Source organism: Streptopelia decaocto (genome assembly GCF_964273445.1).
Source record: "Streptopelia decaocto genome assembly, chromosome: 9".
NCBI lineage: Eukaryota > Metazoa > Chordata > Aves > Columbiformes > Columbidae > Streptopelia > Streptopelia decaocto.
The window spans coordinates 6,613,027-6,685,115 of record NC_138664.1 but is presented as its reverse complement, the minus strand read 5'-3'; the positions used below and the strand labels follow the sequence as shown (position 1 = coordinate 6,685,115).

Here is a 72,089-nt window from a genome sequence, read left to right as displayed (position 1 = left end):
CCTGGTCTGTATTATACATGGCTTAGATGATCTTGGCAGTCCCTTCTGGCACTGTAATCCATAAACTTCATCAATAATTCATGCTATTGCTCCAGAATTCAACATGGAATCAGGAATACAAAGGACACGATGAAGAGGAACACATCTAGCCCTGATCTTTGTTCAAAGCTCCCCTTTTAAGTAGAAATTCAAATAATGGTTAATTCACGCTCCCAGCCCACGCTTGACCCACCATTTAATCAATTAGAGGGAAAATGCAGGCTGACATTACAGATACGCACATACGCAAATCTACCTGGTTTATGCCTATAAGGCAATTAAACTCATAGATATAAAACAATTATGCTTTAACAGTTGCTTCTTTCCTTAAAGAGGAGCCTGTGGCATTTAAAAATGCACGTTTAGAATCTGAAAGCCATTGTTTTTGTGATGTTTAATGGATGTGGGGCCAGAGGGTTAACTGAGCTGTTAAATGGCTTTTCAGTAGGCATCAAAAAGAGCATGAATGACTCCTAGTTTGACAGCTTGTAGATAAACTGTAGATGGGAGACATAATTTATATGTATTTTTAAAAATTCAACAACAACAGCAAATAATTCAAGGGACTCCAGCCAGCTGGTCTTCCTTCTAAAACTGGATATGGAAAGCAGGGAGACTTTGCACAGCAATGATGACATGCAGAAGCCTTCTATATAAATTTACACATTTATCAAGCCTTTGTGGAATAATAAGCTACAATCTAGCCAGCCTGGGGCAGCCTGCTGTAATTGTTATGATTTGTTTTCCAGATACAGTACAAATTCCTTGGTAATCTTTCCTGAATTTTAATAAGGGGAAGGGAAGACTTAATTAAAGAATCCTTTGTGCTGTTCTATAGCCACTGCCATCTGTGAGTGCCTCAATTCTGGGTCTTATCTCCATCGTGCAGCCCACAGTCTCGCCTTTGTGGTGGTGGTAACTTAGGTTCAAGGAGTGAAATAACTGAGCATTGTGGTTTTTGGGGAGTGTGCACCACTCTGGCATCTTCAGTGGCTGCTGCGGAGCTGAGAGGACCAGAGCCCTTGATCTGCTTGGCTGCCTTACAGGCTGCTTAATAGCATTTATTCTGACATAAATTAAGGAATACCCAGGTTACATACAAAAGCAGCATGATTTTTTTTTTTTAAGGGGTATGTACAACATAATTGACTTCTATCAGCATGCTCTCTGATGTCAATAGGCCCTTTTGTACATTGAGCTAAACGGGCTTTTATTTTTACAACAATGAAAGAGGGAAACATATCTTCCCAGGGACTCATTGCACGCATCCCAGAAGCTGTTGGAAAAGAGCTGAGCTTCTCAGCTGCAGCTCTGTGCAGGCAAAGTTTGTGATTTATTTGGAAACAAATGCTCCCCTCCTGTGGTTTTGGGAACAAGCAGAATACAGTAAAGGCTGGGATCCAATTCTGCTTTACACCAGGAGTCCCCATCAGGGCAAGACCTACATGTCTACAACCACTCATGAGATCAGGTCTTTGGTCCTGAAAATATCCTTTACCAAAAGGTGTCCTCCAGCTTTTAATGTACTTCCCCTTAAGAGAGAAAAGTTTTGCACCTCTGTCCCTCTCCAGCAGCTGAGTCTATGTTGTCATCTGCTTGTCAAAGACAAAATCTTCACTATTCTGCCTGTGTTTACAACCAGGATACTTCAGATTTTCCTTGTATTCAAATCAGCCTTTTGAAGTTCAGATGAAATTGAGTCAAGAGCTGTAAATAACTTCAGGGTAGGACTGGTTGGTGCAGATTGTGCCACCTTTCCATTGAGATACAGGGTAGATTTTAAGCTTTCTTTTCTAAGGAAAAGAGCTAAACAAAACTTAGCTAAGAGGGCTCTGCTGATTTCAGCAGCCTGGTGAGAAAGGGCATCTGTCAGTTATACATCCAAATCACGAGGCAGGTGAGATTTTACAGGTAAAGATAAATGGCTGAAACTTCACCTAGTTACACACAGAAAACTCTGAAATTATTTGCTTTGATCACCAAACTTAACGTATGTTACTAAAGGTATTGATGTGCTTCCTGAAAAAAAAAAAATATTGGGAAAATATGGAAGTATACATGCATTTTATGCACCTTTTGCTGTAAGAATTCAAAATCTCCAACATTTCATCCTCCCTGTTCTGTGTAAGGATGCCTAGCACAGTTTTGAAAGCTTTTCTATTCTTCTCTCTTTGTTATCTGTCCTACACCTCTCCCTCCATCCGTCTACCCTACATGTCTGATGGGCTCAGAAGCTGCTCTTGCCCCTACTGCTGCTGTCTATAAGAGAATCCTCAACACTTAAGTTGCACTTGCACTGTGCTTTTGTTCCATGTTGTTCTCCCCTTAGGAGCAGCTGGGATGATAATTATTAATCAGTTAACTTGGTGACTGGAGAGCCAAAACTATAATCTCTAGATAACTTCCGTCCTACTTAAACCTGTCCTTAATACGTGCGTGTTGGAGAAGCATCTTGGGACTTTCTGTCTTCTGTTGCACCTTGGTATCACAGCACAGGGTTCCCCAAGGGAGTGGAGAGAAGCAACAGCAGACCTGGTAGACCAGTTTCATCCTTTCCTTTCTGTCCAGAGACTGCACTCATGGTGCTGTTACTTTAGCTGATGGGTAGATGAAAGCCTGAATTGTGGACAGGGGGTTCTCTTGTTAAAAGAAAGAATAATTTTCTTAGCCTCCTTTCTCACCTCTTTCTGTCCATTTGCATCAAAACCTAATCAAGCACACTACTTTTTCTGCACCTAGAAACATTCTGTGCATATTTTATTTTTATTGCACTTCTGTGTCCTTCCAGCTCTGTAAGGGTAGATCAAAACAATATAAGAGCATATGTTCCTGTCAGATTCAGTGTGCAGACCTTCCTAAATCCCCCAAAAGCCTTTTCAGATGCAGACCTACATTTATGTAAGCGACTAATTATTGCATAGTTGTTCCAATGAAAACACGATTTGTTTGCAACTTAAACTGCAATTCAAGCTCTTTTGAAGTTTCCTGTTTGTTCATTTCCAAGCTAAGGATTGTGCAAGTTTTATCTCAGGCAGTACCTGTCGAGTCATCAAAAGGCATTGGGGACCCTCCACATGTCAGGAAGAATCTGCAGTTCTTCACTCACCCCTGTGGGGTTCAGGAATCAGGCAAATTCAGTCACACATCTCTGTGTATGCAAAACACTGAGCTAAAACCTCTCTCGACAAAAAACTTAAACACAGTATCTCACCTAAAAGGATGCAACCTGCCTATAAAAACAAGAGCAGAACATTTAATTAATCCTATGACACTACAAAATGTCAGGCAAGAGGGTGTGCTTGGGGCATGAGAGGATTTAGGAGTGAAGTGTTGGTTGTCCTGGTTCATGAGTCAGCGACAAAACTCTGGCACAATTTTCTGAAGAGACGAAGTATCTGCAATTCAGCTGTCACACTGTCAACTGTTCCTGGAGACCCAGCACCCTGACAAGGCAGGAAAACAGTACCCACCAGTGCTGGGGCGAAACATGTCTTTCTACTGGAAAACTACAGGCTGTACAACAGCTTGTGATGCAGTAAATCACCTTCACTATGCATCACCTGCTCCTAACCCAAGAGAAGATGCTAAAGCCCAAGTACAGAAAGCCCCGTAAATACACAGAAAAAACCAAAACACAACCAGAGGATTAACATAGGGCTTGTTGTGTTGGTTTTTGAAGAAGGGCATACAATTCATCACTTAGGGCAGTGATGAGAGGGATATTTAAATTACTTAGAGAGCACAGAGCATATAAATAATAATGAACAGAATAAAATGCAAATGGCCTGGAAGGAATCAATAGTCATGAATGAAATCAGCCCTCAGATCCTAATTGAAATGAAAATGAGATGCATATTCAATATGTGCTTAATAGAATATACATAATACGAGCATCCTGAGCTAATGAACAAGACCTTTCCATCAAAGAGAAACATACAGGCAGGCACCCCTTCTAGGAAGTAAATGCCAATAGATGCACCCACCCTCACTGTACTTTCGTGTATAGCTATGGATATATCCACATACATATAGAATAATGGAAACAATGAACTTTTAACCTGTGCTAGATCTCAACCACATGCATTCATGAAAAGACCAGCTCTTGTTTCTGAATATCTGTGAAGCTGTGATAGGTATTTTGCATACTGTTTCAATATTAATCGGAAGCTTTTGCTTATGTTGGAAATAATGTGCCACAGCTCAACACTGCTTCATATTTTAGGCCATTTTGCAGTAATTGATTGGGTGCTCGCATGCTAATTGGTCTGGCTGGTTTCTTGGTAGGCCTTCATTGGACATCATTGACCTACACAGACGAGTGGGAGCTGTTACCCTTTGAATTCTTTGTAATTACAAAGAATTGAATTATTTCCTGACACAAGCCTGAGCTGGGGATCTCATGATATCACAGCAGAAAGCTGACATGGCTCATCTTTGAGGTGTCTCTCTCAAATTCTCTGCCTCTGTTTCCCCTTTTCTGCCATACATGTCCTAAATGCTGATGGTTTAACATTGCTGTGGGGTTTTTTAAAATGTTCTGTGCCAAATCCTATCTTAAAGTACCCAACAGATTGAGCTTATTTTATTGCTTTGCAAAGCAAATGTCATCTGTATTGAATTTCTTGCCTCATCTGCTAACAAAATGATTCTCTTCGATTTTTTTTTATTCCTATTCCTGTGGAGGCAGAGTTGTTGGGGAGGGAGCTGAACACGACAATTTAATGGCTAAACACACCTTTCTTGCTTTGGTATCCAACAGTAATGCTACTGCTTCATCCCTACTGAGCCAGGATATCAAACTGATGAGGTCTTTATTCCAGACCCATAACCAGAAAAAGACACATTCTTCCAAATCTGCACCCACTTTACAACTGGATGGAGGCACTAACTGAAAGGGAAAAAAGGAGAGAAGGTTTAATTATTTCTTACATTGCATATATTATAAGTGTAATAGAAAGCTGAATCCCCTCCCTAACGCAGCACAGCCACCATTCTGACCAAGTGGAAAGTTCGTTGAGGATGTGAGCAAGCACAGTCATCCTGCCTGTGCTGACAGGGCAGGATTGCTCTTGCCCATCATGCTGCATCACTCTGCCCAGTTTCAGTTGAGGCTTCTCCATTCTCAGAAGCAAAAACAGCCATTTGGGAGACCCTTTGGCCAAAAGCTATTCTCACAGACAGCTGAGCAATTTTTATAATTATATTCCTTTCTCTTCCAGCAGATGGTTGTCCATAATTGTTCCTTTGTAATTTTGCTCCATATTTACTGACTCCAGGCAGTGGGAAGCCAAGAAAATGGAGACTGTTGACATGATAGACCTGTCCTTGTCACCTCTCCCACATCCTGTCACCATGCTTGCCCATAACTGGTGTGCCAGGTTCCAGCCCACCCTCCCATGGACCCTGCAGCCTCTACATCTTCAAGAGGGTGGCTTTGAGCTGTATGCGACAAGCTTGTCAGAACTTGAATCTATTCTAGGCTACCACTGCCAGGTACAGCAGATGCTATCTATTAGACTTTCCTAGAAATTCCTCTGTTTCATAAAACATTCAGGATTGTGGACCCCTGTTTTGTCCAGTCCTCCTCCCCTGCTGCATAGGTTTTGGCAGTGGAAATGTGTATGAATTACTATAGAGACTGACTTCTCTAAGACTGTGCTTTGCCAGAGCAGCATTTGCTAATCCATGAGCCTCCAGTCCTGGGGAGTCTTCAGGCATCAGGAAGTGATTTTCCAGATGAGAGAAAGAAAGAAGAAAAAAAAAAAAAAAAAAAAAGAGGTTTTAAGTTATACATGCAAATTCCCATGGATGCAAACAAACAAAATGAAAAATAATTAATTCAGTTAAAGAGCATTCAAAGTTCAGCCTTAATTTAGATTTTTATAAGTGAAAACTCATGTAGTCCTTGGAATATGTTTCTTTGTATTTCTTTTTCGAAATTAGACAGTCCTTTGGTTAAAAAGGTCAGGGTGCTCTGGAATACGAGCTGAGAATAAATTCTTGCTGTCCTCCTCAGGGAACAGTGCTCCAGGACAGGTGCTTGTCCCTGGGCAGGTGAAGGCAGCAGCAAAGTGGCTCTGGGCACATCCCTTAGTGCTGGCGTGGAGCAGAGGAGATTTACACAGGTTGATCTGGAGCATGGGTTATTGCTGCCGGCCCTTGCAGGAGCAAAGATCAGCACAGGGTGAGTGCTGACAGCTTGTAGTGTCACACCTTGCAAGGATGCTACGTTCCTGACATCCCTTTCTTGGGGGGCGTCACATGGCAATGAAGCTGAGACCAGGCCTGAAAATCTAAACCCGTACCTCATCTACCAAATGGCCACCGCTGCCAATGCTGGAAGGTACCAAGAGTGAACTAAGGGACGTGAGAACGGTTTTGCATAAAATATATCAACTATTTAGCTGAACTTTCCCTCCTTTTTGGGATAGCAAACATCCATATGTGATATACATTAATAAGATACATCTATTTCTAAATTTACTCATGCTACCTAGGATTCATCTATGTAGGACTCCTAGTCCAATAGAAAGTGGATGCTGCGAGTTTTAGGGAAAACTCTTACCATAGAAACCGATCTGGAGTCAGTACAACATTCAGGATCATTGTCACCCCCTTCCCCTCCAAGTTATCCTCATCTTCTACTGCTAGACTTTCTACAAGGATTATCAACTTCTCTCTTCCCTACAATGTCACCCTCATCTTTTGGAAGACTTTGTTGCATTGGCAGCATCGAGATCATTTTATCACTTGTTACGTTGGTTGCAGAATTTTTCTAAGCAGAAGAGATTTTATTCTAAAAAGTGAAATTACCAGATGGGAAGCTAATTTAATAAGTTGATAATATCTGTTAATTTTAATTAAAAGACTGCACATAGAGCTGTCTACTTGAAATACAACCCAACACAATTGAAATATTCCAAAATTGCCAGATCTAACTTTTTTTTTTTCCTAAGTAAGAACTTGAGAGTACTTTAATTTATTTAAAAATGCATTGGATAAAATAATGCTTCATTTACAAGGACATTCTTTAAAGAAGACTGACTCATGCTCTCGGAGACATTGAAAATGACAAAGATAAAAAAAACTGAGTTGATAAACAGTGAAGACCATCAAACGAAAGCAGCAAATAAAATCTGCAAAGAAAGCCCGATTTTGCCTTCTAAACCTTTGTTACTTTTCTATAAGCCATGGGCAGACTGCTACTGCAATTTGCAATACAGAGCTTATTTTAATATTCTGCTCTCTCCACACATATATTCCACAGCTGGGAGAACTGGGCTTTATCTCAATATTGTTGAAGTGTTTCCATTATAAAAATAGTGTACAGAAACCAGACTGACTTGAACTGAATACAGAATTCATGGAGAGAAAAAAACCCAAAGATGCACAAATATCTGATAAAAATCAAGATGTGACGTCCAGAAGGATTATGTAGACCCCTCAAACATAAAAGAGCGTACTGTTTTTACATGTACCTACTCTCTAACTCTGTTTCCACTGGAGTAAATAATAAATTATCTTCAAAATTCCATTTTCATCCATGCAGCATCTCATAAACTTATTAATGGACAGGAAATGTTGGCAGATATTAATGTGGTTAAGAAGTGCATTACTTTATAATCATCTTACCTGGATTCAGGTTAAGATTTCAAGTCCCAGAAGAAATGATTTCTCACTCTTTTCTTTGTCAGAGTTTGATTACTTAGAGCAATTCTGAGTGGAGATAATCCTTGCTGTATTTTACACAGGGAAAAGGCTGAGATCTAACATGTCACAAGGAAGTGCTGGATAAGGTTTCATCTATTTTTTTTGTGTATGTGGGGAGAGAGAAAGGAGCCCACCTTCGATGCATTTGAGTTACAGGGAAGACTGATTTCATCAAAAGGAAGTGGGAGAAAGGAGAATTTTCCCTGTCTCTAAATGAAAACATTCAGATTTTTTTTCCTCACCACCTAATGCATGTGATATAGTCAATGTGAAATGAGTTATTGTTCTTCAGCAAGCACATCTCTGCTCCACCAGCTTGCTCTTAACTTAATTTCATCACAAATCCTAGAACACTGTATTCTCTCTCTGCTACAGCTGTTGTAACTGATGCAGGTTTCAAGTAATGCCAGAAAAATCAGAGTTGGCTCCTTCTGTGAGCACAAGCTTCACATGAGCTAGAGGCAAACCTTAGGTTCATTCCACATATACTTTTTTATATGTGTGTGTCTAGTTTGATTGCAACATGCAAGAAGTGTGTCACCTACATCCGTCATCTCTGCAACATTACCACTTATGTGGGGAAAAAGGTTTGCAAATGAAAATGATGCTGAGAATAATTGCAAATCCAAGACCAAAAAGTATGAGCTACTTCCTTTTAAATACCACAGAAATGTATTGACAAACCTTTACAATTAGACTGTAAGATAAATATCCATCCACTCAAGGTTAAATTTCAAATGAACATAATCTAGTAATTAATTGTTGTTTATTTAGCATGCTGTAACTGATCAAGTAAATCTAAATTAATGGGCATGAGTAACTGGATTCATTTAAGACTTTATATTTCCTTTCTTTGTGCTCTACTCTTCACTGCTGCTTAAATGGGAGCAGCCAAACCATTTTCTTCTGTAGTATCCCTAGAAAATCAGGATTAAAGACATCCATAGTATTTATCTGTACCTTAAGCAAGCAGGGTGTAAGCTGCCCAGCTCTTCCCTGCTGCTCCTCTCTTCTTGAAGCTTTCCAGCAGGTTCAAGCTGAGCCTCAAAGCATCTTCACTGCCACCCCAAGGAAAATCACTTGATGCACTGATAGAAGTCCATGGCCAAGCCCAGCATGGTTCACAAACTGCATCCAACCTCTGCTGCAGGAGGGGAAACAGTGACCCAGAGAAGCCAACTCTCCAAGTACACAGTGGCATCTCTTCCAGAGCCTCACCTGCAAGAATGAACTTGTTCCCTCGACTATTCACTGCATAATGCTCACAAACAGCAGCTGCTGGGACTCAGTGCTGGAGATAAGGGATCCTCCACCTGGCCATCATTTAAACCAGGCCTGAGGTTTCTGGTGAGCCTGTAATTCAGTTATTCAATTACTAATCAAGAATGACTGCACTCCTTTTTCATCCTACCGTAAGGGAGGCTGGTGCTGCCTGTTGCAGCTCTATTTATAGCTTCCCTGTGCCCCCCTGCTCCCTCCCTCAGGGAAACAGAGGAACAAAAAGCTGGAGTTGGGGGCTGCTGGGTAGAGTAACATAGGTATTTAGGTTTTGACAGTACTGTGTTGCTACTTGTACCTATGAAATTATTTCTGGAGGCTGTCTGTTTTCTCTCAATAGGACTTTTCGATAGAACAGACATTTTAATAGCAACAGAATAGTTTTCTCCTAAAATATTGAGGTTTTTGCAAGGCAAAGTTGGATCCAAAAGCAAGGGAAAAAAATGTTACTTCTACCAGAATATTTCTGAAAGAGAACAGTCACCTTCTGGACCTTCTCAGTAGTTTGTACATCCCATGTTTTGGTTGAAGTTATTCAGCAGTAATACAGATTTCCTGACACTGGACTCCTTAGTCCAGTTGGATATGTGGGGGTGTAACATTCACGAGGATGGACAGACAGGAGAGCAGGACAAGGTGAAGGATTTTGGTCCAGGAGCAAGCTGGATTGTTGGAAGTGGCAGATTTTCTAACTCTAGCAGCATGGTTGCTGATTCCATTTGAGATTATTGTTCCTTACCTTCCATGAGTGTTAATGGGATATAAACAAATCCAAAAAATCTTACTGCTAGGGAAAGCTAATGCTTACTTTATTTAGTGATGTTTAGACATTCTTTTCATGGCAGGTAAAAACCACTGGGGTGTTTGCTGTAATTTGGTGTAGAATAGCTTAAATCTGAGCTTCGCTTCCACTCCCTTGGTTGTTGGATTTGCGGGTTTGCAAAAGGTCAGAGGAATTAGGTGTCCATAGTGACTTATTTTAGCCACTGGGTTGCCCAGGATTACCTTACAAATGCAAACCTTGAAAAAATACATCCTGTTTTCAACACAAAACATACTGACCAGTCTTCTGAACCAGTGGAATTTTTTTCCTAGGGCTCGTACTTGAAATCTTCCTTTGGTTTCTGGTCTGTGCAGCAGGCAAGAGGTGCCAGTGTTGAGAACACCTGAAAAGCAATTAAAGGCAGCAGCTGCTTGGGATCTGTTTCTTTACTGCCCTCTCCTAAAAAGGTTCATGGAAAATTATTGGCTTTCCCTGAGCCGCTAAAGAAAAGGTTAGACAAGCTGTGATTCTGTGCAGAGGTTTGTGCCTGCCCTAACCTCTCATATCCATTTGATATCTGCAAATCTACTGACAAATTATTTCCTATCTGTTTTGCACAGTCACTAGATTCATGGGATGAGAGAGTTTTTATTTCTTTGCACGGCAGAACTGTAGTGAACTAGATTAGAAAATGTTACTTTCTGATAGATTTTTCTTTCCTTTTTAGCTGTCCTACAGAGTGCTATAGTGAGGTGCACTGCAAAAAAGAAATTCCACTCCAGAGATATGATTTTTCTATTAACCTCCTCACCCCAAACTTCTTCAGAGACATATATTTGTTTCCAATAGATTTCTACAGAATTTTTCCATAAGAGAAAATTTTGTGGAAATCAGCTATTCTTGTAAGAATTTTCTCGTGCTCATACGATAGTTAATTGCTTTTAAAATTAAATTGCTTTTAAATATACGATAACGTTAGAGATGAAGTCTTGTCACTGGTATAAGCTTCTAGAAAAGGCTTCCAGGAGCTGGTATCACACATGGTTCTCTACAGAAAGTTGGCATTTAACAAGAACTGGAATGGTAAATGAAATGGTGTATCAGGGGTTGCGTATTCACCCACCCGTGTGGAGTGAATCTGCTGCACTTCTTGGCCATGTTTGCCAGCAAATGAGTCCACCTGTAAAACACTGTTGCTGGTACAAGGAGGGATGTGGAGTCAGGCACTATTAATCAAACTTTCTGAAAGCTGAAAAAACCCTTTCTATATGTGGCAAGGGCTGAAAACAGCCCTACGGAGGAGTTTGTCCCTGTTCCAAAGGGAGGCTTCCCACATTTTGGTTGCATGAATACTTAGAAGAACAATATGTGGAGAGCTGCTATCAGAGTCTTATTTGCAACTTGCTATCAAATACTGCCTAATGCAAGTCTGGTCCTTGGGTTTTTTTTTTTTTTTGTAGGTTTTATACTTCCCTGATATTTTCTTTCTCTCACTCTTCATTTGTTGTTTATTTTATCCTTTCATGCATTAATTTCATTACTGCTAAATATAATTTCCTACCAACTGAGATGCAAGAGTGGTCAGGATTCATACTTCCAGTTTAATAAAACCAGTGAGAATGATTTGTTAAATCAATGCAAGAAAAATACAGGAGGGGAATTTCAAGGATCCCTGACTCCATGGGCATGATTGCATAGGATAGAAATAAGAGCTTTGATTTATTTTGAAATAAACAGTGTTCTCATGATCCTCACACAGTGGCAGTTGTCCTATAGTCCTTTATAAAGTCGTCTTTAATATCTGTGCCTTTTACTCCCATCAGGATGATCTCACACCAGGAATGTCCTTCCTTCACTGCTCTCTCTGCCCAATATATTTCAGTACCTTTTTTCTTTGTCAGGGTGTTTTCTTATAAAATTTGAAGTTGATTCAAAGAAGGCTTTTATAGATATTCAGGTCAATGGACAATTGTGTACAGTGTAACTTAAAATGATCACATTCAAGATTTAAATTCAGGATCACGGGGCTGGGAGGAAAAAAAAAAAAGGCACAGTAAGTCTTTAACCCATCTCCTCCCTGGTTGTATTTTGAAAAACTTTAATGGCCTTGCCAGATTATTGTGAGAGGCAATGTAGAAATGACTTCTTCGAACTCTGTCTGTGAATGTAGGCAGCCTGACTTATGTCTATTCAGAAAATACTCAAAAACTTATTAATCTTACTGCAGTAGTTTACGTATCAATGCTTGTTTCAGTGGTTTGTGTTAACTATTGTGTTAGAAAATCAAGGATACAGGACTCTGTGTTAATGGTTGCTGTGGAGTAACAGGCATTGTAAGAGATACCTCTTTTTTTGGACTGAATTTACCAAGGTAGATGTATTTGACTTTACACTACTTTCCTACTCCCTGGTGCATTATTACTGCTGGTCCATTGAATTTTTCTTCAGAGGAAAAGGATTCACCAAAGAAAACAGTTTTCACTCCTGTCCATGTGTCATTGTGTTGTAATGTCATTATTATTCTCTAGATTTTATCCATCATTTGTCTAGTGCTTGTGAGGCTTTAGGGACAAGCACAGAGAGAAAAAAGGATGCTCCAAAGACTTTTTGGTTTTCCTCAGTTAGAACAAAGAGCAGATCTGCATACAGAGGTTGTAAGGAGGTGTGCAAAAGGGATAATGATTTGGCAGACAGATGTCTTGTTAGGTTTTCTTATTCCCATGCTTTTTTTAACTTATTCTAAGTATATGCCATACCTAATCCCATGGCAACTCAGTATACACATATGTGCAGACATACACAGACGCTGTTACCAAGGCATCAGCAACACACAGACGTTTTGTTGCTATGGTGGCAGCAAATGTTATATGCTTTTTCTATGGGGGTATACATATGTATATATATACACATATATTTGTGTGTACACATCTGTTCTGGCTTTAGGCCTAAATTCAACAAGACAGTTGAATGCATCCTTAAGTTGCAGTAACTTAAGACGACGTGAATGAAAGTTGCACGTGCTTAAACTTTTGATGGGCACCTTATCATCTTAGTAAATCTGGTAGCTTAAAGATGGAAAACCAGGAGCAGTCAGATCAACTAGGGCAAACTAGTGCAAATTGACATCTTCCATCGCAGCTTTCCACAAACCTCTGCTGCTGTGTGCACGTAGGGCCAAATCCTGCACTCTTAGAGCTGGGTAGTTTTGCTGTGCCCTTCGATGAGTCTCACAAATCAATGAGGTTTTTCTTGGCCATCTCTGAGTTACACACAACAGACAGGGTAAATGCTTCTGAATTTTGCCCACAATCCGAAAGTCTTGTTGAATTATGTTTTTGTGCAAATAGATAAAAAATATTGCCTTTTAATCCATAACCGTTTTCCAAAAAATTAAGCCGGTTTGCTGCTGGTCGCTATCACATTTATCTACACAAGGCCAAGTCTTTCCAAGTTGATTAGGTGAAGATAAAAAATAGCTTTCATAACCAAAGGTGCTATTAGTCCTCCATTTATTTCTCATCTTATCCCCAGTTTGTTGCCCACGCCAGATTCTCATGCAAGGCTGGTCTTGCATTACAGCAAAAACCTCATTCTCTCAGGAGGATGTTCATACCCTCTGACCCCACACAGATATAATGACCACTGTAAAGCAGAGAGTGCAGCAATTACCCATGCAAGTGTCAGAAGCTCTGCCTGAAGATTTATTTACTCTCTCTGCTTTTAATTTTTTCCTTGTTCTGCATCCTATAAAGGTCCCTGACATGCTGCCAGACTTTTGGTGCCTGTTATTTATTTTATTTACTGTTGAGAAATGCAAAGATGTGTAAATCCATAAATAGCTAATGCAAGAAATATTGCTTCTGTGACATGAATCTGAGTCGTTCACGGCTCTTGCATCAAAAGAATGGTCCAATGGGCCAGGCAGCTCCATCCAAGCCTCCCAGGACCTGGTGACATTTAAATAAAACTTAGCTTTCAGGGTTAGGGGGAAGAGGGGAGGGAGAACTGAAAGAGTTATGAAAATATAAATTAAACTACCCTACTATTGATTTACAACAGCTTGGGCTGCATTCGACAGCTGATGTGTCTGTTCTGAGACCTTGTCTTGTTACTTCTACATTTATGTAAACTTATTTCAGTTAAAAAGAGAGCAAGAAAGGAAAAATCAATTGAAATGGAGGATGGAGATTTAATTTAGCTGGGGGGAAATCAGATCAAGGAAGGAAAATGATGGAGATAAAAGTAACCCCTGTCCCAGTGAAGAAAGAGGAGCTGGCTGTCTGATGTTCATTAGAATTAATTAACAGCATTCCGCTCCTCTGGGACCTGGGTGGGCCGAGAAGGGTGGAATCTACTGCTGCTTTAAGAATGAATTAGAAACACAGACCAGAGGAAAAGGGAGCCAGGGATTCTCACTCTTTCATTTTCAAGGGTTGGAAGATCTGAATTCAGATGGACAGAAGTGAGGAGCTTTAACCACAGCTGCTTGTCACCACAGATACAGCAGAAAAGGGCAGCGACTGATGAGTTATTGTCCTTTACAGGTAAGAGAGCAGACAATGTCACTGAATGTAATGGAGACAACAAAATTTCGATTAACAGAATTCTTGCAGGCCTGGTTGAATGTGCAGCCAGACAAAGGAAGGTGGCTGCCAGCCAGTGCACCTGAGAAAATGAGGTTTATGTGATCCACACTATGTATGCGACTTTCTCTTTGCCTACGGCTCCCTAAAAATCGTAATGTCTGCTGGCTGATTTGAAGCAGGTATGTGAACAATCTGAAAGATATTAAGTTCCTAGAAGGAAATAGGCCAGCAAGTAGAAAAACATCTGTATTTATGTTCAGGCTGATACTAGGGCTGAACCCACATTGCTTATTAAGACAGAGAATCAACATAAGACAGAGCTATTATTAGCATCCAGCACCAGGAAAAGCTGCAATCCAGACTCTTAAACACAGGATAATCCAAACACCAGACACAAAACGGCAGGAAAGAAGTTGCATAAATTCATGTAAGGCTTTTTTTCCTCATCTATCCTCAAGAGGTCCTGCCAGGAAGCCTGTTTGTGCAAGTCCTGAAAATACTGTGCCTGTGCTCACCATGTGCTGGAGGAGGAAAAGCAGCAAGTCCAGGAATACGAGCAAACCAGCAGATCTGCTTCCAAGAACACGATAGGCAGCAGAGTACGGAAGGACACAAACTTTGTTTGTTTGTTTTGGACTGAAAAGGAAGGTTCATGTTAAGCTTCATCAGGATTTTTTGACTGATGGAAGAAATCAGCCTTTACCAAATGCAGGGAAAATGTGACTTTTCAAAACCTGGAGGGGATTGGGGATTAACCAAACAAAGAGTCACTGAAATTAAACCATGCAAATGTACTTGACAGATTCCCTGTTCAGAAAATGATGCTCAAGAACAAACAGTTCTTTGGCTGTTGAAATGTTACATGATATTGGCTGCCTAAAGAAATGAAAATAACCCTCTGAATAAAGATATTCTACATAGCCTGAGCTGTCATGCTCCTGCCCTGTGGTTGGGATGTGTGAATGCTACCAAGATGGTGATGATTGAATGATTTACAAAATCCCCTTTTCAAAGGATGCCTTGATAGGTACAACTGTAAAGCTGATCCCAGCCAACCACGGCATCAGTCACTGAATAGTGTTCCCATGTGATGTTTACTCATTACGTAGAGTATGGGCCACTGAAATCTTAATTTACTGCCTTACCCACCAGTTTAGAGACTGGTCAAATGTGAACAAGATACATGCACTCTTTGATCTGGCATTCAAGAAACAAACAAACAAACAAAGAAAGCAGGTGAAGCAAGGGGATAAGGACAAAGTAGAAGATCATCTTGGTCCTTCTGTCTCTACCTAGGGCTGTCCCTTCAAACCTGCTGTGACCTCAGGCCTGCAGAATTGCCCCTCCGGGTAGGCATGTTGGTGTCAACAGTTTGAGAAGATACGGCGTTGTTGGGAGAAAAAAGTCTCTCTGTTAGGATCATTTGTCTAATGGAACAATAGACACAAGAAATACTTTAGCTGGACTCAGGCTTCAAAAGCAGAAAAAGGAGGGGAAAGAAGGAAGAATCCTCTTGGACTGCACTCTGACAATCTGAAAATTTGCCTGGCATTTCGACTATCAAGCTACCCCAAAACACACAAGAAGGCTAAAGCATGAACATAAAGCAAGATCAGGACATGATGGGTCAATCTCTCTTCAACGGTTCTATCACACTAAATTAAATCTTTAGTTCAGAGAGGTGGCACAGAGCTGAAGATTGAAGCTCAACTATCAAAATTGAGTCTCTGGAAGGCAAGAAAGCAGCCAGGCACAGAAGAAAAATAAAATAATTTCTTAAATATCTTCCCTTTTGCTTTCTCTAGCTAAAGCCAGTGTTTGCCAAGAGATAATCCACGTAAAGCTTTCCCTCCAGTGCTTAGAAAAGTGATCAACTGGGGCCAGATTTTGAAACCCCAGCACCCAAGCATGAATTGTGTCTTTCATGGCTAATCCTGCCAGCTGCTCTGGTAGGAGGGGGAGCCCTTCCCTCCTTAGGGAAACGGAAACTCCACCTGGGCCATGGTTTGCACACACAAATGGTCTTGAGGGCAATAGTGCATGATTGTTGTTGCCACTGAGATGTCCACCTATCAGGATTAGATGCTCAGTTGTCAGTAGGGTTGAAGAGGGAATGGACAGAAGATAAATCACTCTCCCACCTTGTGTGTTGCACAGGAAGCCCAGGCAAATTGTAGAGATCTACAGCTGGACTTCAATTTCCAGGACTGCTACCTGCCTTGGAGCTGCTGTGGTTCTCCAGGAGGCAATGCCATGGCTCTGTGTGGCCTGTGGAGCCAGTTCAGGTCTCAGTGTGAGGAGTTCTGCTCTGTCCTATGAAGACAGAAAAGTTTGGTCATAGGCTTTTCTGCTCCCAAAAATATTCAGACAAGAGACACTCCGAATTCCTCCTTTTGCAGAAGCTTTGCGATTAACCCACTTCCCAGCCTGGAAAAGTTCCTGCAGGCATAGCAGAGATTATCAATAGTAGTTACAACAGTATCTATGCATTGTATTTTAAAACATCTTGCTTGGAGCATTCTGCAAAGTACTGATATTACAATAATAAGCAACAATTTAGAAATGATCATCAAAGTGGAAAACCAACATAGATAAAACCTAAGGAGCCCAAGGGCATCATTAGGAGGGGGAGGCTTCCCTTTAGAATGCAGCCATAATGCAGAAAATGCCTATTCATAGCTAGCTTTAACCCCATCCCTCTTCCCTTCGAGGAAAATGTGCAGTAGAATTTAACATTACAATTTCTGAGTTAGAATTCAAAAAGCAAACACAGCCATAAGCTCCTCTCATTCAGCCTATTTCTCTCCTTGTAGATCTTATACATGTTTAACAGGTTGTAAAGGAAAGCACAGCTATCTCAACTGCAGCAGGAACCAGAAACGGTTTCTCTTCTCTCTTAGGTGAAAGATCAGGACTTGAGGCAACAGTTAAATGACTTCCAGCCACAGTTTCACTGTATGACCATGTAGCCCAATAGCAGCATCACAAGAAGAGCAGCAGCATCACCTTAAAGTATTATAGACATAATTCACCATGCTTCTTAAGTTACTGTGGCTGTACAGATTCTTACAGCAATCAAAGTTTTTCATTAAAACCTATTTTTTAAGAGAACATTTGTTTCACTGGAGGGAAAAATGTTAAAGACATATCTTCAAAGATATTACTTCGAAGTCTGGGCATGTTCCTAAAAAGTAATTGGAGTCTCAAAAGAGAATATTTTAATTTTCAGGTGCAAAATACTGGCCATTGGCTGCCAAAATTTCAGCTTAATACAGAATAGGAAAAGCAATTAAAATATCTTTGCAAGAGAATCAACATCTTACTATTAAAGAATCTTTCTGACACAGAAGACAAAAATGTTTCATTTTCCTCTTTGATTAAGTCTTTTCTCTTCCTCTGGGTTATCTTTTCCAGGTCACTGGTGCAAGGTACGTGCTTTTTCTCCACTTCCTTGACTGCTCCAGAGCATCCCTTCCCAGTGCTGCTGTTTCCCTAGAAGTGCCCACCCCTGCAATTTTACCCCCGCATGCAGGAACTGGGGCCCTTTGACGCATCACAAGCCTGGCAAAGCCCTGCACAATGCTGATCCAGAGCAGTGCTCTGTCATTGCCATCTGAGCAATCCTTCCACCAACACTGAATGCTTTTTAAGGTGATTTTTACATCAGTTTCTATATGAAAGGTGTCCTATGTTATGCTATTCATGAAGTTTAAGGACAAAAGAAATGATTAGATGTTCTCATCCAACTTTTGTCAGACATCTCTAAACTTCACCCAGTTAAGCTGGTGTTTGGCTAACGTTAAACTTCTGATAGAGCATCCAGTCTTGTTTTAAGGACCATGGAAGACAGAACATCTGCGACACTAAACTATTCTGCTGCTTAATTACTCTTCCCATTTAAAAGTTTGCATCTCACATTCAAACAGAATTTTTTTGGTGTTTTGACCTTTGTTTTTTTTTAATATTTCCTCCAAAAACACACACACAAATCTAGTAGTCACCTGCATTGTTAAACTTACTTTTGGTCCTAACGTATTTTTAAATTCATGGGTCCTGCCAGCTGTGGATTATTTTCTGCTGTCTTTTCATTCTCACATCAATTCTCCACAGTTCTTGAAGTGGTGGTTGTTCAGACCTCTTATTTTCCACTTGTAACACATTGTGTGTATATATATTTATCTATTACATGGGTTTAGTTTCTAGCAGCTGACTCTGAAGCACGTTGCCATTTAAGCCAAGATGTCCTTAGCGGAGGCTGTTGAGCAGTGGCTCTGGACCCATCTGTTTGAGACAACGGGAGCTCCTCAATTTTAGGACCTTATCTGCATTTACTGAATCATATCTCGTACTTCTGAGGATTAAGTTCATTGTTTAGTAAAAGCTGTAGAGAATCTTAAAGTCATTGGGAGTGCATTTTCTGGAGATAACCAGGACTGATCCTTTGTGAGCCACCAAAGGCATTTCTGAGCCCAAAAAGGCTCAGAATCCCTCATCCACTCATCCAAATGGCCGAGCACATTTCTGCCTTTAACGATTTGATGTGGGAGACAGACAGGCTGGCAGGCAGAGCCAGACCTGTCACGTGGCGCTGGAGAAGGCTGACCAACAAGCCACAGGTTCCCCAATGCCACATTGTCGGAAGCAACGTTCCCATTTAGTCACTCACATTCAGTGTCTTTCAAGCTTCATTAAACTCCAACAGGGGTAAAAGAAAAAAAAAGTCTTTGCGACAAATGTTATATACATCTCCAGGATGGAGACATTTAGAGGATGTCATTGCCTTCACTCAGACTGGGGGTAAGGCTGAGATAACTGCTGTCAATCCCATGATGAAAACAGGACGGAGGAATGCTGTTCACAACAGGCGGCCGTCAATGCTTCCAAACTCTCCTCTGAAATAAGGCCACTGGATTGTCTCTAAATCTTGCTCTGGGTGTGCAGCTCGCTGTGAGCTGCAAGTCTCTTGTGTTAAGGGCTGCCCGGAGCAGCAAGAGGTCCCACAGCCGCCAGGACCCCAGCCAAGGGTGACAGCTGTAGAGGCATCATTACTTCCTACCTCCCACTGCTCCACCCAAGCTACTGCTCCTAGCAACAACCGTCTTTTTATTTTAGTTTATACATGACATAATTTCCCCATAAAGGAGGGCTGATTGTAAATCCAGATGGAAATGAAACAGTTTGCGTGAAATGCACTTTAATTAATTAGCTAAATGTTTGCAAAGTGCTTTGAAGATGTAAAACACCATGCAAGTGTTAAGTGTTAAACGGTAATAATAATAAAATACCAATAATTCATTTCCCCAGGAAGCATGTGTACAGCACGTGCCCAGAATACTCCTATCCAAGAATATTAAAAAAATTAAAAATCCCACTCTAACTCTGATATTTTATTGAGGACTGAGTACTGCAATAAAATTAATTAATTCATTTATTCATCTTTGGAGACTGGAGTTTGGATCTAGCTTAAAATGAAAATAATGGCCACAGTGTCCGTTAGTCACTGTGACAGAACAGAAGTATAATTTAGAACAGTTAAGCAAGACAGGGCTGTCTAACGGTGAGGCATCCAGTAATGGGACCCAGTATCACTGCTTTTCAGTTTTCCCATAAAACCAGTATAGCTCAGCAATAGGGTGGCCTGCAGTGGCTCAAAGCCTGGGTGTCATTCTGAATATTAGCTACAGAGGAGCTGGGCAAAACCCTAGATTTTGTGCTTTTACACATTGCTCCTGGAGCCTGGGAAACGCTGTTCCCTTCACGTGGAAGAAGAAGTGTTTGTTTCGGTCTTTGCGTTCCCTTATATTTGCTTTCTGCAAACATTTAGACAGGTTTCTGCCTGCAAGAAGTTAGCGAGAAGAGAAAGCCATTGTAAAAGCTAATACAAATACACATTTGCCAGAGGATTGGCTCTGGAAGTATTTCAAGGTTGCCCTGAAGGCTCTGTGGGTCTTCAGAGCAAATCTTCACCCAAGCTTCCCTTGCTGTATCATCACGGTTGCATTTGCTAAAGGAAACTGGGCCAGATTGTCCTCACTTTCAACAAAGGAGCTGACAGTACCATGTTCTTCCTTCAGCTTCGTGACAAACTTTCACTTGAAATCTCTCAGAGTTGTTAACAGTGACATCCCACAATGTTCGTCTGCTTGTGCAGGTCACCGCAGGGACTCGAGGGTAGGGTAGAAAAGCTATGCAGATGGTCTGATTTTGCCTTGCATTTTTCACGCTTTATACAAGTGCATAGATGAATGGTGAAAGTTTGTCATTAATCAGTAGCTTATACTCAGAGCATTAGGGATTTTAAAGCTGAAGAAATAATGTGACAAATGAAAAAAATGATGTGAATTAGTGGAAAACTGAATTTTCCCCTTGATGTTAATTCACTCCTATGGCAAGGGTGCACTTTCAGAGTGCAATCAAATTCTTTATGAGGTTTTGATGGATATGGAGAGACAGGAAAGCACCATTTATCACTTAGAAAAGCTTCACAAGACAAAGGAAAGGCCCCTTTATGTTGGCATAACTGCAGGAGGTGTCATCTGCCATGGAGTCTGTGTGATGGCTTTCCCTCTCCAAACTGGGGACATGCAGATTGCAAGTGAGGCATTAAACTTCTTTCCAGAGCCTGGGTGCAGGAGTTTACTTTAATCTATTTTAGAAATACAAAGTGGAGAAGGAAAGCAGGAGGGCTGAGCCACTTTCTGCAGGACTCTGACACCTAATTCAACAACAAAGAGCATAGGTGAGATTCATCTGCCTCAGATTCACATACCTCAGCAGTATTTTATGATAAAAACCATGTGTTTTGTTCCAAGTATTGTTCTGTATAGTATAGTATCGTATAACAAGAGGCACTAAAATGAGACACTTCAAAACCAAACCTGAACTTTACCTCCATGTTTATAAGCAAATGGAGTCGCACCAAATGGCTCTAGGTGTGTCTTTAACATCATCACTGAAGCAGAGGAGATATTCATTCTCCACCAGAAGTAACAAGAAGCATTCAAAAGGATTTCTGAGGCCAGCCGTTATCCCTACAGCAAATCCTTAGCTCTTTGCCAAAACATGGAAGAGTATCTGACAGTCACGAGTGTGACTTTTCTTGAAGAGGATGCCTGGAGTAAGAGGAAAGAGCTGATGGGTTTTGAACATGCAAAAATAGGAAAACTTTACGCTGATTCTGAATTTTGCTTTTGGAGAAAAGCAACAGAGAATTTGAAGTCTCCACACAACACGAACAGCATTGACTAAATAAAAAGAACAAGACTGACCTGCGGAATATTACCATTATTTTACTGAAAAATTCCCACCTAAGGACTAGAGGATTGGGCCCTTGGAATCCAATTTGTATTTGCAGAGCTGTTTTCTGACCTTTTCTGTAAGCCAATGTAGTCACGAGAAGTAAGATCAAAGGCCTGATGAATGTCTGATGTGAAAAGAAAAGGCTTCAGGCTCTTTCCCTTAGAGACTGATGAATACTCATTTCCAGTTAATTTAATAGGATATATGCTGAAAAAGGGACTCCTGTATACAGTACATTGAACACAATCTCTTATATTTTCTCTGCTTAAGTGGCTGGTCCGTTCTAGTGAGTCTCTGTGTCAGCGGATACCAAATATTATGTTTGTCAGATGAACGTACCTCTTCAGGGACTTGGTTTGCACGGCAGTGGATACACTACGCTTCAGACATCCACAACACACTGCCAATTTGAGATGGGTATAGAAACTCACCTGGTTTGGGACAAACAAAAGAAGTGATCCAGTGGGATAAACTAGCAAAGTTTCATCGATTTTGGTGGAGCCACAACAATCATGGTCTCTGATGGTACAAAAGTCCTGTTTCATATCAGTTTAGTGTAGAATAATTAAAACAATGGCACAAAGAAGGAGCGTGTTTTAAGGCAGTTACATCAGCATCAGACTACCATTACAATCCCAAAGTGACAGAAAAGCACTAAATTGTACATGTGTACAACACAGGAACAGGCTGCTCAGAAGAGCTGTGGATGCCCCATCATTGAAAGTCTTCAAAGTCAGGCTGGATGGAACTTATAGCAATCTGATCTAGCAGAAGAAGTCCTTGCCCATGGCAGTGGGCTTGAACTAAATGGTCTTTGAAGGTCCATTCCAAACCAAACCGCTGGGGCCTCTCAAGTAGGCAGAGAAGTATCACTGTTCCCAGTTTATAGGTAAAATGGAAATCCACCATGGAAGTTCAATTATTTGAGAGAGATCAAACAACAGACAAACTACATAATACTTAAGAAAATGCAGGAATTCTGGATATCACTCTTGTGGTCTCCCCTCTCAACCCCGTTATCATCTGAATGTGTAAGAAAACAAAATCTACAACAAAATAAGCTTCAATAATAAGTCAGAGACACTGAGATGGCAGCAGGTCCCTCAGCTTTCCCTCTCCAAAATGAATCATAACCCCAAAAGATATAGGAAGTTTAATTTCTCTCCAATAAAACGCCATTATTGTGTCTGACAATGACAGGGTTTGCATATGCAGACATACACATGCATGCACATGCATACAAAGTTGCTCCGTAATAACAGGTTGTCTGGCTTGGTCTCAAAGCTGACATAAATCAGAAGATTGGGAGCTTCTCCTCTGCTAGTTTATGGACTATGAATAAGACTGCACTTATCCTGATGATCCTTCTACTGGGCCATCACTCATAACCATAAGATGGACTGCCCCTCACAAAGAAAGGACATATCCATACAGGGGGATCTGTCAGACAGAGTCAATGTGTCACTCTGAACATGACCCAAACAACATCTATTTGTCTCCTTTCTCTAATCTAGTTTTTCTCTTTTCTGATTCTGCTTCCTTTTCACCTGCTCACCAAATGGAAATCATACTGATAGGAAGGCAGAGATACCAGCTGTTCTGTAACTCTCCCCATTTATCTCTCTTAGGTCCCAAATCGGTCAGGTGCTTTTGTGCGTGCTTAACAATAAGCACCTGCTTGAATCCATCCTTATTTAGTGAAACGTTTAAAACTCATTGTAAGCCCCAATGTTACCAAGCAGAGTTAAACACAGTTAATGTCATGTTTAAAATTCAGCTGAAACGAGTAGCCATTTGTCAGATCTTTATATGGTGCTGGATAGCAATGCAGACCTAAACAACCTCCAGAAAGCTGCTTTTTACAGTTGTTCATAGCAGTTAGGGGAAAATACTCTGAGATGCAGTTAAGGAAATGTACCTGAATTAAGATCTTTGCCACTCACAAGCAGAAGTTTGAGGAAGCTGAGAGGAGACGGTTCAATTGGCTCTCTTTCAATAAAATCAAAACAAAAACCCACCAAACAATCAAACAAAAAAACCCCACAAAAGCTTCGAGGAATAAATGCACAGAAATGCTGCTTTTAAAGTTCTTGAGATAGCAATTGCTCATAGCTGCCATAGAACCCAGATGACGTCCATATATTTAATTTTATCTGCCTAAAAGCTAAACATACACGCTAAAAAATCTGAACGTAACCTAGGGATGCTGTAGCTACATGCCTATGATATCCAACACTTGAATATCATGGCCGAATGAGACAATTTGAGTGGAAATCATTCAGTACCTCAGTTACTCTTCTGACTTGTCACAACCAACTGAGGTGACTCATCACTAACACAAACAGTTCATTTGCACATCAACAACAGCAAAAATACGATGTATAACAGACTGGCTAAGAAACACCCTACATCAGAGTGAGAACTCCAAAACTGAACCTGCAGTCTACATATCCTCAAGAACATAAAATAACTAAAACTGCCTGTTTCTGATCTGAAGAAAAATTGTCTGTGCTATTTGTAAGAGCTATCTGTTCTCCAAAAGTTCATTGACCATTGCACAAATGGAGTGGGCAATGCTAACAGGAGGTATCTAATAGGCAGATGAAGAGAGCAAACTAAACAGTGCTGTCTCCTCTAACTATTAAAAACTGTCTTTGGTTGGGCTGCCTGGCTGAGCTGTCAATGGCTCAGCCATTTGAGGGCTCAGGATGTTTATCTGCAGATAGGTTTAGGGCTCTTAATCAATTTTCAGCACTCTGTGGCTCTTTCTAACCCTCTGTGAACTCTGCCTGATATTTGGATCCACCTGGAGCTTTGTGCAAGATGAAGTTAATGCACTCAGAATGGAAGGTGTGTGAGAGCTGAAGAAAAGCAATAGAGTTCGAGATGGAAAACGTTTAAGTCTGTATTTTATTTTCAATACAGCCACTAGTATCTATATCATTGAAAACACCAGAAAATCCTTTCAAAGTGCAAGATGTCTTTCAGGTCAGGCATTAGGCAGCAAAACCCAGTGCACACCATGCCATCTGCAGGCAGCATCCATCAGTGCCGCACTTCTTTCTGCTCTTGAAGAAGCCTTACGCCTTGAAAGAGCTCCCATGGAGCACACACAATTCATCTGCCTAGCAATACACTCACCAGAAATGACTCTACTTTGCACCACTTCCCCTGTTCAAAATATCTGCCAAGATATTTATGTTTGGCTCTTCTACGTGTGAAATCTCCCTTCAGCCAGAGCCCTGTGAAACAGCTTTGCTGCAAGGCATTGGTGAAGCTCCAAACTGGTAAAGGAAGGGGTGAAGCAGGAGACACAGTTCCATAGGAGGTAAATCATAAGACAGCTTGCAAAGAATAGCAGATATCGCCATGCTCACTGAAAGCTTCCCAAAGAACTCCTTTGAGTTCCATCCATTGCCTCTTTACACGTGTCATTACTCAGGCACACAAAGCCAATGGAGGACTATATGGAAATAAATACACACATGCTAAGCCCCAATCAAACTGTGCTCCTTCTGCCAGCTAGAAAAGGAGGGTTGGAGTGTTCCTTGTGTTACTTTTTATTTTTTTTAACCCACACAACAAACAGTAAGATACCAAATAAGAACCAGTAAAGAAAAGATAGAGCACCATAAAGAGGACAAAAATACCTGAAAAAACCTCAGCTGCCTTGCCCAGGAGAAGATGCTATTTCACTTCAATGCCTGCTGAAGTTATGGATTCCTCCCTTGGTCTCAGCAGCTATTTCCTTTCCTTAATTAATCAATTACACATGTAACTGTGGTCCATTAGCAAGGCAGCTGACTGTCTTCAGACTCTGATCACTGGTTTTGGAAGAGCACAAAAATATTTCAGTGGCACGAATAAACTTCCTCTATGAGGTTTTAATGAGACCATTTAGCATTTTTTTTTTTTTTTTAAACACAAGAACAGAAATAGGCATAATAAGCCAATCCACCTGCATCATGCACTTGGGAAAAACAACAGGCCTCAGTTTTAGACCCTGTCTGCACTTAATTGTACTTGGAAGAGTATGTAATGGAGGACTAATGGTTTAGTTCACTTAGCAGCACAGAGGGGATGGTTTCCTACACACAGCGTAGCACTTTGGTTGGCTGTTTTGTCAGATAATGATCAGGACACATTCATTAGTAATAGATTGCCAGGACTAGCATGTCCCGCGTTATAAACCTCAGCTGACCATGATCATAGTCATTAATAATAACAGTAATCTGCATTTCTAAAATCACATCTGACTGCAAGAGCTACCAGAGCCTGTCTATATAAGATATATATTGCAGTAAGTTTAATTTCATCTTTGTATAAATATAGGAACATTTTTTAGTGTGGGGGCTTGTTTTCAAAGAAACAAAAGCTCAGTTCTTAGAGCAACTCAGTAATACTCTGCTGCACATGAAAACATAGCCAGGATTTCAGTACTTACTCTTCTGATGTCTTCCTATAATACGTACAGTGTCTCTGTTCATTTCATTAATCCGTTATTGACAAGAAGAGCTCAGGACTTTGATTTTAAATCTCATCTGAGAGTCTGAAAGCCTCTACTTTCCAGTAAGTGCTTGCCCCTGGGTCACTGCTACTATTATATGCTGATTTGCATTTACATGTTTTCTTTGGAGGCTGCATTATATTTTCCTTCTCCTATCTGTTTATCTTCCTGACACTGAGGATGAAAACAGCAATCAACACAAGACATCAGCAAGTGCTCACAGCTGTCCCCATCCTTGTTACCTTCCCTCAGCTTTTCTTAATTTTTTACTGATTATTTTTCAAACTGAGAGGCTTCAAGCCAGGAAATTCCTGAAAAAACAGTTCTGAAATCAAGTGCTGATAATATACATTTCATGTGATACTGAAAAGAGGACAAGGTGATCCCCCCTGTACATTTGTCAAAGCATGTCTGAAATCCAAATAAATTAAACTTCTGATTCAATCAGCATTGCCAAGTGGACGGATACAAGCATCCTGTTCTCTTCCAGTAGTGAGCACTGGGTGACAAATATATTTGCCATATGCTGGGACTTCTACTGGTAATTGTTTTATCAATAAGGGAGGCACCAGGGCCTTCAAATCCTTGCTGGATCTGCCTCCTAGATCCCTGCTGGAACATCTCTGGAGCTCCTGATGCTGACCCAAGCTGTGGAGTCAACTGAGCTTTCACTCCTCTTTCCTCTAAGGATGTTCAGGCACCACTGAGGAGTGAGATGTCAGGAATATATGGATAAAATGGCCCAAAAGCTGGAATAAAGGCAGCTCAGTAAGAAGCAATTTGCATTGTAAAGAAGCCTTATAAGCATGCAGCTTATTAATAACTGCCTCTGTTTGTGACAAATGTCACCAGGCTGATTTGAACTGCTTCGGAGGTAGGGCAGGTAGTAATTATCTATCACCTCAGAAGATGCTCTCAACAAATGATTCGTGTTTGAAGGGGGGCGGGGTCCTGTTTCCCTTAATTTTGTTTTCCTGACAAGTAATTTCAACACAAAAGTCCTGGCTTTCAAAAGCTTCAGACTTCAGGTCACCTCTGCAGGTCGCGTGCATCTCCCAAGCCCATCAGCCCTGTTGCACTTTGTGCTGCACAAACTTGAAAACAAAATGTGAAAAGGACCAGAAATCAATGGAGAAAAGTAAGTCTTTGGGCATTTACATAGCTTCAGAGCTGTGCTGGGCAAGGCAAAGCTTGCTGTGGCAGCTGGAAAGGCAGCAGTCTGCAGGTGGGTACTGGTTTATTGGTTTGACGTTAGCTCTGAAGTGGGAGAAAGGCCTGTGTTACAGGTGACTTCTCAGAAAAGGCGTGCTTAGGAGTTTGTTTAACTCTCTCCAGGCATGGGCATGGACAGCACCAGGGTGGTAAAAGAGGAATACTGGTATCAATATAGTCAGCACAAATCTTGCAATGTGCTCTACTGAATTCACTCAAGTTTTCTGGAGTTGTGTCAATGTGGTGTCCGAGAGAGACCTGACCCCTGAAGGTTTTCTGATGCAAACTGCAGAAACACAGGTGAGCTCAAGAAAATTTGATTCACCTCTGTTATATGAAAATTTGGGGGATTTGAGCTCTGTGGTGCCAGAATGTCACCTTTTTAGTCCTGACACCTGTTATATACACTTTACAGCCAACGCCTTGTCCTTCTGCCTCCAGCTCACTGTAGCCAAGTCTTCAATGAGCTAAGTACCTCTTACACATTGTTTAGGACACATGAAGTCTGGCCAGGAAATTCCTGAGGTCTGACTGGTCACAGAGACTTTAGGACACATTTTTTCTCTTCCAATTGCATATATACCATTATATAGGCAATAAACTTTGGATCTTGAAGTAGGGCCCTTGGAATGATGAGTGAAGATTCAGGAATCATTTGAATGCGCTCTTCTAGTTTGTTTATATTTGTGCGTTATTTTGGAAATAAAATGTGAGTGTAATTGAGCATCTTGAGTGCAGCGTGTAGCTTGTGTAATTTCAGGTGTGTGTTTGTGAAAGTCTTCCATAGCTGCCTCTGGGAGTCTTCTTCAGAGAAAAGTTTTGCAATTACCCAATCCTCACAGTAGTTTGACATTTTTAAGCAATTTGTCATAGAAGAAGTGCTCTTACTGAACCTAAGGCGTTCAGAAGAGGAAGCAAACTCCCACAGAGGCAGAAAAATCACTCTGATTCACCTGGTGGATTCACTTTCAGCAAAAAGGCCATGAAACAGATCCCATTACCCTGTCACTGAGTTGGGGACAAGAGGAACAGAATCAGTGACTCCCCGAGATGTGACAGTGGATGGGAGCTGTCAGGCCTTGAGACACCATGATTCATGGAAGATAGACAGCAAACTCCGAACATACCATCTTCCTCCCTCTGTCCCTGGCAGATGCACCTTAAACAGGGAATGTTTGCAGGGAGAGCCCAGTTTCATGTCACCTGCCAGTGGCCCAGTCTCCAAATCCCCAGTGATGTTCTGCAGTAAGGTGAGATCTTGCTGAAGATTTGGCTCTTTTCAGGATGGATCTTTCTACAGACAGAAGTGATCACACGAGGTGTTATGACAAGCCACGTGGACATATCCCAACCCAAGCAAGCGCTGACTACAGGCTTAGGCTATGGGAATCATTTTATACGCTTTTATAAAGGTACCAGTTCCTCACTGCCATCCAGTCCTCACCGCCTCTCAAACAGTTTAAGAGACAGCAATGGCAAAGTTATCAACACCTTCACGTTTTCTGTTTTGTTACCTCCAGTACAAATATCAATTATACAGTCTGACAAGGAGAAAATGAAATTGCAAAGTGTTAGGCTGCAGGTATTTAGTTCAATGATTTGGGCTGCCTTTAAGACACTATAATGAAACCATCCCAGCCAGATAACAGAGAGATGAGGTATTATGTGCATTCCTACACTTCACATTTAAATTAAAATTTGCTGTGATTTAAGATGTTATCTCCTTTGACAGTCTATGCTTTCCTTGGAGAAAACAATTATTCTCAGCTAATAATGTGAGTTGCTAGACTAGTGATTAGTATATTTGCAAAGGGGTAAATTTGCTTCCTATTGTCAAAGAATCAGGTGCATTATTTACTGTATTATAATCTCAATCTGTAATGAGTCTTTGACTTGAAAGGCCACCTATTCTTTAAAGCTCATCATCAACTTGCCCTGCTTTTGCTTATGCCTCAGTTTGGAAGGTACATTTTTCTTTGTGATTTGCAGAAGTCATTGCCAAATGCTTGAAAGTCCATCAGCCAGGTTACCTTGATAATTTATTTTATGAATAGTGTTAACAACAATGACAATAAATAAAGCTAAATTATGTCCAAAGGAAAACAAAGTAGTCACTTGTGAGCTGTGATTGCAAAGACAGGCAATAAGAAAGATGCAGGAACATAATATAGGTACTGACAGCATGATGCCCCTTGTCTCATTTTAAAACCTGATTAATCAGACCTCTGTCCAAGGACTTTACTCAGAGGTATAATGTCAGGCAACAGGTTCTTTTTACAAAGGAAAGGGGAAACATGGGAACTAATAGCTCAGGGTTACGACCACAGAGCAACTCGGGACAGGAAAGTGTAATGCTTTATCCCTAAATCAGCCCAAAAGCAGACACCAAACTAGATTAGGTTCCCTATGGGACAGATGGAAAGATCTAGGTTTTCCTCCACGTTGGCTTTAATGTTCTGTGCACTTACACAAGAATGCCTGCTGTGCCTTTTGAAAAACAGGGCCGCTGCAGTGCAAACTTCTGCTGTACAAACATTTCACCTTGTGCTGGTTCCTTGTTGTGCACCAGGAAATCCTGGCTGAGATACACCTGGGGATTAACTCAGCCCTTATTCCTTCCCTGCCACTATCTCACACACTGGAGGAATTCACTCGCAATGATTGTGTTGCTGATAAGGAAATTCCCAGCACTACAGTGACTGAACATACTAGATTTGCACGCCTCCCATTTCAAAAGCTTTGGCACCGGGCAAGGGTCTTTCTCTTCTAAACTTATTAATCATTGCTTTTTCATTGCTTTTTTATCCCCCCTTCCTGGGGATCAGACCCTTGTGACCTGTATCCGGTGGCACTGCTGCAGCACCCTGGTCCTGGGTGCAGCCTCCTGCAGCTGCTGCTGAGCAGGGACCCGCTCTCTCTGCTGTGTGCAACTGCTGCCATCTCCTGGGCTCACAGAGACTCATTTCGGGCCCGAAAAAGCTGAGGCAGAACCAGTAAGGTCAGGTGTAATAATTTAGTTGTATATAAAACGGCACATGTGTGCATATATATGTAGGTATAGATGCACACATGTTTTTATAGGTGAAACAAGTGCTGAACAATAAATTTATGTCTCACTTGTAGTTTTTTCAAATAGCATTTTTGAGGGTTAGTACTGTGCTAACCATATTACTCTTGAAATGTTAAATATAAATATGTATATGCCCTTTTTCATTTAATGGACCAAGATGTAAGCAAGTTCTGCAGTTAACAAACTTCACCCACTGAGAACAGTGAAAGAAAAAAAACCTCTTCAGCTATTTTTTTGTGTGTTATACAAATCTGCTTACAAGAAACTGGTCTGAGAAACACATACTCACTTGATATCAGCTATGAAGGTGTAGCAATATTTGTGCATTGGCAGGCTGCTCAGTACCCAGGAATTTCTGCCACAAGCTGCAAAACCAGGACTTCATCTCCCAGCACCAAGTGCCTGGCCAAGGTGTTGCTCTTCCCCTGAAATTTGAATGAATGGGAACTCAAATTGCCAAGTCAGAGCTCTAAGAGTCCCAAAACCAGGGTTTGAGATATAGGAGCACTGATAAAATGATGGGCCAGCATATCATAATCTAACTGAAATAATATTCCCAGTATCAAGTCACTTCACAGCTCAGAAGCATCGCTCAGACCTATTGCTGGATGTAGCGGCTGCTGGAAATGCCGTCATTTCCAGGCTTCTTCCTCCATGGAGTAACCTTCTGTGACAGCTTGGGTGAAGCTGCACATCCAGGGAATCTGGGTCATCTATTGGTAGCTACGGGAATCTGTGCCAGAAACTCCACGTAGTGAGAAACATGAGATGGTCAAGGTAAATTCATCGACATGGAAAAATATAAACACATTTGCAAAAGTTTTCTGATTACCCAGTCTATCCTATGCCATCTCAGGCAGCCATGTCACATAATCCTGCTTTTAAATTCCCTGTGTCCTACTTTAGAATGTCAGGGCTTTTTTATGCACAGTTTTTGTTATCAATCTTGCCTGCACATTCAAATATGGGTTTTCTCCTGCTTACTGAGATTTCAGCCTTACACAGAATGTCAACTAGCCTGGAGTAAGGGCTACTCAAAAGCACCTCCAAGGCTTTCAGTGCAAATCTCTGACCTTTATTTAAAAGTCCACTTCTTAGAAAATGCTTTTTGATGGTGTCTGCTAATACACAGTTTCCTACATAAAGGCCAAACACGCACAAGCAGCTTACAGACTGTTGGCTCCGTAGCCCTGTACTCCACAGCTGAACATGAGCATTGCAAAACTCATGGCTGGCAGCTCTCACCTGAAACCAGTCCTTACCAGCTCTCCCAGCCTGGTTTTTGTTCACCCAGTGGGACTCCAGTTTAGACTGGTCATATGGGACATGGCCGAATCTGAGGTGAGGAAAAACGCCTCTTGATGGCAGAGGTGCCTTCATGATTCCTTTATTACATTTCCAAGATCTTCTGGCTCTTTTTCTGTCATTGGAGTATTAGCTTTAGCATGTTGCTTATTTGCTGTACGCGACGAAAGGACAAAACACTGACTGACCGGACAACTTTTCAGCACCTGAATAACTTATGAACCAGCCAGGGTTGACTCAAACTCAAAACCCTACTGACCTTCAGTGGGTCTGGGAGAATAAACATCACTGCATTTTACAGAATACAGAAAGTTGAAATTCATGTGTAAAACCCACAGTCTGCCAACCAGCCTCCACTACATACACCATGAGCTCTTTTCCCACTCAATTGATGTTGTGCAGGTCTCTATCACTCTGGTCTGAAAGCACAGGGTGGATATTTAGCTTTATACAAAGACCTACACATTTTTAAAAGTGCAAACATCCTTAGAAATACATCCAGTCGAGTGTATGCTAGGGTTAAATTATGTCCCTAACTACAAGAAGAAACTTTGAATTTCGACATAATCTTATTACAACGCAGAGTTTAGCTTTCCGGTTTTGCATGGCACGTTAAAATATTTCATGCTTCCTCCACCAGAAATCTTTTCAGGATATAGATTTTCTCATGTAGTTTGTTAGGAAGTACACAGTGTGATAAAATGGTGGAAAGGGGGAGATTTAATTGAGGTGGAATTCTTTGAGAGAGAGCGAGGATGTACACATAGCAAACATCAGAGGAAGTCCCAACATTGTCACAAAATCACCCGCAACAGCCCTTGTGAAAGGATACAAAGTGCCCATTAAACACAAGCACTACAAGAGTAATTCTTTTTTCTTCCAGCTTTTTAATGTGACAGAGAGAACAAAAACAAAGTCCATTGGAACAGCTGCAATTTCCAGTGACAACCAGACACAGATCAAATAAAAAATAAATAAAAGAAGAAAGGTTTCAAGTGAACAAAAGGAACCAAGGGACTGGAATTGGCTATTTCACACACAGAGGCGACAGAACATCTAAATGAAACTTTTCATTAAACGCACGACACAGGGTGTTATTTACAGTGGAACTCGCAGTGTGTGTACACTTATACAGCACTAGCATCACATACAGCAAAGAAATTTCTTTCATTCTGTTTCCTTCACAGTTCCCAGGCTTGGTTCTTCCTAAAAGCAGCATTTACTAATACGAGGGTGAAAATCTGAGGGAGAAATTTGATGGAAATATAATGTATGGGGCTCAAATCTACATAAACTTAAAAATATACCCTCCAGTTTTGTGTGTCCTTTGGAAAGAGAAAGGACACAAGCAGGGAACATCAATGGACCTAAGGCCTCCTTAACCACATAAGAGTATTCTCTGTTGTTGGAGGTCTCAAAGCAGGACCTGGAAGAGACCTGCATGTCTGCAGAAAGCTCAGCTCCATGCAGCCTCTCTCTGTGCCCCTGTGTAAACCAAGTTTAGGGGCTGGACTGCTCCCAGGCTCAGGGAATGTCCCTTAGTGCACCTCTCCAGTATCACCAAAGGACATCAGGCTGCCTGATCACTCCTCGGTGTGCAGAACATCTGGCTCTGGAGATACGTTTCCCAAGAGTGACCCTTTTCTTAGTTCAAGAGAGCCATACACCACTGCTTTTAAGTCACATAGTATTTCAAAGGGATGAGGATCATACAGAGTGGGATCACCCCACCCAGCCCAGGCTGCAGCCACCACCAGTAGGACGCAATGAAGCCAAAGGCGGTGGCAGGAGCCGCCCTGCACAACTCAAGTAAAGGAACTGGCATACAACAATCAGCTAAGTCAACAGGGAATATAAGGAGGCAGAACTCATCACAATACCAAAGGTCTTTTTTAATAGTATCAGCAGTTCTTTGTGTTTCTCTGTTTGTTTTTGCATGCTCAGAAACTCAGAAATGAACTCCTCCTATGACCCCCATTACACCGCTGTACAGATAAAGACACCAAGTCACCGCAGGCCAGTTTTGGTTCCCCAGACCCACCTTCTCCCTGGCTAAGCGGCTGGACTGGTGTGCCAAGTGTGCAGAAAGAGGTCCAGCTGTCCTCTAGAAAAGGTCTTTGGGATTTAAGGCAAGTCCCCTGTCTTGGTCTTCTGTGCCCCTGTTGCTGTGAAGTTTGTTAATCCAAGGAAATAGCGCTGTGCAGGGATCATCAATAGACCCATGGTAGGCAGTTCTCTTCTCTGTGGATGATCCAGTGTATCAAAACTCCAAGACAAGGAGATTGTTCACTGTGGCAAACGTGGGCAGGGGGAACCACTGAGGAGACATGCTGGCCTTTGCACTGCAGGTGTAATGCTGATTTTGCAGAAGAAAGCAAGATGAGCCATCAGAGGAGGTACCCGGTGAGAAATCTCCCCCTGCACAGTGCTCCGGCTGGCTCAGGCTCAGCCTAGCAGGTAGCCCATAGCTTGAAACTGAGACCCAAATCAAAACACAGCCAGTGCTGAGGGGACTGCACCCATCTACCGTTTTGCTCTGGAGAGCAGTAGGGTGAAGCCTACACGGCTTTTACACCATGACAAGGACAATAAATGAACACATCAGGAAGGGTGACTAAGCCTTGTTCACACTGAAGTTGGATGGAAGACGTCAGCCCAGGTGTCACAAAGGCAAATGCCTGACCTGGAGCCGTTGCCCTGGATTTCTCTGTTATGGAAGGAGAAGAGCAGGGCTATCCAGGGCAAGCTGTTTTCTTCTCATCATGGCTCCAGAGCATGGTCACCTATATTGCCTGTGCCTTTCAACTGAGAATAATGGGAACCCAGGGTGATGAGTTCAGATCCAGACATCTAACTCACGGGTGTCTAAGACTAGGTGATATGGTTTCTCCTTAGCTTTTCCTTTCTCCCTTCCCTGTTCATTGTGGTCTTTCCCAGGCTCTGGTGTGTCAGTGGCAGTGTGAGTTTGCCCTTTCTTATTAGGCCATGAACTCCCTTGTCAAGTCATGGATGGAAGCCTTGTCCCAATGCACGTGCATTGGCCCCTGGCCCTCAAGTGACTGACCCATGGATTATAGGGGTGCAAGGAGTTTCTACGGTTATGTGGGTAGCCTGGGTGACGCTGAAAACAAGATCCTATTGCTCTTTACCTTCTCCCATCTAGTCCCTCAAAGGTAATGTCTAGCAGCCTGTGAAAGAGCCATTCTGTAAAGAAGTAAGGTTTCTAAGATCGGATAATATTTCCTAATATTACCTAACCATTTCTATCTCCTCAGGATCTCAATTTCTTCATTCTCTGAAAATTAACAGGGAAGTTTTGCAAAATAAATGGTGCTATTAGAGTCACTGTACGATATCAATGGAGAACACAAATAGTCAGTTTTACTGTCAGAGCATTGGATGAAAGATAAATAAGAGTGCTTCATAAAATAAATAGAGGTAAGTTCTGGCTCCGCAAAGCAGCACAACAAAATAGTCCAGAAAATGAAACCAAATTTCTCCCCCGCAATTGCAATGTGCTAATTGGCATGCACAGCCACCAAAATGGACAAAATATAAAAACCATGGTGATCTTTTGTGTTGAAACACATATTTAGCTGCTTCTCACCATGCAAAAAGTCCAGACTTAGAGGAAAAAAAAAAAGAAATAAAGAAAAAAAAACATTCTGGGCTGTGATTCTCAACAGAAACTGTGAACTGCTGCCAAAGGACATAATTACATTCACTCCTACCTTAGAGAAGTAACCTTGCTGTTTTGAAGACAAATCAAAAAAGGTCCTAAGCTACCCATAAAATGAAGAAATGAGGCATAATAAGCTCCGTTATTACAGCAGCTTGTGATTTTATCAATTTCACAAACCTCAGAATAAAGCTCAAAAATCCCAAATAGCCCATTGTAGCCTAGTTGCTCAATAAGAGTTTATCCCTGATTGCCACAATGATAAAAGTAAAGCTCATTAGAGGGTTTTGCCTCATTGCAAAGATTTGCTTCTTGTGATCTAGCCACGCTCTGTGTCCTTCAGCTGTTCTCTGCAGCAACACTGGCACTGACTCCCACAGTAAAAATAAATAAAATAAAAAAGGGATCCAAAGAAAGGTAAGAAAGGTAAATAAGAAAATCATTAGCAAAAGTACAAAAGAATATTTTATGTCACAAAATATCCTGGTGAGAAAAATTCCCTGCATTATGTGGCAGTTTCTGATCAATTCTGGTCTGTTGTTGAGCTTGTTGAAAGGGTCTAATTACCACTATCTAGCAAATTGTGAGCATTGGTGTGTTACTTAACAGTATGTATTTCTTGCTCGATCCCAAGAAAATATATCCAAAAATACACAGCTCACTTTGATTCTAGGTGCAACAGGACTTAAGTTGTATGATAAAAAGGGCATATGAATTTCAAAAATGGTCTTTACAGGACATCAAACTGAACTGTGCCACTTAATGGAGAATTTAATATTCTGTACAGTGAAAGCTTGCTGCGTGCATTCCCTGTGTAACAAGTTAAATGGCTTTAAGTAACTGTGCTTACAGTGTTTCAGTGAGACCCAAGTATATAAGAAAATCAAGCATCATATTCTTTAAATAATATGGCTAAAATGCTGGTAAATTCACAGTTACCATACTCTAGGTATTAGACAAAAAAATCCACTATTTACATTGGATAATATGTACACATTTGGTTTGTGGAACGTTTCAACATCATGTCAATTTCTCCTCTGTGAACGCTGTAGGAAAAAATTCTTAATCATCATAGAAATATTTATCCCTGGCCACCAATACATTTAAATATTTAGTGTCTGGATATAAAGAATGAAGTGTCACTAAGTTGGTCATGACTCCAGATAATATTGAATTAGTGGGATTAGTTTTTAGTGTCTCTCTTAACATTTTCTCAAGGGTGCAGAAATTAAATATTATAAATTTTAATAGCTGATCACTTCAATGTGTGCATGTACATTTGCAAGAATGTATAAATACATATATATATATATAATTCTGTATATATTTCTCTCCCAGACCAAGAAGGTGCTTAATGATTCTCTATGCCCAAGTGAAAACAGTAAAGGGCTTTGAAACCCTGAGAGGGCTGAGCACCCACCCTCTAATCCTCCAGAAATCAGGACTCACTTGCTCTTTGAGGTGGCTCAGGTGGTAACCCCAAAATCAAGACAGCCAGGGTCACTAGTCACATTTGTAGCTTTTGTCCCCATTTCTGGAGCTCACCTACAGTATGTTGGTTACCTGCCTCCCCTTTGGATGCCCTCGTGTCTGAGCACAGCTGATATGAATGGCCAAGGAGCGCTGGGCAAGGCGGGCAGCATCTCACAGCTCAGCAAAGGCAGGAGGGGGTCAGGATCTGTCCTCCCGTTGGACACGCTCACACCCACGCAGGAGCACACATGCACGAAGCCACCGTTTGTGTCCTGTGTCGTTACACTGGGATGGAGAGGGGAAGGGCAGAGTCCCAGTGTAGGCAAGGTTAGACCCAAGCTCTGCAAGGGGTGTGTAGCAGCTGCATGCACCAGTCACGGCTGTAAAAGGGTCAGAAACTAGAGGTTTCATTTTATCCCTTTGGGTTCTTTTTTTCCCTCTGCCCTCTCCCTTTGAGGTATCGACAGAACAGTACAGAAATGGACGTTTTGATTTTTCTGAACATGGCTCTTTTTTGTTCCTCTTCTATGTCTGCCCCCCTGGTCCCCCCGAGCCTTGGTTGCTCACATCAGGACCTGATCTCGAGTCTCTGGCAGGCGCAAAGCGAGCAAACCACCTCCAACCAGAGCAGAGGAAGCCAGAAGGATGGGAACCACCTTGGTTATCCCTACAAAGGAGGCAAAGATTGAGTTCCCCAGGATGGCGCCAAACTTGCAAAGCCCATTGAGGATGCCAAAGGCTGTTGCCCTGCGGGGAAAAAAAAGCAGAAAGCAATGGTTAGGAGGGAGGTTCTTGGCATAACTACAGAAGATCTAGATGGGTAATTTTGTGAATGTTCTTATGTTGCCCAGGCTATGCTTCTAGCAAGTGAGGCAGAATAAATCAATTGATAAAGAGATGTCACTGGTTTGCATGTCTGGGTTAATGAGCAGAATGTCTGTGTATACTCATTTCTCCTTTACATCTCAGCTTCTCCCAACCCCTAGAGCAGCCCACTGTGAGAGCCTTGGTCCTCCCCAGAGGCAGCAGGACACCACCTGCTCTAGAACTTGCCAAAGCCCTTTCAAGCACTGGCTGGAGTGGGTTATCACCAGTGAAACAACCAGAGCACTCCTCCAAATCCTGCTTCACCCAGCAGCTAAAAGCATGCTGCCTTCAAAGAACGGTCCTTCTCCTTCCCTTCTGGCTTCCCTCAATGGCCAGGAAAGGCAACAAATGCTTATAATGATGTTGCAAGGAAAGATTTTATCTATGGTACATTCTCGCAAAGTTTCCTGTGCTGCCCCATCTCCCAAACCTTTCTGTGCACGTGTTTGTCTTCAGGTTGTGGAGGGGAAGGCTGTCACAGTGATGAGCTATGACAAGAGGCTGGGGGATACAGTCTGAAGGGGCAGACCTCCGTGCGCAGCCATGGAAATGACAGAATCCATATTTTATTTGCCTCTGATTTCCAAACACCCACACAACTCCCTGTGTACAAACCACTGTGCATGCAGAATTACGCTTGCAAATATCTGCACTGATCCTGTATAGCCACAGGACTACCCAACTCATAAGGACTGGTAAAAATAATTAAAAAACAAACAAACAAACAAAAAACATCTTCCCCATCTACATGTATCTAGAGTGACTTTTTTTCCATCAGGAACTGAGAGGACAAGGTCAGAGGGTGGAGAATAAAAGGAGAAATATTCTGAGCACCTTTTGTCGGTGGGGTAGAGCTCCACGGTGATCACATCCAGGGCATTCCAGGCGGCGATGCTGGCCCCACAGAAGAGGCACTGCCAGCCGATCATAGCCGACTCACTGTTGCCGAAAAAGAGAAAGAAGCAGCACACTGCCGAGATCAACATTGAGCCACCTACGGGGAGTAAACCAAAGGAAAAGTGTTGGCACCTGTTCCCCCTGTCCACAGTTGAGCAAACACATTTGTTGACAGAGATGGTTTTCAAGTGATGGCATTTCACCCCAAGAAGAATTAGATCTGCAAGAATCCAAAAATACATTGATGCTGATTATCTGTCACTCTCTGGTGCTGGAAACCAGCCTGAAAATGTTCTCAATGACCATCTGATCTTGCTGATAGTTCTGCTCTATGGAGACTCTGAACGCAGGCTTTTCAGGCAGGTTTCCAGCATCTCAGGCATCCAGATGGACCCAGGAAGAGCAGAGGCAAGTAAACATGAAAGTCAATGAGGAGCAAGAATCATTGTGAAGGTTTTGCAATTTGAGTTTTGAGTGAAGAGCTGGTGCATTTCATATCATATTGGAATCACTTGACACATTTCTGGTCTCAATTAGGATAATTTACAGTCAATTGTATTAAGCACTTGAGGTCTATTTTAATTACAAGAACATCATTGGATTTCATGGCACATTTGCACAGGAGCCATAATTTTATGAACACCACCAAGGGAGAAAGTGAGAGCGGTTCATGCTCAGTTAGGCACAGTTCAGATTCAGAAAAATTAATGGCTACATCACTGCCTTCTACCCCATTAGGAATTTTCACCTGAAAGATGCAGTTTTCGCAAAATAAAAGTATCTTTCACTGTTGTTTCACTATTGTTCTCCAGGAAAGTGGTTTTCTCTTTGGGGTTTCTTGAATTGATTTGACACTGACCAAAATAATTTGGATGGTGAACTGGAACTAAAATCCTTCATTTTAGACATTATGTTGCATTTTGCTACTGCAGTGCCCTACCCACAAAAAGCTTCCATATCCACTTCTCTTCCATGGTACTTGGCCAAACTACATCCCCCACTGTGTCACATGAATATTCCCTCTGCTGCAGAGGCACAGAGCAGCATTAGGGTCACTGTGTGTGCACCAGGAGATCTGCTGTTTGGCACAGGAGAGGGTTTAGCAGAACATGATAAAAATGAACTGAAGTCCCAGTGAGGCACAGAACGCAAAAGCGAAATTCAGTTTTCATGTTAAGCTGACCAGAAATAATATGTTCAACAGAGTGATACGGGTGAGATGCCAGAAGGCTGTTTCAATTGAAAATTCCATAGTGAAACGTTTCAGCGTGTCATTACTAATTTTTGTCCCGTACTTTTCATTCTGCAGAAGAAATAAGCATTTAGGATTCCAGCTGTCATCTCAATTCCAGATGAAAAAGTAGAAGTGCTGACATGTTTGCAGAGTGGAAATTCTGATTCTCCTTCAGCTTTATTTAACTTACATCCCACAGACCCTATGGATTGTATGAGGCTTTTTTCCCAAGTTCACTACATGAACTTGAACATGAACAGCATATATTCCTGACACACTGGTGGGGTCATCTTGCTGACCTTATCCTGGCTGATGGTTAAGCTAAGCTAGCTAAACTTTCCTCTGTTCTCAGAAGAAACAGAGAGGTGAGCTCAAGAGCATGAGCCTCCTCTTACCCCTGAGCCACATCCCTGACTTTAATAAACTCACTTGGGTGTCCCTCAAGGCATGATTCCCACGGTACCTGGAGACCAAGGTCTGAACCCTGGAGGAAGCAACACCAGAAATTCACAAAGTAATCATAAAGCTGATAAGGTGATAACTTATTCCCATAACGCTAAAGGTGGCATCTTCCTTGGCTGTGACATGGTCAGTTAATCTACCATATGCTCTCGGAAGCTGTTTATAAAATCATTACAAAATCAGAAAACCAACAGAGGGAACTCCTGGGCTGTCAAGCAGCCACATCAAATAATCTTTGTGAATATTAATTGCTACAAGCAAAGTGTTTATTTATTTAGAGTCCTAGGGACATCAGCATCAACTCAATGGCACCAAGAGGTCCTGCTTCAGCTCCAACCCTGTTGTGCTGAGAGCTGGATAATCATACAGGCTTTGACATAAAAATCAAAATAAAGGGAAAAAAAAAAAAAAGCAGGATGTCACAGAAAAGCTGGGTGGGGAGGTGGGGGGCAGGTAACTTGCCCACTGCCACGGAGTAGATCACTTGCCTCACCATTGAGTCCTTTCACCCTTCTGCTCCATTTGATACAGGAATGACTCATCCCCACCTGTGCCATCTCGGCTTGCGTTGGTGTGTGTAGATGAAGTGAGACCTTCGCATTGACCTTGGCTCTTTGCAGAGTTGTGTTCCCACCCAGGACCTGCACCATGCACCCGTCATCCCCACTCACCAATCATCTTTATCCTCCCTATTTTGTCCATGAGTAATGCAGAGATGATGTTGCCCGGCAGCACAGACAGGCTGCCCAGGAAGCTGACCAGGTAGATCAGGAAATCATTGTCCTCCTCGAAGTCCAGGTGACAGCCTTCCTTCTCCTTCATAAACGTGCTGTTTATCAATCTGCAGTTGATGAACTTGTGTTCATAGAGATCTGCAAGATAAAGAGGCAAAGTCTTGATCTTGCTTGGCTGATCTCCCTTCATATAACAGCAACAGGAATCAAAATCAAACCCAAGATCCGAGAGGTACTCCTCACTGAATGGAAATAGCCAGGAAGGTTTTACTTTAGTGGCAGACTCTAGCTGCATGCTTGGCACCTAGTGGGTGTAAGCCCAAGCACTCCTTATATTTGTGGAGTCACCCGGACCAGTATTATCACGCCACAAGGACAAGGCGATGCAGGCTATTGCTTTCACGGCATTATGGTTTGCTCTCTATTGGAGTAGAAATGAAAAGCTTTTTCAGGATAAATTAATGAATATTTTATTGCTTATGATCATCAACCAAAGGTTGGTTAAAATTCTATTTTAAGCCAAATTTGTTGAATTGAGCTATTAAACTGCTAGGCTCTTTGCCATGATTTTAATCTGCCAAGGTCTGAGTGTAGAATTTTGTGTTTCCCATGCAGCAACCAACAACACCAGAAGCCATGGGGTTAAAAACACTGATGGAGCAACCTGAAAGCCTCCTTCCAAATGCATCACCCTCTTTTTTCCATCATCAGTCTCATTAATCAGCATGGTTAACCACACACAAACACACATATCCCTATGATCCTTTATCCTAGAATCTGACAAAATAGTTCCTAATTAGAAATTAGACTACAGCAGGAATCCCATTACCAGTGTTATAAAAGACAGTAGAGATGATGGTGCAGTTTTCAAAGAAGGTCTCGCTGGATGTCACATCTTCAAAGTAGCATTCCTCAAACAATGAATCTTCAAATCTCACTTCCTTGAATTTCATGCCAATAAATCTGTGGGGCAGGAAACAGAACTTCACTCTGTGCTTTAAAGGTATTTTCTACACTATATAACATGCAACAGCTGTTTCAAGAGAGAGAGCACTAACGGCAATTAGTAGGGTCATTTACAGAAAAGGTGTTGCTTGAATGCATAAATGACCTTTCAACTCCATGCTTATGTATTTTGTATTTTAGTAGGAGACAAGGGTTTGAAGAGGCTTAGGGTTTCTGGTGGTTTTTCTGCTCCTCAAAATAGACACCTTAAGAAAGCATGTTTCTAAGGCTGAGTGAACACAAATCTCACTTTCGGTATTAGTCCATGTGAAGAAGACATAATTTCACTGAGTGCATGGCATTTTCTTTATGAGCTGATCTTGCTGTCTTCCTTATTCTGCCTCTTCCTCCAGCATAAATACAAACAGACGTTATCACGAGCCCATTGAGCCATTCGGTGAAAGGCTTCTGGCAGCTGTTTAAACTCAAAGTGATTTTTTAAAGAAAAAATGCAGTAGAGTTTCTAGAGAGAGTGGGGAGATTATCTGAGTTCTGCTTGTAACCATCTCTGTTTGAGGACTGTTGCCTAGCGTGTAATGAAAACAGATTACACTAAAAATAATCAGCTGTGTCAGGTGATTGATTTCTCCTCTGATGGGAAGCTTGACATGTCTGACCTGCTTGTCTGAAGGATGACACAATATTGATTTACCTGTGAAATTTTGCAGGGAGACTGGGAAAATGTGTTCGTTAATGCACAGGCATGTTTTGAAGATGTAAGGAGCTATTAAGAGCAAGCATTATTGCTCTAGTTAAGGAGGTCACAACTGTCACTGAATAAAAAGCCTTCTAACGTATACCCAGAAACTTAATTGAACCGAGCACTTACAACACAGTGTAGCCTGATGGTTGTTTACACCATTAAATGAACACTGCAGGGCTTCTTAACTGAAGCTACTAACAGATATTATTAATGTTTAAAATACCACAAGAAGACTATTCCAGGCTTTTGCTCTGTGTAGAAGGTCTTGTAGGTTACAGTAAAACTTAAGTTGTTCTGCATTTGCTCAGTAATAGCCTGTGATGTATTTATTCCCAAAGGCTGTTAGAAGCCCTTTCCTGCAGTTTGCTTTCTTAACATCTATCTTTAAAAGAGTCATATGACAATGGCCTGGTGTTCAATGGAGTTTGAACTCACAACCAAAGGCTAGAGGGAAAATGCAGCTATAAATCAAATTGAGATATGCTCTGGGCATTACTGGAATGAAGCTTGATCAGGTTTTGAGTTACTGAATTTGAGAGAACCAAGGCAAGAGAATAGTGACGTACAGCACAGCTTTAAATCTTCATCCTGCAATGTACTGAGCATCCTCAGTTCTCAACGAAGTCCATGAAAACAGAGCATCTTCTCTGGGCCTAAGATAAAGGTACCCAATGCCTAAATTTGACCTACATTTCCTTCTCACCAAACTTCGTTTGGCTACTCAATAGGCAGGAAAATAGGAATTATGGGGTGAGGGTTGCACTATCAATCACAGCTCCTTACCGCAGGGAAGGGTCTCCCACCAATGTCTATAAGATATACACCAAGGAAATCGTGACAAATAGTTTCTGAGCAGGAAGGAGCAACCTGCCTGGAGAATGAGATATAGTTTCATCCTTGAAGATTAAAATAATTAGTATTTTGTGTAACTTTGAACATCCAGTGAGACCTCCCCACATAGTGCAAGGTAGCTAGAGCAACCCCCGTCTAGTCTATCCGGGGCAATGGGATCACCACAGAATTTATATAGGAGTATTTTTCCACCCACTTTATTGGGATTTAGAAAGGTAATAAAGGCCTGCTACAAACCACTAGGATTTATATTACTGTAGAGCATAGTGTGATTGGGGTCCAGGCTGGATGCAGAAGAAAAACCACCTTGCTGAGCCCAAAGAGGAAAAGAAAATGAGGAAAGCAATGATGTTCTGCCAAAGTAACTTCACTGATTTCAAAGCATTCAAAGAGAAGGTGACACAGTCTGTGGGGAGAAGCACACCAGTACAACTGGCCATGACACAGCTGGTACTAATGGGCTGCAGGATGGAGACCTGGGTAAGTCATATCGAGGATTTAAAGAGAAAATAGCTTTTTATTTTGGAAAAAGCAGCAGAGCAATTTATTAAGGGATGGTCTCTGCTACCCAAGGCCAGTAGATGTCAGTGTGTGCTTAGGAAAGAGAAGGCACCTCCACATTCAGCCACAGCCAGGTGGGTAGCAGACCACTGCCCTGCTCACAGGTTTCCTCCCAGGCATCCCCTGCAGATGGGGATGGAAATAGCTCAGGCAGCGTGTGAAAAAGAGGATAAAAAAAAGTCTGTGGAAAACTGCCTTTGGAATTTGAGATGCGGACTGAGTGTACAAAAGAAGAATAGATATTTTCAAGTTGGTGGAAAATGAAAAAAAAAAAAAGGTACTTTCTAGAACTGTATTTCAGTTTGCATGCATTGACTCACATTCTTGTCACTTACTTACCATTTTACTGGTCACTTACTTATCATTTCTGTATTCCCCATTTCTATGGATCTGGTTTTCCAGGGTGAAATTAAACGTGAAGTGTGACACTTCTTCCTCATCAAAGATCTTCACTCGGGATTCATACGCCTCATCTTGGAGATACCGGATCATATCAGGGAACCAGACAATAAGGCCATAGTAACTGTTGCAGGATGGTAGAAACACATTAGGCATACAAGATCCTGGCACTGCTAATATCACAATACTTTTCAAATTATCCACTTCATAACTTGTAAACTTATTCAATTGCTGATGCAAATGCATTTCTCATACAAATTCTTGCTCAGCTCTTGCACAGGACCAAGCAAAGTATCTCCCTACTCCAAACACCCAGCTGCTCCAGAGGTATGATGATACCTTTTCATTCACCTAAAGCAGGACAAACCATCTAAGTTTTAGTGACATTGACTCCTTGGTTGGGAAATATAGTGATGTACTATCTTTGCTGCCCAAAAGACCAGCAGAGCAGTAAAAAACTTGTAAACTCCCCCAGAAGGCAGATTTCTACAAGAGTGAGACTACGGTGAGATTTAGACAAAATTTACCTATAGTTTAGATTTAGGCTCACCTGAATAGTTTTGATATAGACTGATGAACAGCTGAAAATCAGGTAGGGTTTTTTTTGTTTGGTTGGCTTTTGTTGTTGTTGTCTTGTTAGTTTTGGCATGTTTTTGTAGTTACTTTGGGTTTTTTTTGTGGACAAGGTCAAAGAAAAGATCTAGGGGTGAGAAAGTCAATATACTACTGCCCTACTGAGAAATTTTCAAGTCCTGATTTATTCAAAGCACCTTGTACTCTCATATAAGTAATTGGATTGATCAATAGTTCATAGGAGAGCAAGGCTCAGTACATGAAGACTTTTTAGAATAAGATTAATTTTGGAATTTTTAAATTTAGAAGTGTAAAAAAAAATCCAAACTCCGAGGGCCCTCTAGTTTCCTGAAAAAGTTAAGGAAGTACCTTACCTTAAGGCCATTGTAAACCAAACCACAGCCAGCATCAGTGTGTTCATCCTGTACTGGGCTGTTAAACAATATAGCACATTGTCCCAGACCTGCAAATCCAGAAGGAGGAATTAGCTGCAAGGAAATACCAGCAGACGCTTGACAGAATAATTTCTGAGTGCATTATGAACTTGATGTCAGTAAAAAGAACTCACTGGGGGAAAGTCAGATATGTGACTTGTATTCAGTGGTTGTTCAGAATTATATTTACCAAGATAAATGGCTTACAAAAAGATCATTCATCCAGCTACGTACCAGGGTACTTGATCTGAACTCTTTGTAATGAGCTGGATTACATGACTAAGACTGGACTGGAACTATGCAGTGTCTCTCTCAGGCTATATGAGTAAACGTGGATATGAGCCTTTTCAAATATACATCTGATATAAGAGGTACTTTCAAACCAACTTCCAAAGATCACTGAAAAGCAAAAGCCTAAACATAGCTGGCACTTCAGAAGGGCTAAGATGAACTCAGGTAGAGATGAAGCCAAGCAGAGCAGGAGAGCAGGAGGGAGACCAAAATCTGCTTTTCTTGACCTGCTACAGGCAATACTGCCAGAAAAACAAGGGGACATAACTCCTCATGCTCTTAACTTGACACATAAATGTAGTAATAGTATAGCACCTGCATTGCTATTAAGTAAGAGAGCCTCTCCTTTACACTTATCCTCCTAGACTAGTAGCCTCTGGCGAGATTTTCCACAAAGATCTGCATGGGCATAAGCAAGCAGCATAGCATGTGTGAAAGGTTAAATTAGCCAAAGAGACTATATAACATTGTTAGAAACTCAGTCTCAGCAGGTGGAAGGAGCAAATACTTTTCTGAATCCACTGTGGGTGGTAAATTCAGGCTTGGGGGAGAGGGAATCAATATTTATCTGCTCAGAGGAGAGTCAAGTGCTTGGGGCTGTGGCTGGTCCTGGAAGATCATTAACACAGCTGGATTATCGTGATGTTCACAAGGGCATTTCCAGGCCTGGCTGGCAGTATGGCAGTTTGCAGATGCACATATCTGCATAGAAAGTGCAATCAGATTCCAGCCCTTTGCAAACAGCAGCAGATTTTTTGTGTGGGAGTCAGGGTGTCAAGATGCCATGACCTGAAGCAATGAGGAACTGGACCCCCAGGCTCAAAAGCCCATGTGGGATGTTTTTTCTTCCCATTACCTGTTTGAAAGTAGTTGTGATTCTGACTAGCCACCGCTGGTACCAGGTCCCTGTTGAGCTCTGAATTTCAATAAATTCATCTACCTGCTTTGGAGTTTTGATATAGGAAACCTGGAAAGAAAGGAAAAAAATATTGGACTGAAGTTTCCAGAATTGATCTTGGGTGGATTTTAAATTCCACTGTCTTCTGAGCAATGTTTCCACTTTATATCCCTTACTATCTTTTCCTTGAATGTTGACACTAACAGTTGAGCTAACTGATTTAATTACAGTAAGATATTTTCTTATAGAAAGGAGCCTGCCCTCCTTCCTTTCTTCCATCTCTCCATCCTTAGTCTCTCTCCTTCCATGCAATATTTTAAATGCATCACATCCACTTCAGTCTTTCATATATTGGCTGATGTGCCTGTGTGCTAATTTATTTCTCTATCCTTTAGATTCCCACTAGAAGTTAGGGCTAGTCAATTACAGTAAAGTGTATCTCCATGATCAGTCACTTGTATCTGCATCCAGCTGAGCCCTCAGGATCTCTTTCTTCAGAGACAACCGGCAGGTATATTTCTGATCCATCACCTTTTAAGTATCACTGGCAGAATTTCTATAATAAACAAATGTGTAGATGAGAATCTTTGCATCTGAAAATCCATCCTGTCATCAAGTGAGCCCACACCATGGAATCTATTTGCTCTGCCAAAACAGTCTGAATTTCCAACACTGAACACCTGAACTGAACTGCTCAAGAAACATTAAAAATGAGTCCCAGAACATATTTACTCAGTAACTTTAAATGAAAGACATATTCAAACAAACAAGATCTGTTTGTAAACATAAGAAGGTGAAAATTTCCTAAATAAATTTCTGAATTTGAATGAGTGCTTTGGCTTGGCTGTGGAGTCTCCATGTTCCTCTTGCTGGCAACGTTTAAATGTCAGATCTGGGAACTCATCCTGGTAATAGCTGACTCACCACAAACTAACAACTTCTGGCCTATCAGAAAAACACAAAATCTGACAGTTTGTGCTACAGCAGCCACACTGATCACCTGCCTGTGCCAGTGGATGTCAGTAAATCTTGACTGAGCCGGCACACAGTACCTCGAGCTGTGATATTGAGATCAGCTCATCCCGTAGCAGCCAGGACACTGTTGGATGGAGTAATGAGCACTAATGGGTGCTGTGCAGCTGCTCCTTCACTTTTCTCCTCAGATCAGACTCTCATAGTGCCCTACTTTGAAATATATCTATATATATTTGAGTTTCAGCCCTCTTCTCCTCTCTGCCTGGCCCAGCTCAGCATCCCAGAAAAGCCAAGTAGGGATTTAGAGAGACAGGCTCTCTCACCTTTGCTATCAAGGTTCACATTAGTCAAGTGGCTGGTAGCCTAAAAGTAATACATGCTTATTAAGTTCCTACCTGAACCTGCACACAATTGTCAAAAACGGACATTAAACTTTAATTTTCTTGAAGGATCCCTCCTGAAGGGCCTTGTTTCATAAGAAAGCTTCTGAAGATAGAGCCTGTCCCTCCTTCTTGTTCAAAAAGACACATTTTTCACACAATCGTATCTCTCTTTCCCCATCCCTCTCATCTTTACAAGCATAAATCAAGAGCTATTCCCTGACTGGGTCACTGGAGTTTACAACTGAATTATAGCAATTTGTAGCTAACCCCAGCATAGCCCTTTTACCTGATTTTACTAATAATGAAGTCCACTGGTGTGACCTTTTTCACAACAAGCAGCAGACTAATGAGTGATAGCCACTCATCCCACTTTCCCTTGGAAAGATTAAAGATTGAGTATGAGGCAGGTGGAGTTTAGGAAGCTCATTAGAAGGTATGGAAAGTTTAATCAGAGTTTGATTAGAAGCCAGACTGGAGAAAGGAGTGACTCAGATCTCCCATACGAATAACATCTCTCTTATTTGGTTTTAGTCTCTTACAGCAGACTAATTAAGTGTGTGTGAAATAGGAAAATTGCTGGTCTATAGGCTGCAGAGCAACACCAGAAATGGAGAGTACTCACTGCAATTCACAGGATTGACTAATTCTTGAAAAAACAGGCTGTTGTCTAACTTTAAATGCACAAAACATATCTCAGAGTCCTTTTTCTGACTGCTGGGAGAGGTCATGTTGAAAGAGTCTTAAAGGAGGAATAAACTGGTGCTGTGCTGCACCAAAGAAGAAAAGTACTATTTTTTAAAATTTTTTTTTACATGCTGGTGGCTTTGTTAAACTCACCGTGAACACCCTCTCTGGCTCACCCTTGGCTCGCATGTTGGTGTCGTGAACTTGCTTGAGAATCATCCAGGCTTCATCGTGTTTACCTATCTGAAAGCACCAAAGGAAAGGAAAACAAGTACTGGAGTTCCCATCTCTGTAATTTATCAAGGCATAGAGATAAACCAATTCTAGAGGTCAAGTGTAATAGAGAAGCAGACATACAGCACCGGTTGCGTTAAACACAAAGAGCTGAAAGCACAGTTTGTATTTACAGAGTGTATCATCTCTGTGCTGAAGAAAGGAGTTACTCTGAAACCGTCTGAAGCAGGAGAGGAGTCAGGAACAGAACTTTAAAACCAGATGAAAGAAGAGGAGATGGACGAGGAGACCTGGGCTCTAATCCCACCTCTGCTAAAGACTTGCAGGGCGAACTTGAGCTGGGTTATTGCCACATTTCACATCTGTGAAATAGGATTAACAAATCCTTGCTTAAGAACTCTGAGGTTTGTGTATTTTACTCAGTATAATGTACTTTGTCCTTTGTTCTTCCACTAGGATTCAGTAGTTACACACGCAAACTCCATGAGATGTTTTAAAAAAGCCTTTGTTGGACTTATAAAATTCCCAGCATTCACCACCTTTTTCTGTACCACATTTGGCAGTGAAATACTAATCATTGTTGTTTGACCCTGTAGTCTTTGGGGTTTAAGCAATCTGTGGAGCTAGTGTAGACATGTTGGAGCAGTTTTGCCTCTGAGCTTGTCCTATGTGTGTTTGATGGGACAAAGACAGACAGACAGTGACACATTAGGGACCAACTACCCTGTGCTAATATCAGACTGCAGCGCTCAGATAAATCATCTTACCTCTAGCAAAAAACGTGGGCTTTCAGGCATGAATTTCAGTGCCACCAGGGAGGCGATGCAGGGCAGAGCACAGACAAGAACAAAGACTCTCCAGCTGTGGAAGTGGTAGTTGGTTCCCATACTGAACCCCCAGCCTGCAAACAGAAAGAGCCAAAAGTAAAAATCCTGACCAGGAATTCTGATTTTTTTTCTCTTCTAAAGCAGCTCCGAACTTTACAGCTCTGTGTGACATGGGGACAGGTTCAAAGTTTGTTATTCTTAGTAATGACAGCTCTTGGAGGCTCAATAGCGTGTTCAGTAGATAACAGCAAGTGAGTTCATGTTCGTTACAGAAAATGGAACATTCTGGCTCAGGCTCTGCCTTTTAAAAACCTTTTATCTTTGAGTTTAGAAATCATATAGTGATAAGAATAGCTCCATACAGCTGTAGGCAAGTAAGACTGGGAAAGGGTAGTGGAATCAGGGCCATAATTTATTGCTGCTCAGTGATGTTACAAAAAGTTTACAGAGGTTAAATCTTCTCTGATCTGAGAGGCATTTTAGAGACGGCTTCTTGCCATCTCATACACAAACATGTATTTCACATTTTATGTAAGCGAGCTAGGAAAGCAAGTTTATTTTTTTTCCAGACCTACAAAACCAGACCTGAAATTCAAACTTAGAAGAATCAAGATCCTAATCCTGCATTTGAGATTCCCCCTTTCCTGTTTTTTCCTGATGTCTGACCAGGTCAGGTATTCCCCTGCTAAGGGCTAGAAAGTACAGCATCGTTCTTACATTGCTCAATTTACTTTTCTTAGGCTCAAATCTCAGAAGGAAAGTTTAATTCAAATTTTTTCTATAAATATTTTTAATCCACATAGTAAGGAAATCATCAAGCAATGGCTTTTGCAGAGGTCTCATCTGAGCCAGTCATGGTGTTCTACTCATTTCATGAAGTTCCATAATAGCAGGGGAACATAGGAAATAAAAAACTATAAAAATGCAACATCAAAAAGTCACCTGAAAAATAAATGCAATATCAATACACAAGGCTTTTAAAGCAAATATAGTTGCAGATAGTAGAATTATTTCAACCTGACACAACTATGCAGTAAGTTTGCCTGTTTGTTCCAACATTCTTCATCATATCAAAAGCATGAACTTAGTTTATAATGAGTATACTTTAAACACGGTAAAAATGGATGGGTAGGTAAATGTTAGGAGTTTTCTTCATGGTCTTTGTTGCCTGTCCTACTTTCCTCAAACAGGATTTTGCAGACAGCTGGTGTCACTGAATACTGAGGGAATTAATCTTTTCCAGTAGATATTTGCTTCTGATGTTTTCCTAGGACATACACATGAGTTACAAGGAATAGCATGTGACATGCAGATTTTTGCTCCTCAGAGCATGAATATGTTTCAGAGTCCACCCACCTACTTTTTCTCTCCCAGTTCTAGCTCTGGGCAGGGAATCCATTTCCGTCCTCAACTGAATTATTTGAAGTCAGGTGCAACTCCAGCCCACCGTATGCTGGGAGACGTGTCATCAGACACACAGCCCTGAGAGTGCTGACACTTGGCTATGGAAAAGAGCATGTGCTGTCCTCACTGCTATCATTCATAGCACCCAGTAATTCTCTGATTAGTGTTACTTATTTTTGATAACCAGATCAATTTTTGCAATATAATCACAGTCCATTTTTCCCTGAATGCACTGACATTTAGATTAAAAGCTCAGGCTCCTGCAGTGTAATTCAAGGGGTGTATTGAAGCTTTTGATGCAAAGCGGCCCTCATCAGTCCTACTTACAGCCTTAATATCAGTCAGTCAATCATGCAGTCAATTTATCAGACCTTTTATGTGCACTTCAGGTATCTGTTATTATAATGTTTTTTTATGCTTAGATATGTAAGGACTGACTAACGATACCTGTGCAGGATTTTGAGGTAGTTTAGTGATGCAGGAATGTGGTATTGTCAAAAGCACAAACCAATTACCGTAATGTGGGATGATGCTCCAAGCCATTGCTGAAGCAAAAATGCCACCGATCATCCAGAACATGCAAAGCCAGCTCAGGTGTTCCCCCCTCTTCTCACGAGACAGGAATTCAGAGAAATAGGCAAACACGATGGGGAGGGATCCTCCGATACTGAGGAGAAAAAACAGCACATGAGCACATGGGAAGAATAAGAGTCTTCTTCATGTCTTTGTAGCTAGGATTGAATATACAAAAAGGGAAAGTCACACTCAAACACACTGTACAAAAGTGAGAATTTTAGGAAAAATGCAAATCTCTTTGGCTTGACTGGTCTTAGACATCAAAGATAAACAAGATCCTTCTCATGCTCTGGAAGCTGAATTTCCTGTACATTTTATAAAAAGCCAGTGTAGTGCCTTGCTCTTCATCTAGACATCTTCTCTATTGTTATTTTGTGATCACTCATTTTAGGGAGGCAAAACACAGGCAAGCGATGGGAACGGCTGAGGATCTCACTGGAGGCCTTGGCAGTAAGGTGTGTAAAATGAGGTGGTTATTTATCAGTCTCACCTTTCTGCACAATTTGGGCTGTACTAAAAGAATGTCAATGACAAAACTTCCCTACTGCAAACACTTCAAGGGTCAAGAGTGAGGTAACACAATCACGTGTGCTGAACGGCCATGCCATCTTGGCTCAGTACCACAGAGGTATCTCCTGAGCAGCCTTTCTCCTCCCACCCTGCACACCCGAACTGCCAAACTGTGATGGGATTCCTCCAGGACATGCGACAGATTCACCAGTTACCCACCCGAGGCCCGAGATAAGGCGGCAGAAGAGGAAGAATCCATATCCCTGGACAAAGGAGGAGAGGAACGCGAAGGCAGCATTGATTGCAAGTGATAGGATGAGGCATTTCTTTCTTCCCAGTTTATCAGCGAGGCCGCCCAGCATGACAGCCCCCACCATCATTCCTAGGTAGACTATCAAGCCTAGAGTAGAGATAGAGAGACAGTGAGTTCGGTAACCGTGTGGAAATAGTACGCAATGTAGAAGCTGATTTTAAAGCACCCATATGGCAGCTGATATCAACCCAGTATACTATACAATAGAAATACCCCTATGCCCCCCTCAATCAGCTATTTCAGGTGCCATAAAGTCTATCCATTGGTGGAACCTAATTTCCCTATCTTCTGCCCGTGAGCTTTGTTGCTCCCCGCTACACTGCGTCCTGCAATACAGACATACCCGCATCTGACCAGACCCACATCTTTCTTTCCCAACCTCACTGCTCACATATCCCCTGCACGTAAGCAATGGCCAGACATAAGCAGCTTAGGATGCACGTGTCCCAGCTATGTGCCACCAACGGCACAACAGAATTCTGATGTCTTAACTCCGCTAACCCTCCTGAGCACAATGGGACTGGAGATGTGTAGAGAGGAGGATGTCTCTGGCTGCTGTTTATGCTCGGAAAGCTGTGGCAGCAGAGACACTGCTAAAGTATGGCTAAATCTCTTTGCAGGTTACCTATCCAGTATATCATCTCTTTCACTCTCTGCTTTTCCTAGCATTATCTTAAAGGATCAGTCTGTTACCGAGACTCATCTTGTGTAGCACAGCTATTTCCTCTGTTACTGAGCCAAAATCTTGCATCTAACCAAAGGAGAACTTTTAGAAAAGAGTACAGTCTTGTACTGAAAATTTCAGAAGGGAGAAACTGCTGCTTGAAGAACCTCCCTTTGGAGGGTAAATCCTCACCTTGAACTAAGTATTGACATCTCTTGAGAACCAACATCTTCCCCAGGACTTGTTCTGTCACATGCATCACTTGGGAAACAAGGCGACAATCTTTTTTGTGATTCATTAATGTTTAAACAAAAAGATCAGTCTGATGGCTGAAGGCTGTTCTGTGCCATCCAGCAAAGCTAGCTAAGGACCAATGCAGAGAGATGTTTGGCAGCTGGTTCTGTCTTTCAATGGCAAATGCCCACACTTGATTTGAAATGCATTACTAAATTAAAAGCTATGCAGCAGAGAAGCACTGCAGCATTTGAAAGATGTTTGTCTCACGTTGATCAGAAGTGGAAAAGTCTGTATTTCTGAAATCTCCCCATTCCATAGCAGGGCAGTGGGGTCACCTCTCTGTGAACAGTTCTGCTTTCCTTTCTGTCTACATGATGTCTAATAGACAATCAGAATTTTGTGTCTTGAAGGCAAAAACTTTATTCTTGTCTCTTAACAGCCTTAACAGAACCATGACACAGGATTTTGCCAGTGCAATTGTACCTCCACCATAAGCATGTGACTGTGCAATCAATACCCACACTCCTTGCTCTGCCCTCCTGACCCGAGCTGTCCTGGTGAGGTGATCTGAAGGTGTGTAAAGGTTTCGGATACTGATCTGCACCAGTCAGAGAAGACATGTACACAGCTTGGAACCTGGGATCTCTTTCTCTGGTAAATTGGACCTCCAGCTTCTTTGCTGAAGTACAGATTACAAGGGAGAGCTGATGTAAAAAAACCTGTTTCAGTCCAAAAATCTTTCTAAAGGAAGAATCTTAATGCAGTTCTGTAAGGCTTAATGCTTTTACCCTGGCTCCTGAGCTACATTTACCGGAGCAGCTCTGATCGCAGCCAGCAGACGGAAGCGATGATGCTCCCTGTATCTACTCACTGGTGCATGGCAGCCGCCCATCTGACAGTGAGCCCTGCCAGCACCCTGCCAGCAGCTCCCAGCACAGCTCAGCCCATACCGCCAGACCCCAAAATGAAGAAAAAATTATCTGCCAGCATTAATTCTTTATTTTATTTTATTTTTTTTTTTTCGGAGAAATCCCTGGATGGCAGATGTTCATCCAAATCCTCTTAATAAGAGAAAATGGCCCAGGTCAGGAGGAGGTGGAGGAGGTTGTTACTGTCTTCTAGGTGCTGATTTATTGCAGCTGGGTGTCCTTGTTGGTGGCAGGGCAGCCAGTGCTCTGGCCAGGGGAAGAGAGGGCTTGGCATGGGATGTTGCAGTGCGTGAAGCTGGGCATCAAGAAGTGGAGTGGAGCTGCTTTTCTGGGCAAACCCCTGCAGATTCTGACTGAGGAGCCCAAACTTGTGATGGAAAGGAAGATTATATCCCTGCACACAGCGTCCATCAAACAGTGAGCGACATAAAGCACAGTAGAGATGTTCATGTCACAAACTCACTTAGAGGACGTGGCTTTAATTGGTTATCGTATGTGATAAACCAATGGATGCATTGTACCTTAGAAATTTGAAAATCTGTAGTAAAGGAGACCTCAGGGATGACCAGAGACTGTCCACTTGGCCAGTGTCTGAGGGGAAGGATTCCGGTTATAGAAATGTTTACTTCAGGGCTGAAACAAAATCAGCAGGACACTTTATTATGATGGAGAGGTCTCTTTTGGGAAGACTGCATGTTCTGGCCAATATCATAATACCTTTTGTGGCAGCTGCTATAAAACACTCTGTCAGCTGTTGGATCTTAGGACCCAAGGTGCACAACAACATCAGGCTTTGCAGATTGCTGTGTCCTGGATTAAAGATAAGGTGGCAGGGACACAGGGAGTAGAAATGTTACTCATACAGTCTCCATGAAGGAGAGACAGTCTTCTGGAGAGTACAGTGATGGTTGTTACCTCTGAAAGAGATCCAGTCTATATCAAGGAAACTAACATTTTAAGGAGAATTAGACCAAGAGTAATGACCACTAAATGGTATTTGTTCTGCTGTGTTACTTTTGGCCACCAAATATGCTAAGGAACAACATTACAATGGTCTGTATCAGAAACTCGACTCCAATACTTGGCTTCAAACCACGCAGACCTGGACTGTGCTGAGAAAGCTCAGTTTCCAAATGCAGTGATCAGGTAATAGGTTAAGGGCAATTCTGAATAAGCTGTTATTTACGAACTGTTCCACAAGTAATGGAGTATAATGAATGCCTATGGGAAAGCCTGCAATAGCTTCCCATAAAATCTGTGGAAAACCAAAGATCAAAAATTCTAAGAATAAATTTCAGGTTATGACTCATCCAATGCTTAAGTTATAAGGAAAATATGTGACCACTGGCTGGGCTTATTCCTGCTAGGAAAGAGGTAACATATAGAGCCTTTCCACACTAAGAAATTTATTAGTCTTTACTGGAGTTGTGTCCTCCATGACAGACAGGATTTATGAACTTAAAAGCTGAACTTCCAGGAATAAAAGCAGATACAGTATATGGCTATACGTGTGCTAAACTGTCTTTTTACTATTTCAATATAATTAGAAGTAGACTTGTAAGGGTTTCAGAAGGAAAACAAAAAATTCAAGGCTAAATCTCTATCGTAAACATGAATTTCTTTATTGATGGTTAGTGGAATTTAAGTTCTTAAAAATGAGGCAGATCTGAAAAGAATCCCTTTCAAGTCAGGACAAGGACTCAGAGAATAAGCTGAAAATTCTAGCAGGGAAAAAAAAAAAAGGTCTATGGTAAGAATTAACCCCAGAGTCCTTGGGGCTGTCAGGAAGGTGAGGAGGCTGCCTGGGTCCAGGTGCAGGGTTGTGTCTCCTAACAGGTCTGCATGGAGCCAGTAACCACAGAACCACAGGAATGTGGAAGCTCCTACCTGCCTTCAAAGCCCAGGCCACCACCAGCACAGCCCTAAAGTAAAAAAGAAGGCTTTTAAAAGACAACAGCATTCGGACAACAGAAAAGGATTAGGACCTTACACATCTTGCAGTTCGAAATGTAATAAAAGCAGAATCCAAACCCTCTCACCAGCGTAGCATCTCTTATACATGGATGCACTTTATAGACACAAACAAAATTTTCTCAGTCTGGTCTGGACAATTTGGGAGATGGATGAGGCAAGGCACAGGATCCAATTACATGTGAGTCATTTAAAGAGAGGAATAAACACCAAAAGTCCTGACTGTCTTGTACTGTAGCGATGGCTGGTGTGTCCCAGAACAGGGGATGGTCTCAGCAGAGGATGAACTGAGGGCCGAATGGCATTTTTTCCCTTCCTGAAATTTCTTATCTGCTTTTCCTTCTAGGCTTATTAGTGCTTTCCCCATGAATCTCCTTGACCTTGTAAAAGGAAATCAAATGAAAGGGCAGTCTTGTTGCACTTGTCTTGTTGATCAAGTACCAGCAGAGAGACTTCATCTACAGCTAATGGCTCTGACACCGAGAAATGTATCGCACATGTAAAAAGTGCCTTTCCATTTTCAGATATCTGGGGGTGGATATCAGGCAAATCTGGCTGATGAGATTGAGGGGATTCTGCACATTAAAGCCAAAGGTAGATGCATGAATCTACAAATGCTTTGACGCAGCACCGGCGAGGCAATACACACCGAAGACTTGAGTGAGCACTGCCAGCACGGCGTGGGTGGCTGTTTACACTCAGCCGGCTTCACAGTCCCCCCCACAGGACTTGTCCATCACTACAATATTCATGGGACCATCTGGTTCCCCCCACCCAACCCCTCTGCTGAGGCAAAGTTTTCAACAGAGGAAGCCAAACAAATCCTTTGCTGTTAAACGAAAACCTGTTCATGCTGGCTGTCGTCAGATGACATTCCTACAGAGCTTATAAATAGGGATGTAGCTATCCCCACATTGGACCTGCACAAATTGTAGTGCATTCCAAAGTTTAAAAAAACCCACATATCTTTTTTCCCCTAACAGGTCCCTACCATTGGGAGTGATGATGCTCCTTGGGCTGCAGGAGGGTTTCTGCCCAAGAGCAAACCTGCAGCCAGGAATTCCTGCCCAATGCTGGGGATGTGGACATGGGCAGGTCTCACCAAGGTTTAGCTGGTTCCCATATTGTGGCTCCATGGCCATGGAGGTGCAAAACAGACAGGCGTGGGCCACAGCAGAGCAAGGGAACCATGGCTGGGCTTGTCTGCGCTTATCCAGTAAAAAAGAAGTGGAGAAAAGCCACTGAGCTCTGCTGAGGGGATTAGGATTTACTGTCATATCAGGTGAATTCAGGTCAATGAGAAGCTGAGGCCAGATTTTATCTCAACTGATAATAAAACATCCTCTTCACACAACCAGAAGCAGGGATATTGTAACACATCCTATTAAACCTGATTCATACAGCGAAGCTTGAATTGCTACAGAACTGCATAATTACTAGTAGGATATTTTCTGTTTTTCCTCAATCTAACATTGCAAGGCTGAGAGTCTGTAAGATTACAACCTCCTTAAAATATTATTATTAAATCATAAAAAGAAAAAGGGAGATGTGTGTCTGAAACACAGGTTTTTTTCTCAGCATTGGTGTGGTTGTTTTGCAGTTATGGGCAAAGCCCTTAAAAATTTTGTCTCCGTTTACTGAACTGTGAAATGATGATAACACAACTGCAGCTCTGGGGATGCGGGAAGTCTGATGCTTTAACTGTGCTTTGTGGTTTTTATATGCAGGATGTGAAAAAGTTTACAACATTACTACGACACCATCTTTTTTACTGGCTGTGTATTTACTGTTCTATGCCTGCAAATATAATACTTAGTCCTCTGAGAAGTGTTTAAAGCACTCGAAGGTATAAATTTATATGATATTTCTCCAAAAAATGATAATGTGTGCCTTTCAGCAAACAAGTAAATACAAATTTTATGACTTTTCATACAATTATCCTTAGCAAATAAGATAAAATAAAATCTGTTTCTGACGGAATATACTATACTGAAAAAGAATATTCTGTTTCAGTAAATTTAAGAAATTAATTATTATTATTATGACTACTGCTGGTGAAAGCTCAGCAAAGCAGATTTAGCAAATGAATATGCAAAAATATTGTTGCTACAAGTTACCAAAATTATTCTTATTACTAGTCTTAAAACCTGTTGAAATTCAACTGTTAAAATATATACAGTTATTGTTTCTTCTCCTTTTTTTGTAATACCCCTGCAACAATCTTTAAAATAGCATTTCACATAACAGAAAAACTCCAAATATGTTTTTTGTCCCCCTAGGGATATTTAGGGCTAAACTAGCTGTTAATTTGCATCTGATGGGGAGATGTTTATTTTCAGCACAAAATGTAAACGTTTTCTAAGATGTGTCATACTCATTTCACACATTTTGTGAAACACTGTGGGCATCTGTTTATTTGTAATTTTTGCATAATTTGGCCATAATTTGCTCGATATTTTTCCATGCTTGCTTTCCGAGGGAGGAAAAATAGGCAATATACAGAGTATTTAATGTCCTCTTAGCAGAAGCTGAGCTTCACTAAATTGGTCTTTAGGGGGCATCTACTTTAGCTCTCTTATTTGTCCCTTCCTGTTTCTGAGAGAGTTTGGTTACTTAACTGATTTATTTCCTGCTCTTGTTGATGGCTGAGACCTTCTTGTGTGTTTAAATGTTAGTAGCTGCCTGGAAGCAACCTTAAGTCCACCTGGGATAACCTGATTATTTTCCTTAGCAAAAATGTGTTGAGACTAACAGCCGCTTGGGAATAAATATGAGTTCATCTGTTGGATAAGGTAAAGGGCAGTAACTTGTGTGGATGGTGACCCTCCATCCCTAAAAGCTCATGATAATTTGAGGGAAAGCTGTTCCTTCTCTAATCAGCCGTCTGTTCATTCTGTGCAGACACACTCTTAGAAGATGATCATTGCACGCTAGGCAGAAATTGAGGTGAGGAGCTCTTTGATTGCCACGCATTATTGTGCCAAGTCAACTGTAAGTATCACTGAACCCTGGATATTAGCAAGATCAATTTGCAATAGCACAATCCATAGACTGTTGAGGGAATGGAAATCCTGAGGGAAATGAGCGTGTGTTGGAGGCTCTGAGCTTTGTTAGGAGATACCTTTTTCTAATTGCTGGTGGGTGGGTGCTGAAGCCAATCCAGGAAAGGTTTTGAGTAAGATTATGTTCTTGTTTCCATCAATAGCACTTCCCCAGCCTTTCCCTCCAAGAGCTGATAGCTGGCTGTCCTTATCACGGCATGTACCAACAGCTGCTCAGAAAAGGGATGAAACCCTCTTGCATGGGCAGTACTGAGGAGACCAGGCTGTGCTGGAGGCAGATCTGCACCCAAACCTCATGTCCCTGTGCTGCCCTGGTGCCCACCAAACACCCAGCACCCTTTATTCCTTGCTGCTGCCCATAGCTGGGCAGAAACCTTTCCTTCTCTTCAGACCCAGAGATCCCCACTCTTCCCCTCCTACACCCTACAGCAGCCTCTACTTCAGCTTCCTCACACCCTCACTTCTTGATGCCCTTGGGTAATCATCACCTGCATCAGTGCATTGATCTGCAATCTAAGGCTTTCTAAGCCACGCTTAATTCATCTTCACAAAGGATCATCTCGCAAACATCAGATCTAAGAGGAAACTTGCAGCCGTGGAATACCCAGCGGACAAGAAAGTGTGTTTAACAAATAAAAATGACTGAATCAGAGATCTGTCTCATGTACAACACCAATCATTAACAACTGAGTGCTACCATAAATATTCACTTTCTGCCTCAAACTAAGATGAATCAACTTTTACTGTTTTTAGGAAAATTCTTTGTTTTCCTCATATTTAAGCCACAGAATAGTGTGAACACAAGATTTTACAAACAAGCTAAGGACAGAAAAAATTGTTCTGCAAAACCACATTCTCAAAAGTTGTCTTTATAAGTGGGCAGGAAAAGCAGCAAAGAGTGTTCTTCCCCTAATTAGCAGTTCCAGATTAGCTTCGTTAATGTGCTGGAGGCTGTAGCTGGGATTGAATATGGATCCAAATGTCTCCTTGCTGATTCAGAGCCTATCAGAACACCCTGAACATTCAGCCTTGCAAATACTGAGCTGGAAGAAGCAGAACGAGCTCTCTAGGGAGATTTCTCGTTCATTTTTACCTGTGGTTGGGCCAGAAATACTTCAAAGATAGATTTTTCTTGCGACATTTGAAGTTTTCTGAGTAGAGTGCCTGCCAGAGCTTGAGCTCTACAGAGATAGATATTTATAGGGTCAGAGTTTCAGAAGATCTCAGCTCTCATATAGTCACCAAAATAAGTGACCTGCTTCTCAAAAAAGGTCTCATCACTAAAAAGGCACCCAGCCTGGTGTCCTATAAGGACCTGGTGAATTCAGAAGTTCCTTTGAAAACAGAATCCAATTTGCTTTTAGATATATCTGATGTGAGATATTTTGAGCTAGAATTTTTAAGTGGTTTGCAAAGCAAAAAAAAGGAACTAAATTCTTTAAGGCACAAAACTAAGTTACAAACCTGGCTAACTACAGAAATAAACATCCTGATCCTCAAGTTCAAAGATAAAGAAAAAACAGAAAAGCGTCTAGGACCTCAGTACACCAAGATGAGAGGTCTATATAAGGGTAACTATCGATCACCTTTGCCACATGAAAATAATGCAAATAAAATGGAGTCAAGGGCTGGGGTTTAATCCAAAATCTGCATTTACCTTGTATCAGGCAGGGATTCTGGGCAAGAATGTATGAACTACAGGCCCTGATGATTCCCCTACAGCCCCAGTACATGTCCATCAAGACACACTCCCCCCTCCTAAGCAATTCTTCCAAGAGCTACTTTATTTTCCTTCCAGATGTGCTGTACTATTGCACAGCTGGCTCTCACTACAGGTCATGCTGGATACTTTCCTGGTTCTTGGAGATCTCTGAGGCTTTGCTGTCTTCAGCTTATAACATGCAAAGGAAAAAAACATTCATCCAAACCTTTCCACCCAGTCTCACAACAACTAAGCCTTTGTAGTTTGATCACAGGGAGATGTCAATAGTGATGCAAAAAGGATGTTGCCAGTAGCATCAGCCTGTAATCCCCACACAACACATTAATTGCATTCCACAGACCTAAGAAGAAACCTCCTTTGGCTACTTCTGATCCAGAATGTATCAGCAAATGGCTCTGACCAAGAAGTTAACATGCAGAAGGAACAGACTACACAGCTGATTTGCCAGTTGGGAGTTTGGGCTGAAGAAAAGAGGAACCTGGGCAAAGTGGAAAACTTCAGAGAGCAGGACAGCAATGTGACAGCCAAGAGATGCAGAGCAAAGGGACCCCTGTCTTCTATAACCACCATACTTGGATGGTACTGCTTGGTGGACTGCTCATTACAACATATTTTCTAAAAGCATTGAAATCTGAGTCACTAGATCCTCAAGTAGGAAAATCCACTTTTAACCTTTCACTTGATTTGTCCTGGAACACCACTATGAGTTTTGCCCTGTGGACCTGTTGACTATGAGCTGCTGTGTTCAGGTCCAGCCTGCAGTGACCAGTGCTGGGGCCACCGCAGATTCATTAGGTGGACTTAGATGTGGTGCAATTCTGCTGCCTTCTCAGTAGCATGCAAACCCCTCTTGAGTCAGATCCACACAGCCGTGAGTATGCACGACATACGACACAAGAGGAGAGTCATCAGGAGATCCTGAAATCACCTGATCACTAGAAAAAAAGATGTTCTAGCTACTGTCTACCATATTAGAAGAGTTGTTAGCAAGTGGCACTTACCTAGCATCCCTTTGTTTGAACTGGATAAGCACATATCCTTCTCAGCACTGGGGAGAACAAATCCTACCACAAACACCTCCACCCCATCTGCCATCAGTGCCAACCCTAAAACAAAGAAGAGGGTCCACTGAAAGCGTCCGTGGCCACACTCCTCAATGATGTTCTCGTACTGGTGGGCAAGCTGCTCCTCGTCCTCCATCCTCTCTGCCATAAGGTCAGCACGGTCTCTGTACTCATCATCCATGGCAGGAGCTCGCTTCTTCTGTTTTTCTTTAATGTCATCTGGGTGTGGGATCCCTTGGTACTCCCCCTCATAGACCTCATCATCTTCATCATGGCCTTCTGTGACGTCACTCTGGGCATCTTCTTCATGAGCAGGCTCATCGCCACCACGATAATAGCCGTCATTGGGTGCATACCCTTCGTAGTTACCATCCTGGTACCTGTAGTCATCTGAGACTTGGTTTGCCTCTCTGCCCCCTTGATAGAGGTTTGTGTTTCTATATCCATCATCCATTCTGAATGCAGATTTCTAAACGCTGCAGATCACTGTGTGTAGACACTGTAATGTAAGTATTGATTTGTGCAGTTTCTGGTGTTGGTTACTTGAACATATCTCTGTTCTTTGGAACTGATGGGATACACAACTTCCCAGGCGCAGAAAGATAACTACTATATAAAGTTTCTCTTTGACAGACTCTCATACAACGTATGATAGTGCTTCACTTTTCAGCTGTCATTTGTGACTTGCTGGTTTCTTCTGTGCTTTGGGTGGAAAGAGCTGCTGTCTGGTGAACAGCAAATTCCACAGCCAGAAAGCTAGGAGGATTTGTCAGGTTTTTCCTGATTCATTGTGGTGGTGAAGGTCATGTCCTGAGAAAGAGGAAACAATAGCAATGAGACAGCAGTCACCTTGCAAACACACATGCATTGAGTTTAACACCCCACATTTTGAATACAGGCTTCTCCATTGCCAAAAAATAAAGTGGCAACAGAGCATGTGAGAAATGTTTTTCCATCATCAAAACCCAAAGTCTCAGAACAAAAAAAGAGCATTAAAAATTACCAAGTTAAGTGGGAACCAAAAGCAGAATGTAAAGTAATGTATGCTCTCAATTTCTATCATTCCCACAAGTCCTGCCTCCCACATGGGGTGTTCTGGTTTCTACAGAAAGAACAACAGTTCTGGACTGGGTTGCTGAAACAGAGCTCTTAGGTTGTTAAATATGTTTCTGTCCATCTACCAGAGCACGCTCATCCCTGGTACCTACAATTGCCTAACATCATAATGACACAAAATATGAATTTGGTTTTGTTTTTCATCAAGATCCCAAACTTAATTTCATATAATGGCTTTTTTTCCCTCTAGTGCCTCTCCATCTGTATGACAGATGTACAACTAGCATGTAGTGTCTGCCAAGATAAAGTCACCAAAAGCCACACCAAGCTCTGTTCTTCCCATATCTAACATCAACGGAGGATGATTTTCACAGAGAGAAAGAAACAAAACTAATACAGAATCACTGCTCTCTGCAGGGAAAACCAAGGGAAGCCAAGTCACATCTAAACATATTCTCATTTTGGACACCTGATTTCCATTAGTTTTCAAGCGGTTTTCAGCCAGCTGGCTCGCCAGCGTTCTCCTGCGTTTGTTGCCGCATGCAGCTGTAGACAAGGAGTTTGAAAAGAGACTCACGTGGGAAACTGAGTAGAGTCACGCTAGAGGAGCCAGCACAGCGTAGGCATGTACAAAATGTGGACTTTGCTTTAAGCTTTGAGCGACTTGTCTAAATTGTAAATGAGCTATGCAATGACACGGACAGGCACATGTCTGTATGTATGTGGGTGTTGTTACCTACACAGTCAGTTGACCTATAGAAGTGCACACAAATGCACACACTGTAAAGAACAGTGCTACCTCGGCACTTCAGGATCCTATTTGGCAGACAGTATGGGTTTAAACAACATGCAGCTAAAATGATTTCAGAGAGAAGTTCAGTAGAAGCACTCTCACAAAATGCTCAGAAAGGCATCACTCCTTCTGCAAATGCTGTGATTTTTTTTGGCAGCCCAAACATTTAGTACAAGGAAAGAGCAGAGGTTCGACTTCTCTGCATGGAGTCATTGCCATGCCTTGCCTGTGCTGTTCATGGGAGCTGCTCCAAGAAATTGTATAAAAGCTTCCCCTGCATTTCTGTTTAGCTCCCTATATATTCATGGCATATAATCATGACATGGTCTCTGCAGGCCCTGCCAGAGCATCTTCCTTTTTTCTGACCCCTCTGACATTTGTCACTGCATTTGACATGTTTCCTCTTCCCTTTCTTTATGCTGAATCACACAATGTATTTTGCATGAAGTTAAAAAGGCAGCAGGACATTCTTCCAGGGCTGAAACAATAAAGAAAAAAAAAAATCTCAAAGGCATTCTGATCAGGTTAGAAAGATCCGGAGACTAATGTGCAGGTAGCAGTAAAGAGGAGCATTTGTATCCACAACTGAGGTGTTAATGTGCAGGATAGCTAATACATCTGACAGCCACCAGAAGCACTTAAATGGGTTTTGTAGCTCTTGTTTCAATGCAGGAGTGTCACCACTAATGGTTAAAGTCCAAGAGTACTTTGAGTCTCAGAACCTCCTAGTCTTGAAGTAACTTTCTTGATTACACAAAAATTTGTGTCATGACTGAACGTCATGTTGTCTGAGGCAACGTAAGTGTAGTTCCACAGAGATGTATCTTCTTTTGAAAAGTAGAGGAAAGGGCCTTTTCTTAAATTCTTTAAATATCATGTGTTGGCAGGTTATATTTCAAAGCGACCCCAAACAGAGGAGCAGGAAGCGCAGCAACCTCACCATGCTTTTCCCTTTCTGGTTGCTGCCAAAGTGGATTGAAAAGTCCTCTTAAGAAATTAAATAATAATTGTTTTAATGATCAATAACAGCACTGATCAAACTCCAGATCTCCACAGACTTTACCCATAGCCTTACACCTACTTTTTCAAAAGGTGAAGGTCTGTTCTTGAAGACCAAGCACTGGAAACCTTTTTATTCTCTATTTAAAAGATGCTGAGGCTGTATACTGGGCTCTTTGCCTCCCACAATAACAGGAACAAAGAAGATCACAAACTGAGAAAAGACCTACTGAAGCATCTGTGCTCTTTCACTGATAGACAAAAATTATTTACTCTATGGGATCACTTACATTTAGGAAATAATGACACGAGCTGACAAATCTCACAGACCAGTGACAGACACCTATTTTAGGAAGAATTTATAATCCAGAAAGAGTTTGTGGCAACTAGTCACTGGGTTCCCATTCAGTTTGTAGGATGGATATTTTCTGGGATCACCCTAAGAGAAGGGCAGTGCCCAGAGGCAGGCTGAGCTTTACTTGGATAATTCACACTACTTGTTCCCTTTCGTTTCCACATACGCACAGGCTGATTCACTCTAGACCCTGTTCTTTAACACCCTCTCACTCAAGCTGAGCTGCATTTACTCATATTAGCAGCACCATTTAGCATTTAAACGTGAAATCATGACTTCTCATAAAGATTGCAAACTTGGATTGCTATAATTACCCGTTAGAGTGATGCTGAGAGCTTGAGACAAATACACACATCACATCGAGCCTGTTACAACCCTAGGCCCTTTTAAGCTGACAGCTTTCTGAGACATGCAAGCGAGGTCCAAACACATGACAAATATAAGGCTCCATAAGGCAGAATCTGCAGGGGAGGGAGGGGCAGAGGGAAGATAAACTCGTTCTGGATGTCCTCAAAGTAGCCTGTTAAACTGAGATTTGGACATAAAAACATAGAGTACCCACGAATACAGTTCCTTTCCTCGCTTGTAATTCTCCATAGCACAGTAGTCAATACATTACCTTGCTTTTTCTCCACTCTAAGTAATTTTTGCACTGGAGCTTTTCCTCTATATTCTGCTTGATATTTACTGTAATCTGATTTCCACACCAAACAGTCTATCTCATCAGTTATCCTGATGCTAGCAAGCATCCTTCACTTCTTGCACACTCTAATTTATTATACAGCAGCTCCTCAGCACACACGATTCACCTTGCCATTTTTTGCACTCCTTAGCTCTTTAGTCAGCTCAGATGTTGCATACTTAGCCAGGAATTTAGTCATTTGAGCTCTGCAACTTAAAATAGTAGCTTAAAGTCTTGGATATATTTGTAATATAAATGGTATCTACTCTAGGAAAACAGACCTTTAAGAAGAGCAGCTTAACACCTGCATTTGCCCCTGTGAAAGAACATATAAAGGAAGTGCCTGGCATGTTCAGGTGATGGATTGTGGGCTGAAGGGCAGCAGAGCTTGGATGGGATGCAGAGAAGGGTGAGTTTTTTGTATCTGGCACTAAATGTAGAGAGTCCAGGGCTTGTTAGAGAGCTGAGCTCTAGCAAATAAGAGAATTTATAGCAAATTAGTGATCAGGGCAGTTATGGAGAGGTGATTTCTTATGAAATATGTTGAGTTTCTGGGTGCAGGTATGTGTGCAGCGGGGAGAGAGCCCACACTGGGAGCTGACATCCAGGTCCTTCACTTGGCCTTTACCTGCTCAGAAAGGGAAAACTCCCGAAGTCAACAGCAGAATTTATATGAATGCCAAGGATAAGGAGCAGTACAGGAACACTATAAAAATGCTTTCAAGGGATTTTTAACATTCACCAGAATAATCCCTGTAAAACAGATGGCAGAGCAGTTTAATATTCTGCCTGAAGGACAACTCCTCTAGCAAAACATCCTCACCCCCAGAGCTGCTTCCTGCTGGCAGCAGCTGAAAGATGCCCAGATCCTACAGTGACCATAAGGACACTCAGCAGTCACAAAGCTGGCTGTAAAAAAAAGAATCCTGAGAGGAAATTTGCCTCATTGAAAGGAGAAAAGAAATGGTACAGATAGGTTTTTGTGAAGTTCCAATCTCAGACTCCTAATGAGGATGAATTAATGGATCCATTTGTACACATAAAGGACCAGATTTTTGAGATGCTTAAAAATTCACAGCTCCCACGGGAGCAGTATCCTGGATTTCAGGCAGCCAGCAATTACACGAATATTATTAGACAGACTGAGTACTGTAGCAACGTTGCTAGATGGAGGTGAGGTGTTGCTGAGCATCCCTGGGTCTGTCCCTTGGCTTCTTGGCATTTTTGTGTCCCTCCAGACTGCACATGGAGCAGCACAACCTTAATCTGGTATGAACTGCAGATCAGTTGCTCAAACCCCTTGCAGCTGTGGCTGTGTGAATACACGGCAGCTTGTGCCCCCAAAAGCCTCAATAAACCAGAAACTGGAGAAAAGAGGTCCCTGTGCTCCCCACCTCACAGCTGAGGCCCAGGAAAAGTGCTTTGCCCCGAGTCCTTGTCAGGTTTTCACTGAACTCTTGCAGTCCAGCCTTTTTTCTTTTTAAACCAAGAAAGCTGCTATTTTCCCTCAAGAAAATTTTGAAACTTTCCCTTTTTCCAACTAGAATAAATAACAATTAAAAAAATATCTAAGGAGTTAGTCTGTGACCCCGTAATTCACAAAAATAATACTTTCAGATCAGGTCCATTAAATTTTTTTGATTTTATACTGTAAACGGTTGCCCTTTTCATTAGCACCAAAAAAACAAAAAAAAGCAGGTGCATGGAGAGTTGTTTCAAATTGAAAAACAAATATTTAATTTAAGAAATGCCAGCATGTCAGCTGCTTGATCCATTTTTTATTAGAAACATTTGTTGAAACTGATTTTTTTTCCAAAAAAAAAAAAAACAGGTTTTGAAATACTGGCATTTTCTTATCAACAAAACTCAGAAACTCTCCAATTTTACTCTCATTGATATAATATTATCTCAGGTGCATCTTTAATAAGGCTACATAAAGGAATATAATATAGGAAAAGTAATCCTGCTAGCTGTATGCATATGACTAAAAGTATCTGACCTCGGTGCTGTGAGGCAGAAAAGGGCTTTTCTTCCATAGGGCTATGATTATTCTTTTTTTGCTAACATTAACATTGCTGCTGCAGCCACACGATTCAACATCCAGAAGAGAGCTGAGCAGTATCATCATTTTCCTGGACAGATGGCAAGGCTAGGTTCTTGGCAAGGATCCTGCAGAGGGAAAAGCAGCAAGATCTGGAGATAATATATATGCAAGTGAAGCTGGAACAAGGAAATGTGGGGGGTTGTGATGCAGAGAGGTAGAAACCAAGTGAAATCAGAAGTGAAGGAGCAAGGACAGGGATTAATGGTCCAGATTGTGCTCAGAATAAGAGGGGAAATGGCCAGGAAAGGATGGAAACCCTGATACATTATTGATCGACAAACTGTGGGAAAAAAATGACACCTACTGCTTAATAATGGCAGCAGCTCTCGCCTTCATATCTAAGGATTATAAATCCATCTCAGGCCACCTCTGTTAGAGCTCAACCCTAATCCTTACTAATTCTTGCTTGCCTTGTTGCAGCTCTGTTTCACTGCCAAAATAATAAACAGATGGAGAAATGTCTCAGAGCATAAGATTCTGAAACACTTTCAGAAGAAGGTGGCTGTGGGGATCATAACTCAGTGAAATTAAAAAAAAAAAATTTAAAAAGGAAGAAATAAAATTATTGACTGCTGTTTATGGGGGTGATTGTATCATAATAGGTCACATCTCTTGCAGGTCTTCAGCAGTTCTTACTTTGCTTTTCCATCAAATATCCTAATCAGATAGTGGTGATGAGAAATGAGTCCCTGGGGAACTTCCAGGTAGGATATTCTCAGATCTGAACACCGGCCAGTGAATCAGTGTGATTTAATCAGCTGAAGACCTAGTCTCTGTCCTGGAAATACAGGTCAGCCCTTGAGATGCAAGTTTATATATGATTGTAGACAGGTAAGGAAGGACTATCTACACCATTAGTCCTTCTGATTCCTCCCATTCCTTCTCCAGTCTCACAAGATTGGAAGTAGAATTCGCAGTTAATGTCGAAAATAAGCCACTGTCATCGAGCATTCTTAAGGGATGACTATGTCAGAGTCCCAGGATGGAAACCCCTTGCATCTGGAGGAATGTCCATTCCAGACATAATTTCTTAGGGGTCTTTAATGCTCTTGTTTAGAAACATCAAGGTGGATCTGTGAGTTTTCTAGTTTTCTTAATTAGTGGCAGGGTAGCTGGAAGCAAAAAGGAGCTACTTTGTCATCAAAGACACTGTGCTTATGAATGTGGTCATGTTAATATATGGTTTTCAGGCATTAGGTGTTAATGGCTACAACAATCAATTGTGGCTGCAGATACTTACAGGAGGATAACCGGATCTGGACAACAAGAGATTTAAAAATCAAACTCTGTAGCATGGGCTACCTGAAAAAGAGGGTTTTTTTGAACTCTGGATAGGGGTGTCTTTTGTTGTGGCTTCAGAGAAGAGTGCTGCATTAAATCAAAACTAAGGATAAAAACATGTTTCTCCTGAGACTTTTTTTTTTTATTGTTAAGAAATTATATGATAGATGTGTAGCATGGGTTCAGAAACTCTCCATGGACCTTATTAAGTAGAGCTACCTGTGCCACAGATTCTGTATTAGAAGCTGTGAATGAAAAGAAGAGCAAGATATTTTAAAGTCATTGGCTTGAAATCATCTGGTTCAAAGAACTGGCTTTAAGCAGTATAGATGGCATCTAATGATTGCTGCCCTGTAGCACAGCTAGGGCATGCAGGGGAAAAGTCCTCTGTTCAGTGTAAAAATCATTGATTTGCTCTGAGGTGATGCTGCTGGGATCTCTGGAACAGGACTCATTTATTCACTTTTCCCACACTGTATATTGGAAGGAGATGGTGCTGCTGCAGGCCAGGTATATTGAGAAATGCAGGGAAAACAAAGCTGAAGCAATTTAGTGTGTTACCAGCAGATCAGATTAATTATTTAACAGACAAAGCATTTTAGTTCAAAATTCTCTGCTGCAGACTCTATTGAAATTAAGTCATCTTACAGTTTCTGGATAATCTCTATTGATCTGTGGTGGTTTTTACTCACCTCTGTGTAGGAGCACACTGTGTATGTTTTATTCCATCATGACAAAATACCTACAGTGTAATCTGGTCCTAGAGTCCTTCATTATTTTGCTGCAGCAACACATTTTTCTTTGAAGAGAAGCTATAATGTTTGAAGATGAGGCATTTACAACAGCTCATTAATTTGGGAACATGATATGAACATGAATATGAGTAGTTCTGCTGTGGTTGATTGAACTATTCTGATTTAAGTTAAGTAAGAATCTGGCTGTATTGATCTAAGGTAATTACACTTTTCCATACTAACCCTTCCCAAGAGCACTGTGGGGAGATTTCTGGTTTCCAGCATATCAGGCACTAAAATGCCACAGTCTTACGTCGTGGTGACTTTCACAGCAAGGTGGCTGTGGGGTGAATTTAACTTGTAATCCACCATTCTATGTTATAAACTAAGGGACAGAGAATGCCTCAGATTGTTAAAGGGAGATTATATCTTAAAGCCCGATATTCAGTAGGTGCAGATGCTTTAAAGGTCATATCTAAGACAGTATGTGCTGCAGCAAGCTGGCACGGTGAGTGTGTAGCAGATGAAACAAGGAACAAGTATCATTCAAGCAGAACAAACAGCTTTTCAGAAGTTAAGGAGGCAGACTAGCAAGTTGGGTGTTCGTGAGATACAGAGAGGAATGTCTAACAGTAGGAGTTGGAAAGCAATGGCTTAGCAGCACAGAGCTATATAAGGAGGGACAGACTACACATTAGGATTCCAGGGAAAGGCCATAAAAGGTCAATTTGACAAGCTGAATGTGGATAATGAGTTGAGACAGATGGTATAAGAATATGGTAGCTAATAAATAATGAACAGACTTGCTTCGAGGAGCAAAAGCAGGGAGAAATCACAGCTGAGAGTTTTGTCAGAAGGGAGGTGGTGAAGGGGAAAAGAACAAAACCATGGAGGATGGGGGAGAATCACAGCAGGAGGAATGGTGGGAGAGGAATGTCTGGTTTCAAGAGCCAGAGTTTTGTGGAGATGATAAGTTACCCACAGAAAACTTAGAAATGCATATCCCTGAACTGGAATTTGGCCATCTTATTGAGATTAACAATCTTTCAACTGAGAAAATGCTCATGGTTTCTGAACTTTTCCTAGATCTCTATTCCCTCTTTTCCTCCTCTCCCATTATCATAGTACCTAAGCAGCCTGCAGTGCTCCCAGCTCCCACAAAAGGCTGGGAAAAGTTCTTAGGTTTGTTTAGCACATCATGGCCTGAGGCAGAGAGAGACTAAAACTTCATCTGAGCATGGAAAGGAAAATGCTGTGGCTGTGTCTCACACTCCCAGGGCACCTGTAGAGCATCAAGCTGAGGCATCCTTCCGACCTTCACACCCAGCTGCCTTTGACATGATGACCAAGGTGAAGGTGGTAATTGCTGCTCCACAAATCTTTTCCTGATGCAGAGCTAAGGCACAAACCCTGACCTGGATAACAAGGGAATACTCTGAGACCTCCCAATGTAGATGGAAATCAAGAAGCCTGCCCAAGATCACCTGGGGAAGCCATCTTGGTGCCAAACATTTAGCACAGGTTTCTGTAATGTCCTTGTCCTTTTGAATACCATAGAGAGCTCGAGTCTTTGGGGTTCTGCTTATTAATAAACCAACCTCTCTATCAGCATTGCACCTGGCATTATAAACCAATAGGTAATTTAGTGCTAATTTAGAAACAATGGTGCCCTGATGCCCTTTAATGAGTTTGAGCATT

The 72,089-nt window shown here is 41.7% G+C and overlaps 1 protein-coding gene across 1 annotated transcript; it reads right to left on the bottom strand.

Moving 5' to 3' along the window:
• Nucleotides 1-37,484: 37,484 nt before the first annotated feature.
• Nucleotides 37,485-62,841, bottom strand: SV2B (synaptic vesicle glycoprotein 2B; the record flags this gene model as incomplete). The annotated part of the gene is made up of 12 exons (XM_082060723.1): nt 37,485-37,668; nt 38,623-38,782; nt 41,053-41,253; nt 41,945-42,078; nt 44,595-44,759; nt 45,583-45,671; nt 46,790-46,900; nt 49,027-49,116; nt 49,875-50,008; nt 51,854-52,005; nt 52,644-52,824; nt 62,325-62,841. 12 exons carry the CDS (start codon nt 62,839-62,841, stop codon nt 37,485-37,487), a joined length of 2,118 nt encoding a protein of 705 aa, XP_081916849.1.
• Between the last annotated feature and the right edge of the window lie 9,248 nt (nt 62,842-72,089).